This window comes from Camponotus vicinus, unplaced genomic scaffold, assembly GCF_025532165.1.
Source record: "Camponotus vicinus isolate PSW18456_S1 unplaced genomic scaffold, iyCamVici1.0 SCAF_1, whole genome shotgun sequence".
Lineage (NCBI taxonomy): Eukaryota > Metazoa > Arthropoda > Insecta > Hymenoptera > Formicidae > Camponotus > Camponotus vicinus.
Window position 1 is genome coordinate 27,962,982 of NW_028141945.1, and position 72,089 is coordinate 28,035,070.

Below are 72,089 nucleotides of genomic sequence, written 5' to 3' on the forward strand. Positions count from 1 at the left end.
GGATCAGAATGTGAAGAATATTTAAATGAATTGACGCTAAAAGGTCACATAAACATAGTTAGAATTGTTCGAGAAAATTGTTTAACATTTTATGTGACTGCTGCGGAAGAAATTCGTAAAAGATTACCTATAAATAACATATTTTTATCAAAATTACAAATTTTTCGGCCATACATAAGTTTATTTGATAATAATAGAGAAACATCATTCAATGATATTTCTTTTATAGCTAAAACTATCGGCGGTTTTGACGAAGATGGTTTAAAAGAAGAATGGATTGTCCTACCATTAGATTTTACAATGGAAGAAAAACAAAGTTTTTCTAAATTAAATTTCGACAGCATGTGGAAAGAAATTTTACAAAGTCGATACAATAATCTTGTTAAATATCCCAATTTAACAAATGTTATAAATACTATTAGATCGCTTCCAAATTCAAATGCCGATCTAGAGAGGATGTTTTCTCTTTTAAATAATTTAAAAACGAAAAAACGTAACAGTTTTTCGTCGGCTACTGTTAATGCAATTTGTGTATTTAAATCTGCATTAAAAACGAGAGGCAAAACAGCTATGAAAATGAAAATTGACGAATAATATTTGTCTCTTATGTCAGCGGACAAATTATACGCTCCCGCTGCTAAAAAAGATAAAAGTATTTTAAGATTACATGCTGCAGATACTACTGATATAGCTGGTCCTTCATCTCATAAATAATAAATTCTGTCTGTGTAATAGACAACATATTTGTAAAACGTAAGTATGTGAAAAATATCTTGTCTGTATAACAGACAACATATTTGTAAAACGTTAGTATGTGAAAAACATCTTGTCTGTATAACAGACAACATAATTGTAAAACGTAAGTATGTGAAAAACATCTTGTCTATATAACAGACAACATACTTGTAAAAAGTGTATCAAAGGTAGGTATATCATAGGTGTATCAAAGTTTTGTCTGTATAACAGACACACTTGTAAATGACGAAATAATACAATATAACGTGGTATAATAGGGCTCCAGGCGAAAGTCCACATATAAAAACCTAACGCGCCATTGGTGATACCCCATGGGTGGTGTAGAAAATCACCACTCATTATTTTATAATTTAAAAATTGCCGTAAACGTATGTGTAGTATACATTTGTATATCGTTTGTGTGTTATAAATATATACGTATAGAAAGAAAGTTAAATGTATAATTATAATTATTCATTATATTAATTCAGATTAATTATATATTAAGTAAAAGAGTAAGAGAGTAAAAGAGGGGAAAATACTATCTTTTGTCTTCTTTCTATCGAGCGGGCAATGAAGGCGACGACCGACGCTGCTTACTTTTCGATATCTCGATATGAGCCACAGCGTTGAGTGTTTGTCTCTTACAGTTATTTATATTATATATTTTTACGTACAAAAAATCAAACTATATAATATTGAATAACTATGTACATACGTATACACATATATATATAAACGAATTGTGAACACATTATTGAGCACGTTTGTCGAAAAGGATTTTACTTTTATCAGAAATTTCATGTTAAAATTTGTATTGTGTACAATAAAATATAATTATGTAAAGTGATAAATAATTGATTTAAAAATTTATTATTTTTTAAATAATTTTTCGTTTTTAAATTGAATAAATAATGTTATTTTATATTTTATTTGATAATAACAATTTAAAAAATAAATTTAATTAGAAATAAATAATTATTTTTTTGATTAAAAATAAATTATTACAATACAAATTTTAGCATGAAATTTATCATAAAAGCAAAACCATTTTCGATAAACATGCTCAACATGTATTCTCACAATTCGTTTATACATATATACAGGGTGTTTCATAAGTGGTGGGCAAAATTTCAGGAATGTATTCCTTATGCTTAGAGAAGAAAAAAAAGTTAATCAATATATGTCCGGAAATGATTAGTTTTTGAGTTATTAAGATTTTGGACAATTAGAGAAAATGTTCAATATGTCCACCTCCTGTCACAATACAAGCCTCAGCTTGTCGTCTCATTGAGCCCCGAACACACCCAAATTCCTGGCGTGGCGCGTTAGATGATACTAAACTTGAAAAATGTTTCAGCGCTCTTGACACACGTACGGCAGAGTGTTCGTGTATACATGAAAAAAGTATGGAAACAAGAATAAGAATAATACACCGCGCTAACGTAAACATAGGCCGCCGAACTTGAAAAACATTGTTGATGCCTGTAAAAGGACTTCTAAGACGAGAAGATGAGACAAAATCTTGTATTACAAAAATCTTAATAACTCTGTAGGGAACCGCAGGGAATATGACTGGTTCTACTTATTGATCACACGGTAGAATAGGTAAAAGAGCATTTATTCTATGTTGTACATAAATATGTTAAAATATTAATATTGGTAGCGAGAACGCCTATAAGGGGGATTTCTGTTGGTGTAGTGAAGTCGTGCTCCTGGGGGCTCGGTCTGCGTACTGGCGTCCCGGATCCTGCTCCTGCTGGAGCCCTTTTGAGTCCCCACGGACTTGGCTTCTAGTGAGGTCTGTGTTGCCGCGACCTTGGTTTCTGCAATGGTCTGCGTGGCTCTAAAGTTGGGCGCGCAAGCAACCTCCGGCGGTACTGGAGACAGATGCCCCTGGTCTGTCGACCTTCCGGGTCCCGGAGAAGAGTGGTGCTGGCCTCGTCTTCTTCCTTGAAGAAATCTCTTCAAGAGGAGGCTCGTTCTCCTTGGTCGCCGTGGTGTCCTGTTGATGATCTCTGGGTCGTAAGTCTGTTGCTTCTTCTTGACTCGCTGGTGAGTGATCGAAGAAAAAGGTGATTCCACTCCGCGGGGGTCCCTCTTATATTTCCCGTGAGTTGACTTTGGCTTACGGGAAAGCACAGTTGGCGTGCGACGCCTGGCGGAGGTGCTCGGTACTTGGCGCGCGGTCTATTAGCCGCTCGCGAGAAAGCACGGCTGGCGGTAGCCGCTCGCGAGAAAGCAAGGCTGGCGGTAGCCGCTCGCGAGAAAGCAAAATTGGCGCGTGTACTCGGAGTCGGCGCGCTATCGCGAGACGTATTATTGCGTCTCGTGTGGCGTGTACCGCCACAACTCAAAAACTAATAATTTCCGGACTTATGTTGATTAACTTTTTTTCTTCTCTAAGCATGAGAAATCCATTCTTGAAATTTTGCCCACCACTTATGAAACACCCTGTATATACAGGGTGTTCTAAAAAGGTATGTCAAAAATTTAAGCAGATATTCCTCACACCTGAAGGATGAAAAAATGTTATATGGACATAGGTGCGGAAATGCTTATTTCATGAGTTATGTTGAAAATACTGTTAGCTGTATTACTTATACAAGGAAAAATTTAGGATTAATTATTGTAGACGACAATCGTTTAATTAGACTTATTTACATTTGGTTTTAATGTGACCTTGAGTATGTTACAATAAATGTTGAAAATGTTCACCATTTTCCTGAATACAGGCAGTGACACGTCGACGCATCGATTCACGGACACGTTCAAAAATGCCACCAGTGCGTGATATTCAAGATCTTCGTGATCGTATCACTGCAGGTTGCGAGACAATCCGCTGTACGCCAGGCATTTTTGAACGTGTCCGTGAATCGATGCGTCGACGTGTCACTGCTTGTATTCAGGAAAATGGTGAACATTTTCAACATTTATTGTAACATACTCAAAGTCACATTGAAACCAAATGTAAATAAGCCTAATTAAACGATTGTCGTCTACAATAATTAATCCTAAATTTTTCCTTGTGTAAGTAATACAGCTAACAGTATTTCAACATAACTCCTGAAATAAGCATTTCCGCACCTATGTTCATATAACATTTTTTCATCCTTCAGGTGTGAGGAATATCTGCTTAAATTTTTGACATACCTTTTTAGAACACCCTGTATATATATGTGTGTGTATATATATATATATATATATGTGTGTGTGTATATATATATATATATATATATATATATATATACAGGGTCCGATTCCTGAGTGATCAAACGAAAAGTAGTGGTAGATTGGATCAAATTGAGAAGAAAAGTTCTCTACTATTTTGCAAAATTCGCAATAATTATTAAGAAATAAGCAAAAATGTTTCGGCGCATGAGAAGCGGTAGATCGCTCGCAGCGTCCGATTAATGAGTGATCAAACGAAAAGTGGTGGTAGATTGGGTCAAACTGGAAAGATAAGTCCTCTACCATTTTGCAAAATTCGCAATAATTATTAAGTTATAGGCAAAAATGTCTCAGCGCATCAGAAGCGATCTGTTTACCGCTTCTTATACTCTGAGACATTTTTGCCTATAACTTAATAATTATTGCGAATTTTGCAATATGGTAGAGGAATTTTCTTTTCAGTTTGACCCAATCTATCACCACTTTTTGTTTGATCACTTAATAATCACACACTATAAGCGGTTTACCGCTTCTCATGTACCGAGACATTTTTGCTTATTTTTTAATAATTATTGCGAATTTTGCAAAATGGTAGAGGACTTTTCTTCTCAGTTTGACCCAATCTACTACTACTTTTCGTTTGGTCACTCAGGAATCGGACACCCTGTATATGTGTGTGCGTGTGTGTGTTCGTTTATAAATGTTACATGGTTTGATTTTTTGTATGAAAAAATATATAATATAAAAAGCTGTAAGAGACAAACATTCAACGCTGTGGGTCATATCGAGATATCGAGAAGTAAGCAGCGTCGCCCGTCGCCGTCACCTTCGTTGTTAGCTTGGTAGGAAGGAGACAGAAAACTGTATTCTGTCTTCTTCTACTACCCGAAGCTAGCCGAAGCGCCGAGCTCACACGTACGCTTACGCTCACATGTTCGTTACCCCCTCCACTACGTGTTGCATGTTGCTTGCGTCCCAAATGTGGCAGCTCTGCTCAGCCGTCGAATCTCGAACGGTAGTGGGGGGATCGTAGGCGTCTTCTTAGATATCGGCCATGAAAGGGCAATTAATTCCGAGCACTGCTTTAAATAATAATAATCAACGAATACTTTCGCCGTCTACAATTCTATAGCACTTAGCATCGGAAGTGCTAATGGTGATTGTAGCAGAATCGGACTGATTTATCAGCCAACTCAATAAATCGATCAAGCATATTTTTTGTTGAATTCCATCGCGTACCTACATCCTGGATCAGTTTGAGCGCAGATTGCTTCCGTAATTCATCTACAGCGGGCACTGAATGCTTGAAATATGTTATAATTGTTTTGATCTTTTTGCATAATGAAATTTATACAATAGCGTCGTCTTTTTTAATATTGTCTGGTACTAAATTTAACGTGTGAAAAAAACGACAAATATTTTTCGGTGTATTCGTGATCGCTTTTTTCATATTGGCTGCGTTATCAGCAACCACTATTATGTTTTTTTATTTATTCGTCATTCTGTAACAATTTGTAATAGCCAATTTTCAATATTTTCAGCTGTGTATCTCTTTGTAACTTTGGTCACACCGATTGTGATTTATGCTGTTACTTACACAGATAATGAGCTGTTACGCCAAAAAAACTTTTGGCGTTTAACTAGTCTGTCCAAATGTCTGTAGTGAGAGATAAATACCAGATTTTTGAAAGACGAGTTTTCATCATGTCTGATAAGAGCTCGTACTTTTCTTCAATGAGGGTTGTTACTGTTGTCCTACTTGGGATTTTATATAATGGTGAGACAGTTCGCATGAATGTTCGGAAGTCTTCTTTATTCGCCGCAAAAAAAGGTAAATTATCCTATGCAATCATGTAGAGTAGTTTATTAGTAATATCAGAAGCCTTCGAGCCCCTATCTAGAATAGAAATGAAAATTTATAATTAATAAGAAAAATTTTAAACGTATACGTCCTTAAAAAAATGCCATACTAAATGTCATAATAAAAACTGCATACCTATAAATGATTTCTGTTTCGGAAAAGATGTCAATCCTGATTGCTTCGTTTTCACTGGAATCGATATAAAGGAAGACGCCTCCAAATATATTGACGAACATATTGATGCGGTAGATAATGCCTGAAAGTCAGGAGATGGAGATGAAATTGGTTGTTTTATGAAATCCAATTCGTTATCTGCCTCAATATGCTCTTGAGATAATATCCATATAATATAAAAAATACAGTCACAATATTATTTAATTTTATTATAGCGTGTGGAGTAGTCGCTCTATCGCCGAGTATGTTCGTAAATTCGCTGGGTGAAGAGAGAGTGATATCCCTACTGCCGCAAATGTGTTCGTGGATTCGCCGGGTGAAGGATACGCTGAATTGAAGAGAGAGTGTGATCTATATACAGTTTTATTCACAGTCTATTTACAATGGTCCTGACAAGGACCGTTTAGGTGTGATCGTTCACGGTAGGAAATCCGGGGGGTCGTCTTGGTAAATTTTATGGGCCCCCAGGAGTTGTTGTTGTTGTCGTCCACGAGGCTTCCGGTCAAGGCTACCAGATTGCATACGCTGCGTCCAGCGGCGGCATGATTTGTATCCCCACCACTTTCGCGCGCTAAGGCATAAGCTCTCATCCGTGTACGCTCGACGTTCGGTCATCTTCGGTTTACAGAGGAAGACAGATAGATTAGCTTCTGTCCCCTTCTCTCCTGAGAAGTCTATTGTATCTTACCTATCTCTCTGAATACAATAGCTATGTGATCCTCGAAATCTCGAGCTGGCGAGTTGGCGATGCAAGTTGCATCGTTGCAAGTATCGCAGCGATACTTATTATCACACATATTTTCCTATTGACTTTTTTTTTATAAAAGTTTATATGTTGTTTAAAAAAGAGAATATAACTTATACAAAAACAAATTTTACATATTTTTATCTCAATTTTTATCTAAATTTTTCCACTCTTGGCCAATATGTACGCTTTTTTATCAAAAAAAAATTTCTTTACAAAAATAATTGTAATAAAATAATATTTAAATTTATTTTAATAGAATTGTATTTTGTTATTATTATTTTGTATTAATGTATGACGTATCTTGTTGCTCAACGGAAACTGCGAGAAGGTGGTGGTCTCTTCCGTTAAAAAGGAAATGTAAAAAATTTAATAAATGAATAATAATAAAAATAAAATAAAAATAAAATAATAAAATAATGATAAATAATAAATAAAAATAAAAAATAAAATTATAATAAAATAATAAAATATAATCAATTTTTTAATTGATAAAAAGTCAAAATATTATTTCACATTATCGATCATTACTAAGCCAAGCTTCTAAAAAATTTCGCTTACGTTTCTTGGTTAATTGATCACACATTTTGATTATCTATTCTTAACTTAATTTATTTTCTCGTCGGCACAATATCACCAATCTTTTGTCGATTGCTTTGAACTATCTTTTGACTGGGTCACGAACGTATTCGCAAGACGAGCACAGTCAACAGTCAACAATCAACAATTAGTCGATAACAGTCGACATGAGTCGAGAAAAAAACAATGTCAAACACATAATATTTTGAATATATATTTGAATATACAGAGTGTCCCAGACTACCCGTACATCCCTTTTAAAATGAAAATAAATGGCTTTTATCAAAAATCGCGAACAATTTTTAACTAAATCGGGTACGCTCTATCAAATGGTGATATTTTCAACTTCTGATTCCGACCGGAAATATGCCATCCGGATCGGAAGTTGAATTTTTTTAGAGAAACATGGTACTTTTTATTACAGACTCGAATTGTACATGAAAAAATAAGAAACTTTTGTATCAAACGTTTTTTCTGAAACGTATTTTCTTTTTTTAAAATACGTTTTAAATTCTTTTAACGCATTTAATGCATTCTTTCAAGCGTTAGAAACGAGAATCCATTTATTCCAGCCAAAATTTAAAAACTTTCTTTTCCAAATCTGTCGAAATTTTATAAAAGAAGAATATTTAAAACCATTTTCTTCAAATATTATAGTCTCATTAAAAGAAAATCAAAAACCTATTAATAAAATTATTTTGGGATCAGAATGTGAAGAATATCTGAACGAATTAACGTTGAAAGATTACATAAACATAGTTAAAATTGTTCGAGAGAACTGTTTAACATTTTATGTGACTGCTGCAGAAGAAATTTGTAAAAGGTTACTTATAAATAATGAATTTTTATTAAAGTTACAAGCTTTTCAACCATCTGTAAGTTTATTCGATAATAATAGACAAACATCATTTGATGATGTTTCTCTCGTAGCTAAAACTCTCGGCGGTTTTGATAAAGATGCTTTAAAAAAAGAATGGATTGCATTAGCATCAGACCTTACAGTGGAAGAAAAACAAAATTTTTCTAAATTAAATGTTGACAATATGTGGAAAGCAATTTTACAACGTCAGCACACGAATAATGTTCCTAAATATTCCAATTTAACGAATATTATAAATACTATTCGAACGCTTCCGAATTCTAATGCCGATCCTGAGAGAATGTTTTCTCTTTTGAACAATTTAAAAACGAAAACACGTAATAGCTTTTCAACGGTTTCCGTTAATGCTATTTGTGTGTTTAAGTCTGCATTAAAAACTAGAGGAGAAACAGCTTTAAATATGCTCATTAATGAAGAGCATTTATTTCTTATGTCGGCGGATAAATTATATGCCGCTAATAAAAACAATTTAAAAGTCTATGCGGATGATGACGTAGCAGGCCCTTCCTGCGATAAATAATTTTAAAATGAATTTTTATATACATCACTTAAAAATAAGTGTGTAAAGATATATATATATATATATATATATATATATATGTATGTAAGGAAATGTGAAATAATATTTTGACTTTTTATCAATTAGAAAATTGATTATATTTTATTATTTTATTATAACTTCATTTTTTATTTTTATTTATTATTTATCATTATTTTATTATTTTATTTTTATTTTATTTTTATTATTATTCATTTATTAAATTTTTTACATTTCCTTTTTAACGGAAGAGACCACCACCTTCTCGCGGTTTCCGTTGAGCAACAAGATGTACGTCATACATTAATACAAAATAATAATAACAAAATACAATTCTATTAAAATAAATTTAAATATTATTTTATTACAATAATTTTTTTAAAGAAATTTTTTTTAATAAAGAAGCGTACATATTGGCCAAGAGTGGAAAAATTTAGATAAAAATTTAGATAAAAATATGTAAAATTTGTTTTTGTATATGTTATATTCTCTTTTTTAAACATATATACTTTTATAAAAAAAAAGTCAATAGGAAAATATGTGTGATAATAAGTATCGCTGCGATACTTGCAACGATGCAACTTGCATCGCCAACTCGCCAGCTCGAGATTTCGAGGATCACATAGCTATTGTATTCAGAGAGATAGGTAAGATACAATAGACTTCTCAGGAAAGAAGGGGACAGAAGCTAATCTATCCGTCTTCCTCTGTAAACCGAAGATGACCGAACGTCGAGCGTACACGGATGAGAGCTTATGCCTTAGTGCGCGAAAGTGGTGGGGATACAAATCGTGCCGCCGCTGGACGCAGCGTATGCAATCTGGTAGCCTTGCTTCCGGTCAGCTCGGTCTGCGTAGCTGCAGTAGTGGTGCTCACTTCCCAGTCGGAATCTGACTGGGTACCTTGCTCGATGGTCACGTTGCCTGCCTGTGTTCCCCTGTGGACGCGGCTTAAGGGATTGGTTTGCGTTCCTTGAGTTGTCCTTGTCTGCGGCGAAGGAGGCAGTGGCGACAGCGGTTTGGGGACCGTCAAAGGTCCCGTCGGCGATGTATATCGCCGGATGCGGATGTCCCAGATTTCTAGGAGTTGACGAGGAGGCCTGGTGAAGCGTGGAGGCTCCAAAGTGATTGGTCGTAGGATCCAAGGTAGAAGCTCGAAGGAAACTCGTCTCTCCGGTTCTGCGCCTCCTCTCCACGGCTGTCATATCGGCCCGGGTGATCGGGGCGTTGACGCTGGCCGTGGTATCCGACTCCGCCGGTGACGAATGTCGTAGAGGCGTAAGCCTCGTTGCCAAAAGTTATACGGAGTTGAAGACCCCGATTATTCAAAAGAATTTCTGCAATTACTTGTCTGTATTGAGCGAACGCACTCGGAGACTAGTGAGCTGAGACTCGATTTTCTGTCGCTTCGCCCGGTCTCTTATACTGTGGCTGGCGGCCCCTTCTAGATCGCGAAGAGGTTCGCGTTAGTGGCCATCTATCGGCTGGCCTCACATTCGGCGCGATGGCACCTCCTTGCGTCTGCGCTACTGCTCGCGTATCGCGAGCGCGGGCTGCCGTAAGGTAGGCGCCTGGTGTGGTTATGTTCTAGTGGCGTATGATAAAACGCCACATTATAATCACAAGGTAGTGATCTTATGAATTATACAAAATCTCTACTTGATTAATAAATGTAATAATACATCTAGTCAGTGATGCAAGTTGTAGCATTTTAGCATCGAGAGTACCTCGATAGTAGGGGCAGAAACAGATACCGTGTCGTATGCCAATAGCCGAAGTGCTGAACATACATTGACACGGTGCTTATGTGCGAGCCCTTACTACTGAGATACTTTCGATGCTAGAATTCTAAAACTTGCATTACTGTATTCAGTTCTACTACTAAAGAGAGAATTGATTTGATTCTATTATAACCAGGGACCCAGACCGAACCGGAACCAAAACCGATAACCGTTCCATACCGTTTTTTTAGTAGGACCGAAACCGTAAATCGTATTGAAATTCTATTTAACTTATAACACCGGAACCATAACCGGACTGTTAAATTATTTTCGGTTTACGGTTTTTTTCGGTTTTTTTTTCGGTTTTTACGCAAATGACGGAAATATCATGATGATTGGCACTATGCGTTTCAAGTATCCTGCGCGGTAAATAATTAACGTGGAAGCTTTGTTGCTACTGCTACAACGTCGCCACTTATCACGCGAAACGTAGTATTGCATCATGTGTACAACACGTTGTATATAAACGTACTGTATGTTACTTTTTAGTTTCAGCATCGATCGATTGATTTCTTTTCGAATTTATTCTCTTTTATATATAAGTAAGTACTCTTTTACATATTTGTCAACCGATTTCGATTATTTGATTTTATATTAACTTTATTCCTTAATATATTAACTTTCTTTCCTTATTAACATTATTAGTATTATATTATCGACGATTGTTAATTTATAAGTTTTTGTTTTTCTATTGAAATTTTTTAAGGAATTATATTTATTTTGGATTGACACAGTTATAAAAATTTTCGTGTTTTATTATGGGTAGAAAACCCATACAGCACACAAAGATTGCATACACATTGCAGCAATCTTTCACCGCAATATTGCAACGTTGCAAATTCACTGCAAAATGTTGCTGCACCATTGTTGTGGGATTGCAGCAACGTTAAAATGTCCGCTTTTAGGAATATTGCAATGTAAGATTGTAGCAATGTTACGGTGCAACGTATTTGTAATATTAAAACGCGTTTTGCTACAAATGCAGACACCGTTTTAAATTTAATAAATAAACTTTGAAAATATAAAAAAATGTTTAAGAAAGATAGGAAAAATGCCTTTAAAAAAACATCTATTAGTGTTTTTTATTAGATGTTTCTTAAATATTTATCTCAATAATATACATACAATTATATATTTTACATACATTCGACACCAGAATATTTTAATACGTGCAATAAATGAATTATTTCCTATTTACCCATTCAATTAAGAAAAATCTGTTTAATATTCTGAAACCCAATGAAGGATCCAGAACAAATTATTTGTTTAATAATCTAGATCCCTTATTAGGATTCAGAATATTAAGTAAACCAAGTCAGTTTATCAGAAATTAAACTGACACAAGACAAGAAATATAATTACTACATTAATCCTTTGTAGACTTTATATCCACCTTAGATGAATTCGAATACGAGTTAGTTAAATTGGGTGTCGCCGCGGCAAGTAAAGAAACACATGTTATACATTTTTGCTACGTTAAAACGTTGCTGCAACATTGCCAAAGTAATATTACAAAATAATGTCTCTGCATTATTTCTGCAACATTACACTGCAGTGAGCAATGTTGTAACATTGCAGCAATGTTGATGCAAGCTTCTGTGCTGTATGGGAACATACTAATAAAGCACATAAACATTTTACATATAACGATGTAGAAGATAGTTCACAGTGTATCATCTGTAAATCTTTATTGAAGGTAAATAATTGATATTACTTTTATTTCTTTATTCTTGTTCATATTAAAATTTTTAATATTTTAAAATTGTTCTCTAATCTTTCACATTTATAACTATAAAATTCTAAATAGACATATTCTTTAAGGGTAATCATGGAACAAACTTAAAAAAGCATTTAATGCGTTACCATGATTTTAAAGAAGAATATTTCACTGATATTTCTTTAAGTAAAAATAAGGAAACTACGGGTAAACATCGGAAAGAAATACAACCGCAAATAGATGAAGTGAATTCTATAAAAGTAAAAATGACAAAAAAAGATCTCGAAAACAGTTGTATTGAATTAGTAACAGTTAATGGAAGACCATTTAGTATTTTAAATGATTCTGGTTTCCAAAATATTATAAATCCAATCAAATCGGCAATAGAAGATAAATATAAACAGAAAATTTCTATTTCAGAATCGATACAAAAAAAAGTTTATGAAGAAGCTGATAAAATAAAAAAGGAAATATCTGAGGATATAAAAAACATTATGATTTCAATGAAAGTGGACGCTGTCACTCGATTAGACAGATCGTTTTTAAGTATCAATATACAATATATTAAAGATACAAAAATTGTATTAAGAATTGTATTAGCATTAAAAGAATTAAGAGAAAAACATATAGGTAATACTTTTTTATATTTAATATTTATATATTCTAATATTTTTTATAATTAATATAATTAATATTTTGTAGGTGAATATATAAGAATGATTATTAGAAATGTTTGTTCTTCTTTTAATATATCATTGGATCAAATATATACCATACCCGACAAAAACAGTACGTGAAATCCACGTTATTACCACGTAGATTAATATCGTTGTATCCACGTGGATATTCGAGTGGATAATCCGCTCAAAAACGGTACTAGAATCTACGTGGAATCTATGTGAAAATTTCATGAACTTTCGAGACATATTACTTTTTTCATTTTTGATAAGTGAATATCTTTGACATTTATAAAAGTATATAAATACACTCGGCCATAAGAATAATTTTATTTTTATTTATATTTTATTTTTAATATACGCAATAAATAGGCTATCTCCCATTTATCCGTTTAATTTCAAATAATCTGTTCCATATTCTGAATCCCAACAAGCGATCCAGATTATTAAACAAATTATTTTAAATTAAATCAGTTTATTAAATTAAACTGACTAAAGGACCGTCTAGAATGAAAATAATCGGTGGAATGGACGGTGGAGTAAGGCGTAAGACTAGGAGTAATGCGAAATGGAAAAGAACCATTCGCTTACGCCTTACTCCACCGTCCACTCCACCAATATTACTTCCATCGTAGACGGTCCTTAAAAGAAAAAATTAACTTTGGACCGTGTTAGTATCAGTTCTTTATATACACTTTATGACGAAAAGTTGAATACGAGTTAGCTAATTTGATGCAGCGCCGCATAGCGGCAAAGCGAGGAAGCATATTCTATATACATATGTACTATTACATATTTAGAAACATACAGATATAATTTTTTTTTAGCAAACTTTTTTATCTTTCTGAAAGATTTCAGAAATATTGCAAATACAATATTATATAAAATATAAATATTATAATATTATAATATAAATATTATAAATATAAAAAACATGATGCAGGTATATTTCTGAAATATTTCAGATACAAAATTACAATTGAAAAATTTTAATAAAATATCTTTTAACATTACAATATTACCGAGTCGTTGAATGATTAATCATAATTTCAATAGAAATATCCACATGAAATCTACATTGATATTTCGAGAATAAAGTACCTCGATGTAATAATGAAAAAAGAAAGTTGTATCCACGTAGATAATTCGTGGATAAATCTGCATCCACGTAAGCCACGTAAAATACGTGGATTCGACGAGGATGTGACGTAACTGTTTTTGTCGGGTAACCACTGATAATGGTACTAATATGTTGAAAGCAGTAAAGCTATTATCTTCAGAATATGAAAACTCTGATATTGAAATAGAAGAAGATCAAAACAAGGATAATGAAAATAATTATACTGAAAATACATATTTAGAATTAGAAAAAAATGAAAAAGAAAATAATGAACATGAAACAGATGACTTTTCAAATATTCTTCAAAAAATCGAAATTAAAGATTTAAATTATAATTTTCAAAATAATGTTGTTATAATAGGTAAAAAACTTTTAATGAAAAATTATTCCAAATCTTAATTGCTGAAAAAATGTTTATCTAATAGTAAATACTTACATTACTAAATAATTAAAAAGTTTTGTAAAAAATATATTACAAGCACTTAACAATTAGTAAAATTTATTATTTCATGAAATATTTGATTATATTTATGAAAGATAATATAGAATATATATATATATATATATATTCTATATTATCTTTCATAAATATATAAAGATATATATATATATATATATATATATCTTCTTTATAGTATATATAGAATAAAATATAGAATGGGAATATGATATTAAAAAAAAATGTTTTATTAAGTTCTACTGAAACTCTAGTATCTTTAACAGTAAAAGAAATGTTTTTAGTTTTTAGCAGTGAAAAAAAATTGAATCAAGTGTATTGACTCTATTGAGTCAAGAGGAGAGTACTTCTAGAGTTTCAGATCATAGTAGAATTTAATAAAACATATTTCTTTAAACAATTCCGATTTTTGGGTCTCCCCTCGTATTTTCGTACAGAATACAAATTTTATAAAATTCCGTTACATGGTATATTTTCTATATTTTATGATTTTCCGGTTCTTCATCAAATAACTAGTTAATTATATTCTTATAACGAATATGATCGTTATAAGAATGACTATTTTGTCCAAATCAGAAATTAATAAGAATTTTGTTTAAATGTTATAATTTTTTCACAATTAACATTTGATATTGAATATTATAGGAATTAGATGCTCGGCCCATACTTTACAATTGGCAATTGGTGACGCTTTAAAAAGGACAAAAGCTATATTATATCTAATATCAAAAGCCAGAAATTTAGCAAAAAAACTTAGAACACAAACATTTATTTACTTAATAAAAAAACAAGATTTAAAAAACCTGTTATTGATTGTCCAACTCGATGGTGTTCTACATTGGATATGCTTGAACATTTATTATTATTAAAGAATTATTGTGAAGAGCTGGCTGTAACAAAATTTCAAAATTTTGTGACATTAAAAGATAATGAATGGGAAAAAATCGAAGAAATATGTGCAGCATTGCAACCATCAAAGATTTGTCCAAAAAGCTTCAAGCAGAACAATTAACCCTGAGTGATTTTTTTGGTATTTGGTATGAAACAAAAATGATGACGAAAGCAATACGTACTCTTTTCGCTACACTTATTTTGGAACAAATGATATCTAGAGAACAAAAATTATTAAATAATGATGTATTATTATCTGCTGTCTTTCTAGACCCTCGATATAAAGTCTTGTTAGACAAAACACAAATAGAAAAAGCTAAAAATCATTTAAAACATGTTTGGACTAAAATTATATCATTAAATAATAGTGAATATTTAAATGAAAATTGTGAAAATGAAAATTCTTCTTCAAATTCAAGCATGACAAGCTCTACATGTGATGAATTTAAAAACCTCTTAAAATTAAAAGAACGACAGTATTTAGCAAATTCACATTTGTCATCATCCAAAGAATCAGATTTGCATCTTTTACGACATGTTGTAACAGAAATTGAAACGTATGATGTTGAGCAAAAGAGACTTAATAGAAAAATTAATATTTTACAATTTTGGGAAGAAAAATGTAAAAGCCAACTTGAATTATATAAACTAGCGATGATTATTTTGTCTGTTCCTACAACGCAAGTTAGCGTGGAGCGACTGTTCTCTGGATTAAAATTTATTTTATCTCTTTTAAGAATAAATATTAATGAACGTATTCTGGAAGATCAATTGCTTGTTAGAAGTAATAGGATATTCTTTCGTAAAGAAAAAAGGTTTGTTATTAATTTCTATTTAATTTGTTCTATATATTTTTTAAAAAAGACACGTAAATTGAATCTCGAAATTAATTATTGTCTTTTTTTGTAACATTAGAACGAACCATTCTAGCGATGGCGACAGAAACGGAGAAAATAATTCCGACTACAAGAACGAACCGCTTATGAAACGCTCGAGAATTGCAAAGGATAAGACAACTTAATGTCGAATTAAAAACTTATAATCGAATTGTTGCACTAATCAATTGTTTGATACCTCCTCGAAGTGCAATGACAGTTATATACAGGGTGTCCCGCAACGTGATGTCCACACTGAAACTGTGTATTCTTTGTGTCATTCTAAGTCAAAAAGTCTTAATACACATATGCCCTAAAGTCGATTGTTTCAAAGTTATAGCGAAAAAACAAAATTGCATAAAATAAGAACAATATTATTTATTAAAGATAATATTATTTATTGATAATTAAACAATAATTAAACGATAATTAAGAGGATGCCGGAGTCGCGGCCGAACTCCGACGGGTAGGCGCCCTCATTTTAACATAACTAAAAGCGTCGGTACATTACCAACACTTATAGTTATGTTACCGACAGTATTATCTAGAGTAGAAAGACATACATATTTTAAAAAGAGCAATGTGAAATACAAGCTTTTTTTGTATTGTGTTTAATTGTATTTGTAGCGCTTTATGTTCATGTCATGCTTCGTGTTCGTAATTCGCTCGTGGAAGGATTTGCAGAGGTTGCCGAGATTCTCGTGAATAATCGAAGCGATGTAACAATAGTTGGTTTATTCTGTACACTATATACAATTATTTTTAGATTGTTTTTGGTGGCCCTTACAAGGGCCGTTTTTGTATGCGGAGTTATAGCCGCTCTCTATAAGTTATGTGTTAGTGGTTCCAATATCGGTTTTATCGAAACCGCAATACCGGTAATACCGACAAATCTAAAACCGAAAAAGTACCGGTGTTGAATACCGATATTACCGAAAATCGGTATTTTTTGTCGCGCCGTCGCACGTCGCGCTTCGCGTGGCGCGCCTGCAGTTAACAATTGAAAAGCGCTATTTGCTATTTGTAAATAACGTTTGCTCATTGCTCTTGTTTATAATCTTGTTATATGTTTATAACAAGAGGCTCCCATTTGTGTCTTGTGCTTGTGTTTTGTATAACCAGGGAATCAGGCAATTATATAAATGCAGTTTGTACTTTGCAGTATTACCAGATAATTCTAAATTCTAATGATCACAATTAACATCAAAATAATTAGTACCACTAACCATAACATAACCACAAACCACATATATTTAATATATATCATATACTTAATAAATATTAAGTTTTTTAAAACGAAGTTAGAAGGTATGTATGTACTATGTACTTACTTAATTATTAGACTATTTATGATAAATAAAATATATATTAATTTTATTATTCCAAATTCCAGTCCCCAATCCCCATGATGCAAGAACAAGAATTTGAAAAATTTAACAGAAATGCCAATAACAAAGATTCCGTTTGGTTTTACTTTTTACGTGGGAAAAAGAACAAAAATGAATGCAAGTGTACGACTTGTGGCAAAATAATCCATTGTGCGGGAGGAAGCACTAATGGTATGCACACGCATCTGAAGGCAATTCATAATATAAGTTTGCTAAAAAGAAGTACATCATCAAATGAGAGTTCGGCTTCAATATCGTCATCGTCATGTAGTTCCAGCAGTTCTTATACATTATCCAAAAAATTAAACAAAAGTGGATTGATAACTCAATATTTTCCAACAGACAATAATTTACCTGCAGTATTGGCACGTTTAACTAGTCGAGATGGTTTGTCCTTTCGAATAATATGTACATCTTTAGATATAAGACTAGGATTAACAGCTAGAGGATTTTCCGATATTCCTAAATCGGTAAGCGGTATTTCGAATATTGTTAAAAATTATGGTAATAAAGTTAAAGAACAACTTAAAATAGAAATTAAGAAATTAAAACTAGATGGTCAAAAATTTAGTTTGACTTTCGATGAATGGACTTCAATTAAAAATAGAAGATATTTAAACTTGAATGTGCACGCAACAGATAAAATGTTTTGGAATCTTGGTTTATGTCGTGTAAATGGGACAATGCCAGCTGAAAAGTGTGTGGATATTATTGATGCTAAATTGAAAATTTATAATATATGTTTGGATTATGATATCGTTGCCATTACAACAGACGGCGCATCCGTAATGAAGAAAGTAGGAAAAATAATTAATGCTGATCAACAACTTTGTTTGGCACATGGTATTCAACTAGCTATATTAGAAGTATTATATAATAAACATAAACAAGTAAAACAGATATATGTTGACGATGACGATGACGATATAGAGGAAGAGAGTGAAAGTGAACGCGAAATGTCAGACTTAAAAGATATTGATGAAAATGATGAAGTTGATTCTGAAAACGAAAACGATGCATATTTAGGTTTGCATATTCATAATAAAGAAATAAATGATGAGATACATTTAAATGAGATTATAAAGTCGTTAATTGAGAAAATTAGGAAAGTAGTAAGAATATTCCGTCGATCTCCGACTAGAAATGACGATTTTCTACAAAAGCATGTCAAAGCTGAACTAGGCAAAGAATTAAAGCTAATTTTAGATTGTAAAACTAGGTGGAATAGTCTTCTGCTCATGCTAGAACGGTTTTATCAATTAAAAAGTTGCGTACAGAAAGCTTTAATTGATGTTAAAATTGAAATCTCTTTTACAAAAGAAGAATTAGATATAGTTTCTTCTATTATAGCGGCTTTGGCTCCTGTCAAACTTGCTGTCGAAGCATTGTGTTCTCGAGAAATTGATTTATATCAAGCAGATATCACATTAGAGTTTATGCTTGATGAGTTATCCAAACAAGAAAATTTTCTTAGCAAAAAACTTAAAACAGCTTTATTAAATCGGATATCAGAACGACGTTACAAGCATTCAGATTTATTTAACTTTCTGCAAGAACGTAACATACAAGAAAGGGAACACGAAAATTACGGCATCTTTAATCAGACATCTAAATCAAGTTTTATAACTCAAATTGTTAGCCTAATTGAAAGATTAAATTTTAATGATGCTACAGAAGTTACTGAAAGTAAAAATATAGATAGTGAGGAAGCAGATGACGTCGACATTGAAATACCTGATGACAGTACAAATTCACAATTGACATTGACTCTAAAAGAAAAACTTAAACAAAGGGTACTAGAAAGAACAAAACAAGTTATAAAAGTTAAGAATAAATCAATAAACGAAATTAGGAAAATAATCAGAGCTGAAATGAATTATTATATCGAAGAAGGAATAAAGGTCAAATATTTAAACCGTGTTTACAACTACTTAAAAACTGTAAGACCAACTAGTGTGGAGGCAGAACGAGCTTTCTCTGCCTCTGCATTGTTATTAACAAAAATTCGTTCAAGCCTTTCCGATGAAAGCATTGATAATTTAACGTTTTTAAGATCTTATTTTATTAACAAAAATGAGTAATAGTTTTCTGCTATCCTCCTACCTCCTATATTATAAATACTGTTATCTGTTACTGTTAATGTAATATGTAATTTACGTTACGTGAAGAATTTTTTTTGTATAAATATAAGCAAAGTCTCCTATATTATAAATACTGTTACTGTTCATAACGTAATTCACGTTACGTAAAGAATTTTTTTATATAAATATAAGCACAATATTACTTATTAATGTTATCAAGACAATCCTTATCCTTATTAATAAATTAAAATTATAAAACAACATATCTATCTTTTAATTAAAAATTCTTTTGAGTTTTATCTACCTAACTACCTAATACATTTAAATTTATTAAATTGTTCAAACTTCAAACGCTAGTAGATAAATAAAGGGTTGCAATTGAACGACCAATTCTAGCTTTTAGCACAAGTTTTATTATTTATTCAAAAAACGACGCGTTTCGACTTCGACCATCTGGTTGTGATCCATTCCTTGACGAAATTTCATACCGATATGACTGTTTCTCTTTTAATACCAAATTTTGTACGTAACATGATTGATATTATACGCTTACAATTGTGATTGGGAGAATAGTTAAATCACCAAAGACTGTATAAGGACCACAACCACAACCAAATGGTCGGAAGTCGAAACGTCGTTTTTTGAATAAATAATAAAACTTGTATTAGAATTGGTCGTTCAATTGCAACCCCTAATATATTTAATTATTTAGAAAAAAAATCTCAATACCGAAAAATATCGGTATTACCGGTCTTGCAGAGATTTCAGTACCGAAATACCGGTATTAAAATTTCGTCCGGTATTGGAACCACTATTATGTGTGGCCAGGCCTTAGTGACTTTTAAGGACCCTAGACAGTTGTTGTTCTCGTCTACTTGGTCCGTTTGCGTGGCCGTGCTGTGACTGGGCGATTCCCAATCGGAGTCCGATTGAGTGCTCTGATCGATAGTGTGAACTGCGCCGACTTGAGTCCCCCTGTGGACACGGCTTAATGGGACCGTCTGTGAGGCCTGGTCTGTTCGTGAACACGGCGATGGAGATGGCGGCAGTGGTGAGACTGCTACTGGAACGCTCCAAGGTCCAGTTGGCGAAGTGTATCTCCGTATGCGTACGTCCCAGACTTCGAGCAGGTACCGTGGTGGACGAGTAAATCTCGGTGGTTCCAGGTCTATCTTCTCCAGTTTCCAGGGCAGAAGCTGGAACGAGACCTTTTTCTCTCCTACTGACTGGTTGGTTCAGGTTGCCCTGGGCGCCTCTTTCCACGGTGATCTGACCGGCCCTGGTGATCGGGGCGTCGAGAGTGGCCGTGGAATGTGACTCCTCCGCCGTGTAATGATGCGAGAGCGCGAAGCTCTTCCACAATTAATTCCCGAGGAGGTATTATCTCCTCGTGCAAAAAGAACAAGTCTTGGCTATCGATATAGAGAGCTATGATGCTGTGCTATTCTCAAGCCGCGACTCGGTGTTCTGTCGTCTCGCGCGGTCTTATATAGCGAGGCTGCCGAATTTCACTTATGCGAAATGGTTTGCCCCTGCGGCCATCTGTCGGCTTGCCGCGTACCGAATCGCCTTAGGGCTCGCACCGCCGTACGCGTAGCGCGTGAATCTCGGCAACCTCTGCAAATCCTTCCACGAGCGAATTACGAACACGAAGCATGACATGAACATAAAGCGTGCGGTTCAGTAGGCGCTGAATGTGTGGTGGATCGTAGCCGCCACAGGACCCCCCTGGTTGTGGTAAGGCCCATCCTACGTTGGCGCGAACCGGACTGGTTGGCGTACTGCTCGTCCTGACTTTGTTGTCTTGGTGGTGGCTTCGGTGCTTGGTTTAGCCTGCTTGGTGGCTTCCGCTTTGTCTGGGGCTTCTTCGTCCATTATGTACGCCGGTTTTAGTCTGTCTATTGCGATGTTGACTGTCTTTTCTCTCACTCGCAGTTTGTATGTTTTGTTACCCCTGTTTAGTACTTCATAGGGTCCATCGTAAGGTAGGTGGAGAGCTCCTGCTGGTGCGTCATGCCGTACGAATACGTGTGAAGCTGTCTCCATGTCCTTGAAGATGAATGTAGCCTTTTGTCCGTGGTGTTTGATTTTTGGTCGGAGATGTGCCATTGTCTTTCGAAGTCTGGTTACCAGGGTGTCTTCGTTTTCGTAATCCCTGTTAAGTTCGCTGAGGAACTGTCCGGGTAGTCGGATCGGCTCTCCGTACACCATCTCGGCTGGAGTGGAGTTTAGGTCCTCTTTCCAGGCTGCTCTAATGCCGAGGAGGATGACAGGTAGTATCTGTGTCCATGCCTCTGTCTCGTGGCATTTGATAGATGCCTTCATTTGTCTATGGAATCTTTCTACCATCCCGTTTGCCTCGGGGTGGTACGCTGTTGTTCTAATGTGTTTTGTGCCAGTTAGTTTTGTTAGGTTCTGGAATAGCTCGGCTTCGAATTGCCGGCCTTGATCCGTAGTTATTCGAGCTGGTGTGCCGAATCGTGCTACCCAGTCCGTAAAGATGTGTTTGGCAATTGTCTCTGCTGTGATGTTGGGTATTGGTATTGCTTCTGTCCACCGAGTAAATCTATCTACTATGGTGAGTATCTATACCCCTCTGATATCGGTAATGGTCCGACTATATCTGTGTGTATGTGTTGAAATCTTTGCGTTGGCTGTTCAAACGTTCCGGGCTGGGTATGGTTATGCCTTGTTATTTTTGCTTTTTGGCATTGTATACACGTTCTTGCCCATTTAGTGCAATCTTGTTGTATTCCTGGCCAGATGTATCGCTCTTTGACGAGTTTCGTTGACGCTTTAATGCCTGGGTGAGCTAACCCGTGTAGGTATAAGAAAACCTGCTTTCTTAGACTCTTGGGTACGTAAGGTCGAACTACTGGCGTGCTTGTGTCGCACCAAGCTGTTTTCGTGGATCCTAGTATAGGGATGTGTGTTAGTTTTATTTTGTTTTCGCTTTTCAGCAACTCTTGCAATTCTGTATCGTTTTGCTGTTCGTGAGCCAGTGTATCGAGTTCTACAGCCGTCTGTATTGCTTCGACTCGTGATAGTGCGTCAGCTACCGTGTTGTCTTTTCCCTCGATGTGCTGGATGTCTGTTGAAAACCTGCCCTATGTATTCCAGATGTCGTGCTTGTCTTGGTGAACTTTGGAGTGGGTCTTTTTTGAAGGCGTGTATTAACGGTTTGTGATCTGTATATATAGTGAACAGCCTTCCTTCCAACATGTGTCTATAATGTTTGATAGTGACGTATATGGCTAGAAGTTCTCTATCGTATGGGCTGTATTTTGTTTGTGCTATATTGAGCTTCTTGCTTAGAAATGCTAGTGGCTGCCACCCATCTGTGGTTTTCTGTTGGATTACAGCTCCGATTGCCGTAGCTGAAGCGTCAGTTGTTACTGCCAGTTTAGCTGTTGGATCTGGATGAGCTAAGAGTGTGACCCGTGACAAGCTGTCCTTGCATTGCTTGAATGCCTTGTCTCTTTCCAGATTCCAGTCTATGGGTGCTTTTCCCTTTGTTTTTGGTCCTTTTAGCACGTCGTTTAACATGGCTTGGTCTTCTGCTGCTCCTGGGATGAATCTCCTGTAGAAGTTGATCATGCCCAGGAATTGACGTAGTTGCTTCACCGTACTTGGTTGCGGAAAGTTTTTTATGGCCTCGATCTTTTCTGGTAATGGCTGTGTCCCTTCTTCTGAGACTAAATAGCCGAGGAACTGTACTTTGTTGACTCCGAAGACACACTTGGCTGAATTTATTCTAACCCCGTATTCGCTGAGCCGGATGAACAGCTGCTTAAGGTGTGCTTCGTGTTGTTCCTTAGTAGATGATGCTACGAGTATATCATCGATATACGCGTAACAAAAGTCCAATCCGCGTAGCACTTCGTTAATGAAGCGTTGGAACGTCTGCGCTGCATTGCGTAGGCCAAATGGCATGTATTTGAATTCAAAGAGGCCAAATGATGTGGTTATCGCCGTCTTTGGAATGTCTTCCTCTCGTACCGGGATCTGGTTGTATGCCCTGACCAAATCGATCGTTGAAAAGATCTTTCTTTGGTAGAGCGTTTGTGCGAAATCCTCTATGTGCGGTATCGGATATTGGTCTGGTACGGTTCTTGCGTTTAGCCTCCTGTAGTCTCCGCATGGACGCCATGTTTTGTCCTTTTTGGGTACCATGTGGAGAGGCGATGACCAAGGACTCTTTGACGGCTGGATAATGCCCTCCTGTAGGAGTAGGTCGAATTCCGTCTTTGCTGCTTGTAGTTTGTCTGGTGCTAGTCTGCGTGGCCTGCTGGCTTCTGGTTGGCCTGGCGTTGTCTGTATGTGGTGTTGAGTTCCGTGCTTTATCACCTCTTTTGTCCTTGTTAGCTTGGTGATGTCTGGGAAGTCTGCCAAGAGCGCATGGAATTCGCTCTTCTCCACTAATGTCTTTACCGAGAAGACCTGGTTGTAACACCTAGCGCCCGTAGTTGTTAGTCCTGTCTTCCTGTCGATGAACTTGCCCCTTTTCATATCGGGTAACAAGTCATAGTATGCGAGGAAGTCTGATCCGATGATGGGCTGTCCGACGTCTGCTATGATGAACCTCCACGGGAATGCTCTCCTTAGGCTGAAATCCGGCTTGATGGTTATGGAGCCGTATGTGATTATGCGGGAGCCGTTTGCCGCGAAGAGTTCATATGCCTCTGGTCGCCTTCTACTGCTTGCTAGCGTCTGCGGGAAAACGCTAACGTCTGAACCTGTGTCCACCAGGTACTTCGTTTTAGTATTGCGGTCTGTCACGTATAAGCGGCACGGTGTCGGGCTGTTGTCATTGGCCGCCAGCAATGAGTGCCCTACTCGTTTTTCTGGAATGTGCATGGTTGTGCACAACAGCGGGCGTCTGCTCCGAATCGTCGATGGTAGTAACATAGACCCTCCTTGATAGGTGTTTTGCTGCGTGGTCTACCTCGTGATCGACTTCGGGCTCGACTGCGTCCTCTCCGTAGCTCTTTGGCCATGTTGGTCATCTGCTCTGTGAGAGTGGCTACCTGCTGGGTAAGTGTCTCCATCTGTGATGTCCATGCGTTCTGTGGGCTACTGGCTGCTGCTGCTGGTGGACGTTCCGTGGCTAGAACGAGAGCTCGGCTGTTGACCTCGTGGATTCGGTCTGCCTGCTCTGCTACGTCTTGTAGTTTGTCGCTCTTCCTCGTGGCCAGGATGGCCTGTGTTTGCGGTGGAAGGCGCCCTAGCCATAGTGTCCGCAGCAAGTCGTCGGAGACTGTTGTTCCTGCTAGCGTTGAAAGGTGCCGTAGGAATTGTGATGGTTTCCTGTCTCCGAGCTCTTCTCTCTCCAGAAGTTGCCTGATCCGCTGCTCTTGCGAATCTGTCAGCCGTTGTACGAGAGCGCTCTTTATAGCTGAATATTTGTTGCTGGAGGGGGGGTTCGTGATTACGTCTTTAATCTCCCTCGCTTGTCGTGGTTCTAATTTGGACAGAACGTATCCGTATTTGACGTCATCGTCGGTGATGATGCTTAGAGCGAACTGCCCTTCGAGTTGCGCAAACCACAGCTCCGGATCGTCTGGCCAGAAAGGGGGGATGCGCATTGCGACTCGGTTGATGCTGGTATCGTCATCTTCCACGATTATTGTGCTCTCCTTCTTCGGCATGTCTGTTTTTCCTCCAACGTCGGGGTCACCAATGTAGCGCTTTATGTTCAGGCGTGTTCGTAATTCGCTCGTGGAAGGATTTGCAGAGGTTGCCGAGATTCTCATGAATAATCGAGGCGATGTAACAATAGTTGGTTTATTCTGTACACTATATACAATTATTTTTAGATTGTTTTTGGTGGCCCTTACAAGGGCCGTTTTTGTATGCGGAGTTATAGCCGCTCTCTATAAGTTATGTGTGGCCAGGCCTTAGTGACTTTTAAGGACCCTAGACAGTTGTTGTTCTCGTCTACTTGGTCCGTTTGCGTGGCCGTGCTGTGACTGGGCGTTTCCCAATCGGAGTCCGATTGAGTGCTCTGATCGATAGTGTGAACTGCGCCGACTTGAGTCCCCCTGTGGACACGGCTTAATGGGACCGTCTGTGAGGCCTGGTCTGTTCGTGAACACGGCGATGGAGATGGCGGCAGTGGTGAGACTGCTACTGGAACGCTCCAAGGTCCAGTTGGCGAAGTGTATCTCCGTATGCGTACGTCCCAGACTTCGAGCAGGTACCGTGGTGGACGAGTAAATCTCGGTGGTTCCAGGTCTATCTTCTCCAGTTTCCAGGGCAGAAGCTGGAACGAGACCTTTTTCTCTCCTACTGACTGGTTGGTTCAGGTTGCCCTGGGCGCCTCTTTCCACGGTGATCTGACCGGCCCTGGTGATCGGGGCGTCGAGAGTGGCCGTGGAATGTGACTCCTCCGCCGTGTAATGATGCGAGAGCGCGAAGCTCTTCCACAATTAATTCCTGAGGAGGTATTATCTCCTCGTGCAAAAAGAACAAGTCTTGGCTATCGATATAGAGAGCTATGATGCTGTGCTATTCTCAAGCCGCGACTCGGTGTTCTGTCGTCTCGCGCGGTCTTATATAGCGAGGCTGCCGAATTTCACTTATGCGAAATGGTTTGCCCCTGCGGCCATCTGTCGGCTTGCCGCGTACCGAATCGCCTTAGGGCTCGCACCGCCGTACGCGTAGCGCGTGTACGGCGTGCGGTTCAGTAGGCGCTGAATGTGTGGTGGATCATAGCCGCCACATATTTATATTGAAACAAAAAATATGTTGCATTTCTACTGCTCTATCGTCTCGCACAAGCAACGATTTTAGAGTATAGATCTGTCTTTATTGCATATATATTTAAATACAATTCTATCATTGCTCTCATTAGCTATGTCTCTTTATATATATAATAAAAATATATTGTGAAAATATTTATAAATATTACTTATAAATTTTATGAATATACATTACATCAAACAATTTGCATAATACATTTTATATTGTTAGTTTCTGATTACATCGATTTAACAAACGTCGTACATAAATTGTAATTTGTAGAAAGATATTTGCAAATATCCTTTTTATTGTATGTATACAGAATATCGCAAAGTACTATGTATAAGCGCTTGTGAGGAGCGCAGTAAATTGAACAATAAAGTCTCATAGCATTTACAATTTTCGTAATAATAATAGAAATTTAAATAAAATCGGAAATATGTATCTGTGTATGTGAGAGAGAAAAAGAGAGAGAGAGAAGCATTCGGCCGTTCGAGTTATCGCATGATCCAGCGTGTCAGGGCTTTTTGTCGGCGCGCGGCAAGGGGAGGGACAGCGCGGCGCGGCGATGACGGTGTAACGAGTGGCAACGGCGTGCACCGCGCCTATTAGAAGTTAGCCCCCCACTTTTAGAATTAACATATCTTGACTGTTGTGCTAAATTGTGCTAGGTTTGTGCTACATTGTTCTCGAATATTAAAACCGTAATATGAAAAATACAATAGAAAATTGAAAAAAACGATTATTTGAGTCAGCCCTCCACTTTTCGTTTTTTGTAATTTTTTTGACTGTATTAAATTGTACTAGGTTGTGCTATTATTGTGCTAAAGTATTATTTACAAAAAATGACACGAAAAAAAGTTATGATAAAAAAATAATTTCGACTAATGTTGAATATAATTCACATTTTTACATGTATTCGTTATCCGATCTAAATAATATTGCATATCTGAGTTGTGCTAACGTAGCACAAATCAGCACAACATTCGATTTTTCAAGAAAAACGATATAAAGGGCACTTTACTCTAGAGCGCGGCCCTTCGCGCTCGGATTCTATGTCCACAATTCGGCTTTCTGATTATTCGATAGATATAGGACTGCATATCTGAGTTGTGCTAACCTAGCACAAGTCAGCACAACATTTCTCAAGAACAACGATATGAAGGGCACTTTACTCTTGAGCGCGGCCATTCGCGCTCGGAATCTATGTCCATAATTCGGCTTTCTGATTATTCGATAGAGATAAGATTACATATCTGAGTTGTGCTAACCTAGCACAAGTCAGCACAACATTCGATTTTTCAAGAAAAATGATATAAAGGGCACTTTACTCTAGAGCGCGGCCCTTCGCGCTCGGATTCTATGTCCATAATTCGGCTTTCTGATTATTCGATAGATATAAGACTGCATGTCTGAGTTGTGCTAACCTAGCACAAGTCAACGCAATATTTGATTTCTCAAGAACAACGATATAAAGTGCACTTTACTCTTGAGCGCGGCCCTTCGCGCTCGGATTCTATGTCCATAATTCGGCTTTCTGATTATTCGATAGATATAGGATTGCATGTCTGAGTTGTGCTAACCTAGCACAAGTCAGCACAATATTTGATTTCTCAAGAACAACGATATAAAGTGCACTTTACTCTTGAGCGCGGCCCTTCGCGTTCGGATTTTATGTCCATAATTCGGCTTTCTGATTGTTCGATAGAGATAAGATTGCATATCTGAGTTGTGCTAACCTAGCATAAGTCAGCACAACATTCGATATCTCAAGTACAACGATATAAAGGGCATTTTACTCTTGAGCGCAGCTCTTCGCGCTCGGATTCTATGTCCATAATTCGGCTTTCTGATTGTTCCATAGATATAGGACTGCATATCTGAGATATATTTCCTACGATATATCAAAAACAACTCAGACATGCAGTCCTATATCTATCGAATAATCAGAAAGCCGAATTATGGACATAGAATCCGAGCGCGAAGGGCCGCGCTCAAGAGTAAAGTGCACTTTATATCGTTGTTCTTGAGAAATCAAATATTGCGTTGACTTGTGCTAGGTTAGCACAACTCAGACATGCAGTCTTATATCTATCGAATAATCAGAAAGCCGAATTATGGACATAGAATCCGAGCGCGAAGGGCCGCGCTCTAGAGTAAAGTGCCCTTTATATCATTTTTCTTGAAAAATCGAATGTTGTGCTGACTTGTGCTAGGTTAGCACAACTCAGATATGTAATCTTATCTCTATCGAATAATCAGAAAGCCGAATTATGGACATAGATTCCGAGCGCGAATGGCCGCGCTCAAGAGTAAAGTGCCCTTCATATCGTTGTTCTTGAGAAATGTTGTGCTGACTTGTGCTAGGTTAGCACAACTCAGATATGCAGTCCTATATCTATCGAATAATCAGAAAGCCGAATTGTGGACATAGAATCCGAGCGCGAAGGGCCGCGCTCTAGAGTAAAGTGCCCTTTATATCGTTTTTCTTGAAAAATCGAATGTTGTGCTGACTTGTGCTACGTTAGCACAACTCAGATATGTAATCTTATCTCTATCGAATAATCAGAAAGCCGAATTATGGACATCGATTCCGAGCGCGAAGGGCCGCGCTCAAGAGTAAAGTGCCCTTCATATCGTTGTTCTTGAGAAATGTTGTGCTGACTTGTGCTAGGTTAGCACAACTCAGATATGCAGTCCTATATCTATCGAATAATCAGAAAGCCGAATTGTGGACATAGAATCCGAGCGCGAAGGGCCGCGCTCTAGAGTAAAGTGCCCTTTATATCGTTTTTCTTGAAAAATCGAATGTTGTGCTGACTTGTGCTACGTTAGCACAACTCAGATATGTAATCTTATCTCTATCGAATAATCAGAAAGCCGAATTATGGACATCGATTCCGAGCGCGAAGGGCCGCGCTCAAGAGTAAAGTGCTTCATATCGTTGCTCTTGAGAAATTAAATGTTGTGCTGACTTGTGCTAGGTTAGCACAACTCAGATATGCAATATTATTTAGATCGGATAACGAATACATGTAAAAATGTGAATTATATTCAATATTAGTCGAAATTATTTTTTATCATAACATTTTTTCGTGTCATTTTTTGTAAATAATACTTTAGCACAATAATAGCACAACCTAGCACAATTTAATACAGTCAAAAGAGTTGCAAAAAACGAAAAGTGGGGGGCTGACTCAAATAATCGTTTTTTTCAATTTTCTATTGTATTTTTCATATTACGGTTTTAATATTCGAGCACAATGTAGCACAAACCTAGCACAATTTAGCACAACAGTCAAAATATGTTAATTCTAAAAGTGGGGGGTTAACTTCTAATAGGCGTGCCCCGCTGTCCCTTCCCTTGTCGCGCGCCGACAAAATGTCCAACACGCTGGACCGTGCGATAGCTCAAACGGCCGTATGCTTCTCTCTCTCTCTCTCTCTCTTTATCTCTCACACACACACGCAGATACATATTTCCGATTTTATTTAATATTTCTATTATTATTACGAAAATCGTAAAATGCTATGGGACTTTTTGTTCAATTTACTGTGCTCCTCACAAGCGCTTATATATAGTACTCTGCGACATTCTGTATACATACAATAAAAAGGATATTTGCATATAACTTTCTACAAGTTACAATTTATGTACGACGTTTGTTAAATCGATATAATCAAAAACTAACAATATAAAATGTATTATGCAAATTGTTTGATGTAATGTATATTCGTAAAATTTATAAATAATATTTATAAATATTTTCACACTACATTCTTTGCCTCAAAAGCATCGAAATAATAGATTTATATCGATAATATAATGGGCCCCTTCATCGCCCATTCCCGTGAGACGCAACCATAATATGTGTATTTTTTTCGTCTCTCCGATATATGCAAACGAGATTGAGGCGTCTTTTTCTAACGATATTCATTAGAATATTGTGATCAGATATGATAAATGTAAAATATGATATATGAATAATTTACCATTTTGGAAAAGGTAATTAATTTTCTGCTATAATTTAAAAAAAAATGTTGCTTCATACATTTTACACATTATTGAAATATTTTTCCTTACAAGAATTTCCTTCTAAGGCTATAGTTTATAGTAGTGTAGCGAAAGCTGCAGCATAAATTTCACAGCATATGCTATCAGGTTGTTAAAGCTTTTTAAATATTATATTATTTGTAGGCAACGGCGATGAAAGTAATTTTTTTTTTAGGCACCAATTTATCATATGTACAGCCGGGTAGGCTATCGTACATTCGAAGCTTGGTGTCATCAAAAAAAATCGCCAGCAATCACTATAATTTGCTCCAATAATTTGTTAGCTTTTGTCGCTATGTGACATGCTGCAATTATATAAGAATTATCGAAATATAGCACGCTTTCAAAATAAGAATCATCTCTTATGACGCGTAAAAATCGGTCCAATGATTCATCTCATCTGGATTTTTATTCTTATCAAATATGCCTTTTAGTTGAGGCAGTGTCTTTATGATCTCTGAATTAAATTTCGTTTAAATTTCGCTACCAGAATGTACATGCAAATCGTATCTGATGTAAAACATTTTTAGTAACCAGCACACAAATTAAGATCGCTTCTCGATTTTTTTTTAAATAACCAGCATACAAATTAAATTAGATCGCCTCTGGATTTTTTTTGAATAACCAGAACACGAATTAAATCGCCTCTGGAAGACTTTTCGAATAACCAGCACACGAATTAAATCGCCTTTAAAATACTTTTCAAATAACCAGCACACGAATTAAATCGCCTCTGGGTTTTTTTTCAAATCAGCACATGAATTAAATCGCCTCTGGATGTTTTTTTCTTTTGAATAATCAGCTCACGAATATATCGCCTCTGAAATAAATATTTTAATAACTAGAGCGCACATGCAAACCGCATCTGGTAATAAAATATTTTTAAAAACAACCAGCCCACGAATAAATCGCCTCTGGATTTTTTTGAATAACCAGCACACGAATTAAATCGCCTCTAGGTTTTTTTACACCAGCACACGAATTAGATCGCCTCTGGATTTTTTTTTTTAAATAATCAGCTCACGAATAGATCGCCTCTGAAATAAATATTTTAATAACCAGATCGCACATGCAAACCGCATCTGGTATGAAATATTTTTAAAAACAACCAGCCCACGAATAAATCGCCTCTGGGATAAATATTTTTTAATAAGTATTTTTTTAATTAATAACTAGAGCGCATATGCAAACTGCATCTAGTAAAATATATAATCTGTACGTGTATATATATATATTGTGTATAACTTACATAGAATATTTTCCACGTAACACGTTGCAACACTGTTTTCACGCAGCTTGTTACGCGTACGATTGTTACGGCGCCGCGCGACAGCGAGTATCTATGACGCGCAATACGAGAAAGAAAATGCAAGAGTATAATGCCTTAGTGTGCGCATACATGTATACTGACGTATACTATTACACGCGAAATGGAAGAGAAGGATGGTACGAGATTGTCTCTCCTTGTCACACAAACCGATTCTAGCGCCGTCTGTCTCGATATCGAGCAACTAATCTACGGGTCTGTTTTACTCTTTTGCCTCGATCTCACACAAACACATATGCACAAAAATTTTCTGCACAGAAATTTTTTTTACTACGCTTCTAAACGCATTTCTGACTGTTCACTTATATTCCTTCAGGAAATTCCGAGCTGAGTGTGCTCTTATTTTGTACGTACAAACTACAAAACTTTTATATTCAGCTAATATTGTTACGAGTTGATGTCAGAAGCCGATAAGAAAACTGTAATTTTCTATTTTTTCTTTATTTTAAACATAAAATGGTTCACTCTCATATTTCTTGCTATGTGTAATTTAATTGTGGAGAAGTATTTATTATTCTGTGCAACTAATAAAAAGTTTTCTGTGCACAAAATTTAGCGGTAATACAGGAAGGTCCGGCATTCTCTTAAACAATAATTTACTTTATAAACTACTTTATAAATTGTTCAAAGTGACTACCATTTTGGTCTACACACACTTCTGCTCTTTGAATTATTGATGTTGTAGACCGCAAAAGAAGTTCCGCATTGTTACGTATATTACAAGCGTCTGTTATTTTATTTAATAACTGCTCCCGATTGACTGGCTTATCCGCATAGACTAGAGATTTCATGTGGCCCCACAAAAAATAATCCAGAGGAGATAGATCGGGAGATCTTGCAGGCCAATTTATTGGACCTCCCCGGCCAATCCAGCGCTCAGGAAATTTTTCATTTAGATATCTTGTAACAATTTTGCTAAAGTGAGGTGGTGCTCCATCTTGTTGAAACCACATTTGTGTTCTGATGTTTAAAGGCAGATCTTCAAGAAGTTTGGGCAACTGTTCTTGTAATAAATGCAAGTATTGTTCAGCATTTAAATGATCTTCAATAATGATGGGCCCTATTAGACGATTACCGATTATACCGCACCAGATATTCACTGAAAATCGATTTTGAAAATGTGTTTCAATAATAGCATAAGGATTTTCTTCTCGCGGTGACCAAACGTGTGAGTTTCTATTATTTGTAATGCCGTCTCTCGTAAAACTAGCTTCGTCGGTAAATAAAATTTTTGTATGTATTTGCCGATTTCTTAAAAGTCAGTGACAAAAATTGACGCGTGCAGGATAATCATTTGGTTGAAGAGCTTGAACATTTATAAAATGGAATGGGTATAAATGGGTATAAATGGGTTTGCGCCGAAAGTCTTCTGATACTAATAATAGGAGTTCTGTCCACCGTTGCTAGTATCGCATCCTCGATTTGACGATGTCGCCTTAATGGTCTCTCAAGATTTTTATTTGGGACCGTACCAGTAAATTTAATGCTTCGGTGGACATTGCTAAAAACTTTTCGATCTGGTACTCTGCGATTAGGAAACGGTCGGTGATATTCTGTTACTGCTGCACGTGCGTTAAGGGCCGTCTACAATGGCCGTAGCATAAGGTTGTAAGGCCGTAGTCGTAAGAAATTGACCAATCACAGTTGATTATTCTCCTGAACTTCAACTGGGATTGGTCAATTTCTTAATACTACGGCCTTACAACCTTATGCTACGGCCATTGTAGACGACCCTTTATCATTACAGAAACCATAAATAAAATGAATATCGGCATATTCTTCATTGGAAAATGTACTCATGATTGGTAGGTAAGAGAAATTTCTAAGCTCTGTTTATGCGATGTTTTCACTTAAAACGACAGTCAATTTATTAATATTATCTTGTGTGGCAAGTGTGGAAAACAATGAATTATGTCGAGTATGAAGTTGCCGCATGAGCTGAAGCGAATGCGGCAACTTCATGCGCGACGTAGTTCGTTGTCTTCCGCACATGCCATACATACAATATTTTTTGTAATACCTGTTATTTCCGCACTACTAGTGTGGTAAGGTAAGTCATAAAGGTGCTTTTCTCGCATTAGTGCGAGAAATAACTACGTTTGCATTTTATCGCTATAACTTTGAAACAAGCGACTTTAGGACATATGTGTATTAAGACTTTTTGACTTAGAATGACACAAAGAATACACAGTTTCAGTGTGGACATCACGTTGCGGGACACCCTGTATATGGTTCATATTATACAGGGTGTCCTAGACCACACGTACACCCCTTTTCTTTCAAAAACTAAGCATTTTAGAGAAAAATGTTTCAGACGAAAGTTGTTTGGTTTCGAGGGGGCCATAAGATGGTACCATTGGTTTGACCTTGAAGAGTCATTTGAAGGTCACGTGAAGGTCACTTCAATTTCTTTAAATGGAATACCCTATATATTTTTGCACATTCTTATAGCTCATCTCGAGAGCTTTCCAAAACACTATAATTAAGTTAGTTTTCATTAAGTACTTTCCGAGTTATGAGGCTTGAAATAATTTCTTAATTTTACGTAAATCATAAAATATCTTGTAAAATATTCATTTTTCGATTATCTTACCTTAATACTTTTATGTACAAAATAATGAGAGGAATCAATTGATGTAAAGAAAACACATAGTTGTTTCGAAGAAAAAATATGTAATTTTTAATTGCAAATTACATTTTTTTTTAAAAACAACTATGTTTTTTCTTTACACCAATTGATTCCTCATTGTTTTGTATATAAAAGTATTAAGGTAAGATAATCGAAAACTGAATATTTTACTAGATATTTTATGGTTTATGTAAAATTAAGAAATTATTTCAAGCCTCATAAAGTACTGAAAAAGTACTCAATGAAGAAATACTTTATTATAGTGTTTTGGAAAGCTCTCGAGATAAGCTATAAGAATACATAATAAAAAATAGGGGGTTCCATTTAAAAAATTAAAGGTAACCTTAATTTTTGCTTATTACTTAATAATTATTGCGAATTTTGCAAAGTGGTAGAGGACTTTTCTTCTTAGTTTGACCCAATCTATCATCACTTTTCGTTTGGTCCCTCACGAATCGGACACCTTGTATATACAGGGTGAGTCTGATAAAAGGTCCACCGTGTTTTTCTCGAAAACGAAGCGAGATATAAAAAAATGTTTCAGACAAAAGTTATATGGCTTGAAGAGGGACATAAGATGCTTCCATTAGTTTGACCTTGAAGAGTCACCTGAAGATCACGTGAAGGTCACCTCCAACTTTTTAAACGGGACACCCTATATACTTTTACATATTCTTGTAGCTCATCTCGAGAGCTTTCAAAAACACTATAATAAAGTATTTTTTCGTTGAGTACTTTTCGAGTTATGATGCTTAAAATAATATCTTAATTTTACATAAACCATAAAATATCTAGTAAAATATTCATTTTTCGATTATCTCACCATAATACTTTTATGTACAAAATAATGAGAGGAATCAATTGGTGTAAAGAAAACACACAGTTGTTTTTAAGAAAAATATGTAATTGTTACACATATTTGTTAATTTGCAATTAACAGTTACATATTTTTTCTTAAAAATAACTATGTATTTTCTTTACACCAGTTGATTCCTCTCATTATTTTGTACATAAAAGTATTAAAGTAAGATAATCGAAAAATGAATATTTTACAAGATATTTTATGGTTTATGTAAAATTAAGAAATGATTTCAAGCCTTATAACTCAAAAAGTACTTGAGGGAAAAATATTTTATTATAGTGTTTTGGAAAGCCCTCGAGATAAGCTACAAGAATATGCAATAAAAATAGGGGATTCCGTTTAGGAAATTGACGATGATCTTCACGTGACCTTCAAATGACTCTCCAAGGTCAAATCATTGCCACCATCTGATGGCCCTCTTCAAGCTATATAACTTTTGTCTGAAACATTTGTTTATTTAACGCATTGTTTCGGAGATATTTGAGCGTATTATTTAAAATCGGACACCCTGTATAATATAGATACATATATAAATATATTTTTATATATAACATGAAGTGTTGTTTGTTTATGTCATAAAATTTATAACTTTTTAAAATAATATAATTTAGAAATTAATTTAATTAGAAAAAAAGTAATAATTTAAAGAACCGGAACCGTAACCGAAAAAAACCGTAATTTAAACGGTTTCGATTTCCTTTATTTATCAAGAAACCGAAACTGGAACCGAAACAGTTATTAAATATTTTATTAAACCGTAACCGAAATCGAACCCTAATTTTGTTTCGATCCGGATCCCTGATTATAACACATTATTGTGTAGAATGATATATCAAAATTTAAATTAACTCTTATACAAAACATATTATATTACCGTATTTTTTCTTTTTTTTTTGCTGCTGTTGCTTCTCCTACTTCATTTTTAGGAGTAGCATTCCTCTTCTGAAACATATCAGCAATGTCAGTATGTGAATGTATAAGATGAAAGCATAAATTCGTGGTATTTCCCGCAGTTTTCACAGTTTGCTGGCAAATTTTACATTTTTCACCTTCAGTAGGTTTTATAAAAAGCTTCCAAGAGTTGCTTTTGAGAGGCACTGTGAAATATAAAATTGAACAATTTGTATTATTTTTTTAGTGATAGAACAATATAAATATTCAATACTATACAATTCTATTATTGAAGAATTAATGTCAAACGAGTATGACAATACTTAAAAAAACGAAGAATAATGTACAGTGAATACGTACTGTTGTAGAATGTGAGGATAAAAGTTTCAAGTTAGGTGCTGGGATTCGATTTTTTAATTTACTTTCAAGAAAAATACATGCACAAACTTAGAGTTACATGCACATATTACACACATCTGTAGAAATGTGTATTCGTAGTTATAAATCATGTACGTTCTGTAAAATTATTAGAAACAAACAGAAAGCACATAAAAATAATAAAATCCCACAAATGAAAATATGAAATCACAATAAAAACAAAATCGAATATCATGTTCATTGTTTAATTTGTATTCATCTAGTGGGAGTTAAACTGAATAGTTTTTTTTTAAATTCTTTCAATTCTTTTAACAATTGAAATACTCGAAATCAACGATAGAATGAAATGAATTTCTTTGTAGACAAAGCCGAATACTTTATTCAATATACTTCAATAATCACTTTATTCAATATCATCGACTATTCGACTTACAGATAATCCATTCTTAAGGCCATTCCAGAATACGTTGCAAATGTTTTGTTGCCAGTTGCCAAACTATTGTAATCCAATCAGCGTTAAACTAGCTTGACGCTAATTGGATCACAATGGTTTGGCAATTGGCAATGGGATATTTGCAACGTATTATGGAATGGTCTTTATTTCAAGTAAAGTCTTGTGATTTATTTATTAGACGTCACTGACCAATCACAGCCATTCCTCTGAAGAATGTAATGGTAACATTCTTTAGGAAGTCGATTGTGTATCAGATTACTGGGTGAAAATTATAAAAATGAACAAATTTCAGATGAATAGCTGTGATTGGTCAAGTAAACTATTAGCTAATAAAAACATTCGATATTCTGAGATCTAGTATCGATACATGCAAATATTGTTTGATGAAATATCGATGCAAAATATTAATATTTCTGTTGCAAAGTATCGATACCTGCAATATCGATACTGTATCATACATTCCTAAGATAGATGTGATGTACATCGCTACCAGTAGTAACATCATGATAGAATTTATTAGACCACCTAATTCCGCAAACAGCCTGTAATTAAATAGCGCTAATAGTATTTTCCCGAACGCACAAATAGGTATAGTATATGTGTGATTCACATTTTTTTATTCTGGATTTGACACGTTCAAAAAGTACCAAAAAAATACTAAATATAATGTGATACAATTGCTATTATTGCATGCGAAAGCACAGTTAATGGGAAAGAAAAATAAAATTTGGTTTTTTAAGTAATATACAGGGTGTCGCAGACCACCCGTATCAGCCGAATATCTTAAAAACTGAGCGTGGCAGACAAAAGTATTTCAGACAAAAGTTGTAAGGTTTCAAGTAACGCATTACATGGCGATATCAGTATGAACTTGAAGATTGTTGTCAAGGTCACGTAAAGGTCACCTTGAATTCTGTAAATGGAAATCCAAATTTTTTATTGCATATTCTTGTAGCTTATCTCGAGAGCTTTCCAAAGCACTATAATTAAATATTTTTTCATTAAGTACTTTTCGAGTTACGAGGCTCGAAATAATTTCTTAATTTTACATAAACCATAAAATATCTAGTAAAATATTCATTTTTCGATTATCTTATCTTAATACTTTTATGTACAAAATAATGAGAGGAATCAATTGGTGTAAAGAAAACATAATTGTTTCGAAGAAAAAATATGTAATTTGTAATTAAGAATTACATATTTTTTCTTAAAAACAACTGTGTGTTTTCTTTACACCAATTGATTCCTCTCATTATTTTGTACATAAAAGTATTAAAGTAAGATAATCGAAAAATGAATATTTTACTAGATATTTTATGGTTTATGTAAAATTAAGATATTATTTTAAGCATCATAACTCGAAAAGTACTCAACGAAAAAATACTTTATTATAGTGTTTTGGAAAGCTATCGAGATAAGCTACAAGAATATGCAATAAAAAATAGGGGGTTCCATTTAAGAAATTAAAGGTGACCTTCATGTGACCTTCAAATAACTCTTCAAGGTCAAACCAATGGTACCTTCTTATGACCCCGTCGAAACCATACAACTTTTGTCTGAAACATTTTTGTCTTAAACTTATGGATTTTGAGATATTTCAGTGCGTAGATTAAAATGGTCTACCCTGTATATACAGGGTGTAATTGAAAAAGCGCCCACGGAACAAATAACGTTATACCTGATTAAAAATCAAGTCGAAAAGTCCTAAACCATTTTTTTCTATAATGCTTAATAAAGCGGTAATTATTGAGTAAAATTGCGCCAATAAGCACCGACCTTTAGACGGGCGCACGTCAGTGAGCCGCGCGCCTGGTAGTGTGCGTGAGCGTTCCGCCGCTACGGCGCTATGTCATATTGCTATCGTGCAATATTCTTATGTGTTGTAATAATGCGAAAAACTTTATTTTGCATTAAAAATCATATTTCTTCCGTTAAAAACGTTTCCTTAAAGAAAATTTCGACAAAGAGGTTAAAGGTCGGTGCTTGTTTGTGCAACTTTATTTAATAATTACCGTTTTATTAAGCATTATAGAAAAAAATGGTTCAGGACTTTTCGACTCGATTTTTAATCAGGAATGACGCTGTTTGCTCCATGGGCGTTTTTTTAGTTACACATTGTGTATATATACAGGGTGTTCCTGGGTTAAATGGCCAAACTTAAAATATAAAATTGGGACTTCAAAACAAGCAAAAATTTCCTCTGGAAGTTTACTCGCAAACGCTTCGTTCAAGAGATATCGACTTGTTAAGTTATAGAACCACAGAAATGAATAATATCGAAATAATCTAGGTTTATCTTTTTTATTGCTTTTTTTATTGCTTTACAGTAACCAAAATTTATAATTATTAAATATACCATATCAGCATATTCACTATTCGAATATGTACGAGGCATATTGTACTACTTTACTCCACGAAAGTATTCAATGAACTAACAATTACTTGGTACACTGCGCGAAATCGATTCTGTTTGTAAAAAACAGAAGCCTATGAATGACCTTCAACCTTCAAAACAAAGACAAAACAGAAATATTTCGGTATTATTCATTCTTATGGTTCTGTAACTTAACAAATCGATATCTCTTGAACGAAGCGTTTGCGAGTAAACTTCCAGAGGAAATTTTTGCTTGTTTTGAGGTCCCAAATTTATATTTTAAGTTTGGCCATTTAACCCGGGAACACCCTGTATATATACAGGGTGGCCCATTTTAATCCATCCAGTCGAATATCTCGAAAACCAAGCCCGAGAGAGAAAAATGTTTCAGACAAAAGTTGTTTGGTTTCGAGGGGGCCATAAGATGGTACCATTGGTTTGACCTTGTATAGTCGCTGGAAGGTCACATGAAGGTCACCTTAAATTTTTCAAATGGAACATCCTATATATTTTTGCACATTCTTGTAGCTCATCTCGGGAGCTTTCCAAAACACTATAATTAAGTTAGTTTTCATTAAGTACTTTCCAAGTTATGAGGCTTGAAATAATTTCTTAATTTTACATAAACCGTAAAATATCTTGTAAAATATTCATTTTTCGATTATCTTACCTTAATACTTTTACGTACAAAATAATGAGAGGAATCAATTGGTGTAAAGAAAACACAGGGCTTGGTTTTCGAGATATTCGACTGGATGGATTAAAATGGGCTACCCTGTATATATATAGATATATATATATATATGTATAAAAATTTGGTAATTATTTAGCTTAGGGTAGCCACGTCGGATAACCTTGACCTTGACATATGTGGTAAAGGTCACTGTCCTGAGTAACACCTAACCTAACATTCAAAAGGTTTTAGCCGGTGCTCATTGTTTATTTAAAAGTTATTAACAAAAGAATTTCACAAATTTAATGCTTTTTATCTCCGAAAATATTGATTTGAGAAAAAAAATTTTAAGCAAAAAATAAATCCGCTGAAAAACTCTACAAAAAAGGTTATATGCATTTTTTCCATAAACCTACTATTTTAGCTGTTATATAAAAAAATAATTTTAAATACATTTAATACAATTTAAATTTATATAGAATTTAATACAATTTAACACAATTAAGAATTATCACAAATGTATGTGTACACACACATACACACACACATACGCGCGCGGGGGGTGCAAGGGGGGCTTTCGGCCCCTCTCCCGCAACCACCCCGCCGGTAGGCAAGGTGGACCTCGCTTTATAATTTACAGCATATATTCATTGTGATACAACTCTTCGCAATGCGTCCCCTACCCTTGCACCCCCCGCGCGCGCGCGCGTGTGTGTGTGTGTGTGTACACATACATTTGTGATATTTTTTAATTGTATTAAATGTATTTAAAATAAAGAATAATAATTTTAGGAAGTAGCATAAATGTTTATTTATTGTAATTTATAATTCATTCATATTTTCATTGATAGCATACATAGCAGCCATTATTCGGAAGAAAGCATCTAATCGGTTTTCATCATCGAATGTCTTTTTGAAAATAAATTCCGCTAAATAATGATTAAATAATCCTCCAAGTGATGATTTAAAATAATTATTTTTTTATATAACAGCTAAAATAGTAGGTTTATGAGAAAAAGGATATAACCCTTTTTGTAGTTTTTCAGCGGCTTTATTTTTTACTTAAAATTTTTTTTCTCAAATCAATATTTTCGGAGATAAAAAGCATTAAAATTGTGAAATTCTTTTGTTAATAACTTTTAAATAAACAACGAGCGTCGGCTAAAACCTTTTGAATGTTACTCAGGACAGTGACCTTGACAATATATGTCAAGGTCAAGGTTATCCGAGGTGGCTCCCCTAAAGCTAAATAATTACCAAAAATTTAAATGAAAACGATAATTTTTCAAAAATTCTTAAAATTATTTTACAAATATATTTCTAAAGCATCAGATATTCACTTCTCAAGTTCATAAATATATATGTACAGGGTGATTCAAAATAACCTAATTGTCCTTAAAATGACACATTCTTGAGTCAATTTTAAGATGATTTTTCCTTTGGCAAAATTTCGTCCGACGTTTAGTTTTTGAATTATTAAAAGAAGTAATTAACTTATCACGGGTCGGATACAAGAGGCAGGCAAGGGTGGCGCGATTCAGCGTCAGACGCGGGTGCTTACGCGGGACGCCTGCTGCGATCACCTGATCGCTACAGACATACACATGCGAATACATACATTCCCATTCTCTCTCTCTCTCTCTCTCTCCCTCCCTCACTCTCTCTCTCTCTCTCTCTCTCTCACATATGCTTACTCACTTTAAGCCATTATTATTCTTACTTAAATTATTATTTACTTTTTATTATTATACATTTTCGCTTTTATTATTAATATTATTTTAAATTGTACTGTTTTTTTTTTTTACGAGAGAGGGGAAAATGCATTTTATGTGGGACTCGAGTACCAAGTCGAATTACCAACTCGGTACTCCCTACCCACTAAAAACCCCTCTCTTTCGCGAATTTTCTCTAACACTGTTTATTTGACATCCCGAAATCTGTTTTCACACAACACTAAAGAATAGTTATTATTACCTTGTTCGATGTATTGCTGTAATTCCTTGAGAAATGAATTTTCCGATTGATCGTATTTTCACTCAAATTGAACGTAGATATCACGTTCTAAAGGACAGAGATCCACACTAAATAATTAATCGAAAGTTCTTTTTTCTTTTATAAACTGCATTCTTTTATAAACTTCAACATAATCACATTCATTCACTCACTCGATAAGACGAGAAATTTACCAATGACTCTATCACTAATCACTATCAATCACTGTCGAATAATCACTGTTGGCAATTAAAAACAACTCGATTAAAGAAAGACACGCGCACATACGTTATTACACGACGCGACGACGCGACAACGCGACGATATTTATCCGGCGACAGCAAGCAGTTTTTGGTTATGGTAGGTTACGGTAGATTAAGGTACTAACAGCGCTGTCGAACGTGAACATGTGTTTGATTGAAGACGCGACAATTTAGCGTATAATATTATTATCATATGATATTTATACATCGTATATTTATTTTAAAATTAATTAGAATAAATAAATGTTTAATACTTTCACTATTAATGTTAAATATTATTTATTATTAATTCTAAATATTATTATTAATATTAAATATTTATTTATTATTATTAAATAGTATTATTAATATTAAATATTTATTTATTATTATTAAATATTATTATTAATATTAAATATTTATTTATTATTATTAAATAATATTATTAATATTAAATATATTTATTTATTATTATTAAATATTTATTAAACTATTATCTGATTGAAAATCGATAATCATATGAAAATAATATGAAAAAATATCATTAAATTCTGGCGTTTCAATCTCTCTTGGTTTTTTCTTATAGTTTTAAAAACGAAAGAAGATGTTCCAAATGTTCAAAAATATTGGTCGCTCTGAAAAGAGCAGATTGTTTCTGATCGCCCTAAAAAGGGCGGATTAATTTAGAAATCATAGTAGGTGCTCGAAATGGCCCCCATCCATCCTAACGCAAGCTCTCATGCGTTTCAATAAATTTTCTTGGACATTCTCCATTACGTCTTCTTCGATAGACCATATGGCATATCGTAATCTTGTTTCTAAATCTTCAATGTCTTCAGGGAGCGTTTTATAAATTTTTTCTTTGCAATATCCCCAAAGAAAAAAATCCAATGGATTGAGATCCGGAGATCTTGCAGGCCAACGTATCGGACCATATCGGCCCATCCAGCGTCCAGGAAACTCGTTGTTTAAAAAATTCGTCACAATTCTGGCATTGTGAGGTCCAGCACCGTCTTGTTGAAATATAATTTTGTTTCTTTCCAATAAGTAATTTGCAATTAATAATTCCATATTTTTTCTTAAAAACAACTATGTGTTTTCTTTATACCAATTGATTCCTCTCATTATTTTGTACGTAAAAGTATTAAGGTAAGATAATCGAAAAATGAATATTTTACAAGATATTTTACGATTTATGTAAAATTAAGAAATTATTTCAAGCCTCATAACTCAAAAAGTACTTAACGAAAAGGTACTTAATTATAGTGTTTTGGAAAGCTCTCGAGATAAGCTACAAGAGTGTGCAAAAATATATAGGGTGTTCCATTTAAAAAAATTGAAGTGACCTTCACGTGACCTTCAAATGACTCTTTAGTGTCAAACCAATGATACCATCTTATGGCCCCCTCGAAACCATAAAACTTTTGTCTGAACCATTTTTCTCTAAAATGCATTGTTTCCGAAATAATTGCGTGCGTTAATTAAAATGGCTCACCCTGTATATATATATATATATATATATATATATATATATATATATATAGGGTGAGTTTTATTGCTTGTGTCAATCTTTTTATCATGCGGGAGATTACCGACTGTATAATAAATTGATCGGTACATAAATGTCAATTATTTGGATCGACCGTATTGAAGGCCCGAATATAATGTGTACAATTAAAGCAAGTTAGAGCTGAAATTATGTAGTATGGATTTATTGTTATTATTATTAAAGCTACATATTTATTGTTATTATTATTATTATTATACACATTATATTCGGGCCTTCGATACGGTCGATCCAAATAATTGATATTTATGTACCGATCAATTTATTATTGACACAAGCGATAAAACTCACTCTGTATATATACAGGGTGATTCTGAACAAACATTTGTCTTTAAAATATCAAATTCTTGAATTAATTCTGAGACGATTTTTCCTCTTGCAAAATTTTGCCCGGAGCTTAGTTTTTAAACTATAAAGGAAAATAGTTTACTAATTACGGAACGAATACAAGAGGTAGGCAGGGACGGCGCGATGCACCGTCCGATATAGGCGATTACGTGGGGCGCTCGCCGCGATCAGCTGATTGCTATACGCGAGTGTAGCAATCTGTGTGTGTGTGTGTGTGTGTGTGTGTGTGTGAGGATGTGCACGCATATACACACATGCACGTCAATTCTCTCTCTCTCTCTTTCTCTCTCTCTCTCACTCACTCACTTATTATTTATTCTTACCTTGTAGAGATTCATATGATGATAAATGATTGTTACACATAATACATTGTTGATAACAATGAGACATTGCCCTAATACACACATACACTCTGACACACCGTGTGAGACGAAAGCGAAGTTTTTTTCTTTTCTTCTATCGTATTTACTTACGAATTTACTCACGCACTTAATCACTCACGATCGATAAAAATTTACTACCGATTACTAACAATTTATAAACGATTAACGCACTCAATTACTAACCACACACTCGTTATAAATTAATTATGAAAACTACACGAGAAAAGAGAAACGTTAACAATGTACCGCGCGCGTTACTCGATACGAAAACTGCGCGACGCGACGATCGTCGACAACAAGCAAGTTAGGTTGGTTCTAGCGCTTAGGACCTAGCGCTGCCGAACGTGCACATATGGTATTACGCGTGAAGCGCGAGATGCTAGTCTGTCTTATAATTGGCTGAGGGAGGCGCGGAGGGGGCATGGACCCCCCGCGATGATCGTATAAATAAGACAAGGCGATCGATGCTGCAATCAATAACCCTTCGATCATTAGAAGCGTTAAGAGAACGATATGGCATACACAAACGAAGAATATTATGATATGCTGATGGCACTTGGCGAGTGTCATGGGCAATATTACATAGCTGCAAGAAGATACGCTGAATTATATCCGAATCGAGCAAGACATCCGTCTGCTGCCGTAATACTTCGTGCAGCTCAGAGACTGTACGAGACTGGCAGTGTCCTTCTAAACAAACACGACACTGGAAAACATCGCGATGCAAGAAATTTGCGAAACACGAAGCAAATTATGTGTGCTTTCGAGAATAATCCTGAATCAAGTATTCGGGTGATTGCTCGAGAACACAACTTATCTCGTTTGACCGTACAAAGAATACTCAAAGAAGAAAAGTTGCATCCATATCATTATACACGTGTGCAACATTTGCGAGCAGAAGATTATCATGCAAGATGAACGTTTTGCGAAAATTTTCTGCAAAAAGTGGATCAAAATCCTAGATTTCCTTCTTATGTAATATTCAGCGATGAATCGTTATTCACACAGGAAGGAATTTTTAATTTATACAATATGCATATTTGGAGTGAAGAAAATCCCAGTCACACGACAGAAAAGTTTCCAAATTCGTTGGAAAATCAATCTGTAGGTTGGAATAAAGGGAACTCAAATACTTAGTCCAGTTGTTCTTCCAGATATTTTAACTGGCCAAACATACGTGGACTTTTTAAGAGAGAATCTGCCAGAATTTTTAGAAGTTCCATTATTAGAGAGAAACAAGATTGTTTTTCAACAAGACAGTGCTGGACCACACAACGCCAGAATCGTTACAAATTATTTGAATGAGCAATTTCCTGGACGTTGGATGGGTCGATATGGCCCGATACGGTGGCCCGCAAGATCCCCGAATCTCAATCCTTTAGATTTTTTTTATGGGGATATTGTAAGGAAGTAATTTACAAAACGCTCCCCCCGAAGATGTCGACGATTTAAATGCAAGATTGCGACGTGCTATTTGGGCTATCGAAGAAGATATGATGGAGAACGTCCAAAGAAATTTATTAAAACGCATGAGAGCTTGCATTAGAATGGATAGTGGTCATTTTGAGCACCTATTATAAGATTTTTTCAATCCGCTCTTTTTACAACGATCAAAGACAATTCGTTCTTCTCAGAGCGATTAAAGACAATCCGCTCTTTTCAGAGCGACCAACATAATTTTACGTGAAACATCTTATTCGCAAAAAATATAATTTAAAAAATTAAATCTAAATTAAAAACTCCAAATTATTAATTTTAAAATATAATTTGTCTCGGTTGCAAAAAGGAAACAAAGCATATAATATTAGTAATAATATAATATTAATATTAATAACGTTTAGTTAATATTAATATAATATTAATAATGTTGTTATAATATTAATATTAATAATGTTAATATTAATAATATTATAATATTAATAATGTTGTTATTTAAAAAAAAAACGAGTACATTTTATATTATACATTTTATATTTTCGAGATTATCGCATTCACAATGCGGAGGCTTCAGCCAATTAAAGATAGACTAAGACAGCGCATAAGACAGACTAGTATCTCGCGCTTCACGCGTAATACCATACATGCACGTTCGGCAGCGCTAGGTCCAGAGCTGCCAAGTCCGAGACGCAAGCAACGGGCAACACGTAGTGGAGGGGGTAACGCGGGGGCATGTACGCGTAAGCGTACGTGTGAGCTCGGCGCTTCGGCTAGCTTCGGATAGTAGAAGAGGACAGAATACAGTTTTCTGTCTCCTTCTTACCAAGCAGACAACGAAAGCGACGGGCGACGCTGCTCGCGTCTCGATATCTCAATACGTACGATAGCGTTAAACGTTTTTCTCGTTCAGCTTGTTATATTAGATATTTTTTATAACTGATAAATATATTATATATTTGCTAATTGTAAGAAAATATATATTTTTCATATTAAAAAATCAAATCGTATAATTCTTAAAAATGAATATATGTATATATATATATACAGGGTGACCCATTTTAACTTAGGCAGCCAAATAACTCGAAAAATAAGCAAGATAGAGAAAAATGTTTTAGACAAAAGTTGTATGGTTTCGAGGGGGCCATAAGATGGTATCATTGGTTTGACCTTGAAGAGTCATTTGAAGGTCACGTGAAGGTCACTTCAATTTTTTTAAATGGAATACCCTATATATTTTTGTACATTCTTGTAGCTTATTTCGAGAGCTTTCCAAAACACTATAATTAAGTACCTTTCCGTTAAGTACTTTTTGAGTTATGATGCTTGAAATAATTTCTTAATTTTACATAAACCGTAAAATATCTTGTAAAATATTCATTTTTCGATTATCTTACCTTAATACTTTTATATGCAAAATAATGAGAGGAATCAATTGGTGTAAAGAAAACACATAGTTGTTTTTAAGAAAAAATATGGAATTGTTAATTGCAAATTACATATTTTTTCTTCAAAACAACTATGTGTTTTCTTTACACCAATTGATTCCTCTCATTATTTTGTACGTAAAAGTATTAAGATAAGATAATCGAAAAATAAATATTTTACAAGATATTTTTTATGGTTTATGTAAAATTAAGAAATTATTTCAAGCTCATAACTCAAAAAGTACTTAACGAAAAGGTACTTAATTATAGTGTTTTGGAAAGCTCTCGAGATAAGCTACAAGAATATGCAATGACAAATAGTAGGTTCCATTTAAGAAATTGAAGGTGACCTTCATGTGACCTTCAAATAACTCTTCAAGGTCAAACCAATGATACCATCGTATGGCCCCCTCGAAACCATAAAACTTTTGTCTGAAACATTTTTCTCTAAAATGCTTTGTTTCCGAAATAATTGCGTGCGTTAATTAAAATGGCTCACCCTGTATATACAGGGTGTTCGAAAATTCAATCGCCAAATTTTCAGAGATTGTCGGGGGCACCATACGAATCATTTTTTGCAAATGAACCTGGGGTCGGAAACGTGTCATTACATCGCTACGGCGTACGGAGTGTTCGAAAAAGTCGGGACCTCGAATTATCACAAAAAATAGAAGTTTTACAAAAAATTGTTTCAAACAAAAGTTGTAGGGTGTAAAAAGGCGTTGGTAAAATTAGTGCTTTGCAAAGGTCTCGAGAAGGGCTGCAAGAATATGCAATAAAAAGTGGAGGGTTCCATTTCAAAAATTCAAGGTGGTCTTGTCGTGACCTTGGCGACGCCATCCAAGGTCAAACACATGGCGCCAGTAAATAGACCTTTTTACACCCTACAACTTTTGTTTGAAACAATTTTTTGTAAAACTTCTATTTTTTGTGATATTTCGAGGTCCCGACTCTTTTGAACACTCCGTATGCCGTAGCGATGTAATGACACGTTTCCGACTCCAGGTTCATTTCCAAACAATGATTCTTATGGTGCCCCCGACAATCTCTGAAAATTTGTCGATTGAATTTCCGAACACCCTGTATATACAGGGTGTCGTAGACCATCCGTACACCCCTTTCCTTTCAAAAACTAAGCATTTTAGAGAAAAACGTTTTCGACAAAAATTGTATGGTTTTGAGGGGAACATAAGATGGTGTCATTGATTTGACCTTGGATGGCATCGTTAAGGTGAGGTCAAGGACACCTTTAATTTCTTAAATGGAACCACCTATTTTTTATTACATATTTTTATAGCTTATGTCGAGAGCTTTCCAAAACACTATAATAAAGTATTTTTTCATCAAGTACTTTTCGAGTTCTAAGGCTTGAAATAATTTCTTAATTTTACATAACCCATAAAATATCTAGTAAAATATTCATTTTTCGATTATCTTACCTTAATACTTTTATGTACAAAATAATAAGAGGAATCAATTGGTGTAAAGAAAACACAAAATTGTTTCGAAAATAAAAATGTAATTTGCAATTAACAATTACATTTTTTTTTCGAAACAATTATGTGTCATCCCCCACACGTGACGTCACGCGCGGGGGGGACGTCACGTGTTGGGAATGACGTCACGTGCGGGGGGATGACGTCACGTGCGGGGATGACGTCACGTGCGGGGATGACGTCACGTGCGGGGGCGACGTCACGTGGGGGGGGTGACGTCACGTGCGGGGGGATGACGTCACGTGCGGGGGTGACGTCACGTGCGGGGGAGTGACGTCACGCGCGGGGAAGGGGGGATCCGCGGCGCAGAGCGATGGACGAGGGGGTCCGCGCGGGTAGGGGGGATCCGCGGCGCGAGCGATGGACGAGGAGGTCCGCGCGGGGAAGGGCGATCCGCGGAAAGAAGACGGTGATGTGAGAAGGATAGCTCTAGTTGTGGGAAAAGGATAGCGAAAAGTGTATGTGAAGAGGACATTGTGACAAGGATGGCATCAATGTGCAACAAGGATGATATCAACGTGTGACAAGGATGGCGTCAACGTGGGACAAGGACGACGCATTGTAAGATGCTGCATAGGTGGGAGAAGGACGACGCAAAGGTAAGTGAGTGAGTGATAGCGACGAGCATATGAAAGAGAGAGAATGATAATATCGCGAACAACGCGTACGAAAGAGAACGATATTGCAAGAGCAACGCGTGCGAGAGAAAACAATAGCGCGTATGAAAGAGAACTATAATATCGCGAGACTTAGAACGATAATAGCGCGAGAACAACGCGTGCGAGAGAGAGCGAGAACAACGCGTGCGAGAGAGAACGAAGATATCGCGAGACTTACAACTAGCGCAAGAGAGATAGAGATGTCAAAGGATGGGAGTGCAAGGAGAGGCGCGTAAATAATCACATTCTTTTTTTAAATTAAAACATAAAATTTATTTTAAAACGTGTGTGTGTGTGTAAATACATTTGTGTGTGTGTGTGTGTGTGTGTGTGTGTGTGTGTATGTGTGTATGTGTCCAATAATAAAATTATAATAAGAATAATAATAATATAATATAAAATATAACTTATTGTAAAAAAAAAAAAAAATATATATATATATATATATATATATATATATATATAAAGGGGAAGGGGCGATGCGCCGGACTGAGGGATGCCGCTCCTGAAACAGAAATACATTTTATTATTTTTAAATTATTTAATAATTTATTTTAAGATACTTTTTGATATATTACAAATTGAAAGATACTTACAATATTATCCATGGCTCATTTTTATATTGAGCAATACGCTGAATTTATAATTTTACGCAGGTTTGGATTCACATATCTGTTTATCCTCTCGTCGACCATTCATATACTCTCGTAAACTCTGAAATTAAACATAACTGTGAATGTTTTAAATTTATTACACATCGGTAAAAATATTTTTACCTTCAACGTTTCCAAGTCTTGCCGTAGCATATTCTCGTGCTCATATTCGAATTTGTCCATTTTTTTTCGTAATTCAAGATTTTCATATAGTCTATTTCCAAAACATCGTAATGTAGTGTGATTAGGATCTTCCTCGTAGATACACGAACTTGCATCACATTTTCTAAGTGAGTTCGCACAATATTTTCGAGATTTGAGAAATCTCTTCAACGAATTTGTGCGAGGTTTTTTCAAGCCGTGTTCTCGATGTCTTATAAATTGAACGATTGAAGTTTCAAGATTCTTCTTTGAAATTTGTTCCCGCTCATATTGAAGTAATTCTTCATCATCACTAGTCCAAAAATCGAAATCAGGTTCCTTATCAGATGATTCTTCCTTAGCATACAATTTCTTCCATTTCTTTCTCTTCTCTCGCTCCATCTCAATTCTTTCCGCCACAACTGGATCCATCCAATAATCATCATCATCCGTATCATCATCGATAGTAATAACGTCGTCTTCAGCCATTATACGTGACCAACGAAACACAACACCAACGAAACACAGAACAACGAAAGAAATGATATTCTAATGCTGCAGACTCCTCTTCATTATATATCTTTTAATATCTTTTGTCTCATTCCAACTAGAGCATCACGTCTCATCTACCTCAGCATTTCTCTACATCTTTAGCGGAGCGTGTTGAGAAAAGTATAACTATTCTTATTCGTATGGAAGGAAAGAATTAAAATCACAGATGGAATAAAAATAATTATTTATTGCACACATCGTAAAGAATATCATTTACAGCACATGTTAATAATTCGCAATCGATTAATGATTCGCTGTTAAAGACATCACTCTCGCGTATCGTTTTTACAGCATCGCATACAGTAGTAATATTGTTACGTTGTAATACAGTTTCAAATTGTTTACATTTTTCATTCACGAGATACGTATTCTCGCATAACCAATTGTGCATATGATCGATACAATTTTCAAAATTAAATAAATATAATAATGTTTGTGGTTTCATGTACAAAGAATTTTCGCATAATGTGAGTTTTACAATTTTCGATTGATACATTTCGATCGATAAATCTCCAATACTTAATGGGAGAGCAGTCGATTGTAGAAATTGTTCAACGTCTGCTTGCTTCTGCATCAACAAATTCTTCCGTTGAAGAAGGCAATACTATTTGATTGCCTCGATTATCGCCGAGAATCAGTTCCACGTACGATACAGCTCCAACGCTTATTCCAATGTCCAAATACTTGTACGACGTTGGGGTTAGAGCGTATCTTCTTCCAAGTATACGAGTCGCACGACGAGGCTGAATGCTATAAAATATATAAATTAGATCAATATTTAAAAAAATTAATAAATAAAATTTTTAAACGATCGAAACTTACGTGTCGCATTTTTGCTTCTTACACGGTGGAGTTTCACCGTTTCGAATCGGAACGTAAAAATTCATGTTGATTTCTTCAGTGAACCTTTCACACGCATGATTTATGTAATACTGATCGTATTAGAATTAATATCAATTCAAATAGTATCGCAAATTGCAATGTAGAGGGGATTATTGCTGACACGACATTTTAATTTCCTCTAAAATTTTATCGCGCCGATGTACGGCTGCGATGACATCATCCCCAGAACAAAGAATTAGCTGAATTCGCTAAAATCGAGCACCGATGTACGACTGCTCCTAATGCAATCACGTTAGATTTTTCAAATGTACGTGACAAAACGTAAAATTTTCAAGGTTAAATTGCACATCGGAACAAAGATTTAGCTGAATGCGCTAAAATCGAGCGCCGATATACGGCTGCTCCTGATGCAATCACGTTAGATTTTTCAAATGTACGTGACAAAACGCAAAATTTTCAAGGTTAAATTGCGCATCGGAACAAAGATTCAGCTGAATGCGCTAAAATCGAGCGCCGATGTACGGCTGCTCCTGATGTAATCACGTTAGATTTTTCAAATGTACGTGACAAAACGCAAAATTTTCAAGGTTAAGATGCGCATCGGAACATAGATTAACCGTCAAGGTTAAAACGCACATCACCCCTAGACAAAGATTTAGCTGAATGCGTTAAAATCGAGCGCCGATATACGGCTGCTCCTGATGCAATCACGTTAGATTTTTCAAATGTGACAAAACGCGAAATTTTCAAGGTTAAATTGCACACGCTATTCCGGGGAATTTTTTAAGATGAAATCATTCTAGAATGTTCGATGATATGCAGGAGACAGTATATATATCATGATAAAGAGGCACACCCCGCCAGTATTTTCGCTAAAGTACATCCGGAACTATCATTGGGAAGCGCATTTCGCAAGTCTGATACAATATGGAGGAACAAAGTTTGTGAGAGCAATCCACATTGATTGATTCGCTGGAAGATTACATTGTGTGGGAGCAACGATGCGACCAATACATCGAGTCGTTGGAAGAGCAAAGTCGCATCAAGCGACCGCGATTATCGATCGGAAATCGACAATCGCTGATTGCTCGGATCGCGCGCCTCGAAGGGTTGAAAAATTCGGTACGTGGACGTTTCGTACACGCGGGTGCCGGATGTAGGGCGCGTCAAAATGGACTTGTGTGGCGTAAGATTGATACGGCGTTCGAGAGTCGCGTATCGACTGGTGCGGTGATAAACTATAATCACATCGAACCTCGCCAATTTCTCGATGACGCCAAAGACATTGTGATAGAACATGTGAAGAACGTTATGAAAAGACACAATTGTGTGAAAGTGAACACTATATTTAACGGTGAATTCGTGGCTGGAGATAAACGCGCCAACAAAAGTATCAATACGAGAAACTATGAACTCTTTCGCACATCCGATTTACGCGAGTGGTACGAACGGCGCGTTATCGAACCCACCCTAGCGTCTCTGGAAGAGTTTCAGGAACGCGATAGCGGGTGGGCTTTGTCGCGAATACTAAATTTAACTGTAAATATAAATAAGTATAATCCTATGCGTGCGGGATGTTACATCAAATTGCCGCGGGAGATTATGATGAAAAGAGCGATGATTAATGTACAATCCAGAGACAATGCATGCTTCGCGAGGGCAGTAGTCGCCGCACTATACCCCGCCGAAAGAAACGCGGAACGGGAATCCTCGTATCCGCATTACACGATAGTGCTGAATCTCCGGGACATTGAGTTTCCAGTGACTGTGAACCAAATAAAAAATTTTGAACTTGCCAATGACATTTCGATCAACGTCTACAGCATCGAAGAGAAGAACAGTATTGTCCCGATGCGTCTTTCGCAGCAGAAGCGGGATAAGCATATCAACTTGCTGTACATTGAAGATGACAATAGCGTCGGACATTTTGCATGGATTAAGAATTTATCCCGACTCGTGAGCTCACAATTGAGCAAACACAACGGTTAAAGATATATCTGCGATCGGTAAGTTTAATTTATATTATTTGAATAATTATAGGTTATACACTTTGTTATATAAATCTTTAAAAAATTTTTTCTTTTACAGATGCCTGCATTATTTTAATTCGGACGCCAAGTTGCAGTCGCATACGGTCGACTGCGGAAAGATGAACGATTGCGCTGTCCGATTGCCGAGCGATAAGGACAAGTGGTTATCGTTCAACAACTTTAATCGGAAGGAGCGGCTTCCATTCGTCGTATACGCCGATTTGGAATGCGTTCTGGCCAAGATGAATGAAGAACAGCGAAATTTGCATCAACATCACCAAGTATTTAGCATAGCTTACTATGTATAGAGGCGTGCAAATATCGTTTTATTCCCGCTCGGTCTCAACAGTCTTTACCATGGGTCTCGGTCGAACTCGCAAGTGGATAGAGTGGGGATAAGATAGAGACTACCTGCTATGACGGGAATCGAGACCTTTCGGTAATATCGGGACTCGGGATAGATCGAGATTTTTTTATTCCCGACGGTTCCCGATGAGTACCAAAGTCGAGATGATTCGATGTACGCAACACATTACAATAATAAATTCGAATAAAATTGCAATTTCACTTTTTATTCATTTATTTGAACAATTTTTACTAAAAATTTAAGAATTATTAATAAATTAAAATAAAAAATGCAATAAAATAAATAAAACTTTTAATATTAAATAATAAAATTTATTAATAGAAAAATAAATAAAATAAATAAAATTAATTAGAAAATTTGAAATATGTATGTATATTTATATTCGAAACGTACGGTACGTAAGCAACTACTTTAAGAAATTATTAAAAACTATATTAAATAAATAAATAAATAAATAAGTAAACATAAAATATATAATTATAGAATGAAAATATGTAATTATAAAACAAAATAATAAACAAATATATAATTATAAATCTATATGTATAATTATAAATATATAATTATAAATCTATATATAATTATAAAATTAGAAAAATTTATTATCATTGTAAATTTAAGTAAGATCTCTTTTATTTTTATTTTAAATCAATATATCAGTATAATTTTATTCAGTATAACTTTATTATTCGAATGCACATTATTAATAACAATCATGACAAAATTTCTTTTTTTATTGTATATAATTAATAATAAATATTATGCGATCTTTTAATTTTTCAATTTTTGATTTTTAATTTTTGACACGATTGTATTACTTAAATTCGTTGAGAATAATTTAAATTGCCAAAACGTTCGATAGCCTTTTTATTATTGTTTTTAAAATATATCCTTGCGCCTGAATTACAACGTATTGATTCTTATTGACTCTTATTAGCTCGCTTCTAGTTATTTAGACAATTATATATATAATTATAAGTAAAAATATAAATAATTAAAAATATCCATATTTATTTATAAATACTGATAAAGAAGAGATATAAATATATAAAAATATCTATATTTTCAATAAAATAATTATATTTGTAACAGAAACATGATTTTATTTAATGTTTTTATTTTGTTATTTAAAAATATTGTTTCTTTTAGTATCTTGACTTGTTTGAATAATCGAACGTTTAGTTAGGATATTGAAAAATATTCAGTTAAACAGTCATATGCCTTCGAATGGTAAAGTTTAAGTCTGTGTTAAAATAAAAGTAAATTATCTTTATTAAATGTCTGAGTACAATAAAGAAGAAATAATTAAGAAATTACAAGATGGAACATTACAATTATTCCAAAAACCTATTACAGATAAAACCAGTGTCTGCTGGAATAATTTTAAGGTATTTATTTCTATATATATATATATACATATATATATATATATATAACGTTTTAAAAATTTATTACAAATTTGATATATTATGTATACTTGCGCTATGAAAAATTTTCTAATATTCTAATTTTATAATAATTTCCTTTATTTAATTCTTTTATCCAGTTGATTGTTGAATCTGGAACGAATGCTTCTATTGGTTTTGTGCAATGTACAAATTGTCAAACCATTTTATCATATAAAAATAGCACAACCGGCATGAATCGTCATAAATGCGTTTTAAAAAGTACTACGGAATCAAATACTATATCAAAACAGAATAAAGATAAGATAAAACTTAAATGTGCTTTGATGTGTGCAAAAGATTTGCGTCCATTTAATTTTGTTGGAGGTAATGGATTTCATGATCTTGCTCAAGAATTGATAAATACAGGTGCTAAATATGGCGAAATTGATGCGGCTTCAGTTCTGCCACATCCTACAACAGTGTCACGACACTTAGCAGAGATGGCAGATGAAATAAGACTAGAAATAATCCCGAAAATTAAGACAGCTATAGCCGAAAAACAGTGCGCCATGACTTGCGATTTGTGGACAGATAATTATCGAAAATTACATTACTTGACAATAACAAGTAGTTATATTGAAGAAATTTTACATAAATGGAAACTTAAAACAAATGTAATATCAACTACCAAATTTCCAGATACTCCTAAAACAGGTGAAAATATTTTATTAGAAATACAAGAGCAAATGTCGATGCTTGATATAACTGACTTGAAAAATATCACTTTTGTCACTGATCAAGGATCAAATATAAAAAAAGCTCTAGAAAATTATAAACGATTATCTTGTTTAGCGCACTGTTTAAATACATCTTTACGTCATACTCTGGACGAAACATTTTTAAATGAAGAAGTATCTGATGTCTTTTTTTCCATCCAAAGCGCACGAAGAATTGTAGGCTATATGAAAAGATCAGGCTTAGTAGTCCATCTTGAAAAAACTTTAAAACAAGATATTGAGACAAGATGGAATAGCATTTTCATACTGTTAAACTCTTTTCACACACAGTATGAAGAGATTGCAAATATTTTATTAGAGAAAAACAAATATTATATGATATCCGCATATAATAAAAAATTGATGGAGGAAATAATAAATTTTTTAAAACTATTCAAAGATGCTACGGATGATTTAGAAGGAGAAAAAGAACTGACACTTCCACTCGCAGTTCCTTGGACTTACTCATTATTGAACAATTGTAATATCACAAGTACTGATACTGAGGTAATTTTTCAACTTGCTTGTTAATTTAATAATGTGACGTTTAGAACACATATGCGCGCGCATGCACGCACACACACACACACACACACACACACACACACACACACACACACACATATATATATATATATATACATATGTTCAGAACATACATTTAATTTATTGATGTTTAAATTATAGCCAATGCAAAAAATTAAAAAACGAGCTGAGAAATTTTTAATGGAAAAAGTATTAAATGAACTTCAAGATATTCATTATGTATCTACATTTTTACATCCAGCATTTAAAGAACTTTCAGTTTTAAGCCATGAGCAAAGAGTAAAAATTCACGAAAATGTTAGATATATGTACGAAGACATAAATTTTGATCAAGGAACTGTCTCAGAACCTCCGATGAAGAAGTTTCGAGAATGGCGGTCAAGTAATTCTCACAAAAAAGATGAAATTGAAAAATATTTAAACATAGAATTATTAGAATGTGAAAGCATATTATTATGGTGGGAAATATATGCAAATCATCTGCCAAAGCTGGCTAAAATAGCTAAACGAATTTTTTGTATTCCTGCTACCAGTGCAGCTAGTGAAAGAAATTTTAGCAAAGCAGGACTTATTATAACAAATCGACGTAGCACCATTGAGCCTGATCGCGTAAATGATATTTTACTTATTCATAATAATAAGCTGTCTTAATTTTAAAAATACATATAGATTTTTTTATTTTATTTTAAATTAATTATTTTATTTATTTATTTATTTAATTTTTATTTTATCGTATTATATTTTATTTATATTTTTACTCTATTTTATTTTATTTTATTTCTATTTTTATTGTATTGTATTTTATTTCTATTTTATTTTTTTTTATTTTTATTGTAATGTATTGTATTTATTTATCTAATCTATTTAATTTATTTTTACTTTATTTTATTGTATTTTATTTTTTTATTTAATTTATTTAATTTATTTTTATTTTATCGTATTATATTTTATTTATATTTATATTTTATTGTATTTTATTTTATTTCTATTTTATTTTATTTTTATTTTTATTGTATTGTATTGTATTTATTTATTTAATTTATTTAATTTATTTTTATTTTATTGTATTATATTTTATTTATTTATTTCATTTATTATATTTAAAGTTTTACATGTTTTATTTGTACACACATACATTTCGGATAATATATATATATACACACACATACATATTCACATTTTCAGCTCTATTTTAAATGTATTTTGTTATTAAATGTGTTATTAAATGACATTAATTTTTCTTATTTTATTACCTATTTTATTCACAAAATTTATTTAATATTAAAAAAATTTCTTATTATATTTTTCATTTTATTTTATTAATAATTTTTAGATTTGAAGCTAAAGTTGTTTAAATAATTAAATAGAAAAATTTTTTTCATAAATCATACAACTCTTGGATACATAAAAATAATGTATTATAAATATTCATTAAAATATATAAAATATGTGTATAAAAAATATAAAATTTATTAAAATATAAAAATATATAAAATGTATAAAATATAAAAATATATACATGGTTATGTACAAAATATACAATTAATAATAAATAAAATATACATTTATTTACAATGGTATTCTATAATGTCCCCACGGTAACGTATCGGTGGTTTCGGGTACGATATACCGCTTATCGTCGTACGGACTCAGAGCAATTTTCGTCTCGCAGATCGTGTATACTTGGTGCAGTTTAGATCGTATACACGACTGCTGACGCGTCATTTCAATTTCTTCGTTTAAACACCGCGTGTAATCGTCAAACGTTATCGTTCTCGCGACAACGTTACTCTTGACACCTTTAACTTTCTTTGTGTCCTTTTTCCCATTCACTCGTAACGCGTACATCTTTGCTCTGAGCCCGACGAATTCGGTCATTATGGTAGCCGTTGTTTTCGTCCTTCATCAGGCCCGGTACCTTTCTATTTACAAGCGGTACACCGTACACATTATCCACCGCATAATCGCTCGTGTCGAATCTGTGATGTCGCGCTTCATATTCTCATACACATCCGGGCACTCAATGTGATATATGAGACTATCCGTATCGGTGTACATTACCCGGCATTTGTCGCGATACATTGGCGTCATATACTCGTGATGAAATTCGTACAAACATGTCTTGGATATGTCGAGTATGCACATACCCACGTAAATCGGTTTGTAGAATTTCACCTCGAGTTTACGCAATTCCACAGCGATTAAGTATTCTGAAAAAACGTTTCTGCTGTGGAAATTTGGTTTCGCGATCATTGCCTCTGCGCCGTACCGACCATCCCACTTTGTTAATAATTTAACATCGACACGATTCCGCACATTTTCCATCGTTTTACCAAACACCGCATTGTTCATTAATTTATATAAATTTTTTTCGAAATCATTTTTAGCCAATGTTCTGAAATGTGTATTTAGTTCTATGTAATTTCGAAGCCATGGAGATTGTGAAAACTGTAAAATTCGATGTATTTTTGTAACGCGAAGACCGTGACGCGTACACTGCTGCAGGTTGCGGTAGTGTATCACGTAACGCTTCTTATCGTATAGCGTTGCAAGCAGTTTGAATTCCCGCTTGCCAGGTGGTTTGTCGCGTGTCTGGCAAAACGGTAGGTCAGTGTGCGCATCGTGAAGATGTTGCGGGTACTCGAGGTCCACTTCGAGGACATAGCCTGTAGGCGAATCTAGCGCGATGGATGATACGTCAAAATTGTTCACGTCATCGAAAATCGGCGTAAGGCAACGGTTGACACATTGCCCATCCGTACAAATTATTTGCATCAAAGTACATCAGGTACGATGATGGTTTCGATGGATCGTACGACTCCATGTACTTGTTATTAGCGCGAGTATATCTACCCGAACATTGACTCAGACCGCCGCGTATACCACGTTCGATGAACATAACCATGTCGATGTCGGTAAGCAGCTCGAACGTGATCTTGGTATGCTTCAACATGGCATCCCACGTGTATCCGGGGAGAGTATAGTAATACGCGGGATCGAGTCCGTAACTTTCGATGCAACTATCTCGAAAGTTTTCGAAAATGTCAGCTAATAACAAGACATCAATTTTGAGGTACAAGTCGCTATATTCGACTAGCGTCCGAATGGAGAATCGCGTCCAGATGTTCTCGGCGTGCGCGTAATCGGTCTCGGATACAGTGTCACCGGTCAAGGAACTGTAAAATGATTCGCGCGGTGGTAAACACGTATCTTGCAACTTGTCAACGGAATCGATGTATTCGTATGAAAATACATCTTTTCGCGTTAATAAATTGAAATTTTCTGTTAATAAATTTTGAAATTCTGATTTTAAAATTTTAAGTTTGTCTTTATCCAAAAATGATGCCAATTTATCGAGACTCGATGCGAGAAATTTGTATGAATCGATGAAACGTAATTTTACATGATTTTTTGATTCTTCTTCTTTAAAGTTAACATTTTTAGTAAACGAAATATATTTCTCTTTTGTTATCGGAAGTAACTCGATTTTCCCTTCGAACGATGTGGCTATTTCCTCGACAATAAAGTGTGAATCGTAACCGGATAAATTATGAAAAACTATGGGAATGCAAAAAGATTCTTTATAATTTAAATTACAATTTGAATGTGCTGGACCTCTGTACCGTCCGGTCAGATGGCAATGAGCGCGAACGCGTGTATCGTCTTGCACGAACGATTTTTCACATATATGGCATTGAGTGGCGCTATGGAATTTCTCCCACTCTTCGGACGTCAAATTAACCATGGGGACATATGTTTTTAAAATATTCTTAACGCGAATTGCTAAATTTTTGAGGTCTTCGGCGAACCATGCTATACAATCGGCGCTACGACGCGAATGATACGCCGATAAAGATTCGTCGTACGAACAATGTACATAGTAAGCTATGCTAAATACTTGGTGATGTTGACGCAAATTTCGCTGTTCTTCATTCATCTTGGCCAGAACGCATTCCAAATCGGCGTATACGACGAATGGAAGCCGCTCCTTCCGATTAAAGTTGTTGAACGATAACCACTTGTCCTTATCGCTCGGCAATCGGACAGCGCAATCGTTCATCTTTCCGCAGTCGACCGTATGCGACTGCAACTTGGCGTTCGAATTAAAATAATGCAGGCATTTGTAAAAGAAAAATTTTTTAAAGATTTATATAACAAAGTGTATGACCTATGATTATTCAAATAATATAAATTAAACTTACCGATCGCAGATATATTTCTTGTGATCCTGTTTGCTCAATTGTGAGCTCACGAGTCGGGATAAATTCTTAATCCATGCAAAATGTCCGACGCTATTGTCATCTTCAATGTACAGCAAATTGATATGCTTATCCCGCTTCTGCTGCGAAAGACACATCGGGACAATACTGTTCTTCTCTTCGATGCTGTAGACGTTGATCGAAATGTCATTGGCAAGTTCAAAATTTTTTATTTGGTTCACAGTCACTGGAAACTCAATGTCCCGGAGATTCAGCACTGTCGTGTAATGCGGATACGAGGATTCCCGTTCCGCGTTCCTTTCGGCGGGGTATAGTGCGGCGACTACTGCCCACGCGAAGCATGCATTGTCTCTGGATTGTACATTAATCACCGCTCTTTTCATCATAATCTCCCGCGGCAATTTGATGTAACATCCCGCACGCATAGGATTATACTTATTTATATTTACAGTTAAATTTAGTATTCGCGACAAAGCCCACCCGCTATCGCGTTCCTGAAACTCTTCCAGAGACGCTAGGGTGGGTTCGATAACGCGCCGTTAGATTTTTCAAATGTACGTGACAAAACGCAAAATTTTCAAGGTTAAATTGCGCATCGGAACAAAGATTAACCGTCAAGATTAAAACGCACATCACCCCTAGACAAAGATTTAGCTGAATGCGTTAAAATCGAGCGCCGATATACGGCTGCTCCTGATGCAATCACGTTAGATTTTTCAAATGTGACAAAACGCGAAATTTTCAAGGTTAAATTGCACACGCTATTCCGGGGAATTTTTTAAGATGAAATCATTCTAGAATGTTCGATGATATGCAGGAGACAGTATATAAATCATGATAAAGAGGCACACCCCGCCAGTATTTTCGCTAAAGTACATCCGGAACTATCATTGGGAAGCGCATTTCGCAAGTCTGATACAATATGGAGGAACAAAGTTTGCGAGAGCAATCCACATTGATTGATTCGCTGGAAGATTACATTGTGTGGGAGCAACGATGCGACCAATACATCGAGTCGTTGGAAGAGCAAAGTTGAATAAAGCGACCGCGATTATCAATCGGAAATCGACAATCACTGATTGCTCGGATCGCGCGCCTCGAAGGGTTGAAATATTCGGTACGTGGACGTTTCGTACACGCGGGTGCCGGATGTAGCGCGCGTCAAAATGGACTTGTGTGGCGTGAGATTGATACGGCGTTCGAGAGTCGCATATCGACTGGTGCGGTGATAAACTATAATCACATCGAACCTCGCCAATTTCTCGATGACGCCAAAGACATTGTGATAGAACATGTGCAGGACGTTATGAAAAAACATAATGTGAAAGTGGACACTATATTTAACGGTGAATTCGTGGCTGGAGATAAACGCGCCAACATAAGTATCAATACGAGAAACTATGAACTCTTTCGCACATCCGATTTACGCGAGTGGTACGAACGGCGCGTTATCGAACCCACCCTAGCATCGCTGGAAGAGTTTCAGGAACGCGACAGCGGGTGGGCTTTGTCGCGAATACTAAATTTAACTGTAAATATAAATAAGTATAATCCTATGCGTGCGGGATGTTACATCAAATTGCCGCGGGAGATTATGATGAAAAGAGCGGTGATTAATGTGCAATCCAGAGACAATGCATGTTTCGCGTGTGCAGTGGTCGCCGCACTATACCCCGCCGAAAGAAAGGCGGAACGGGAATCATCGTACCCGCATTACGCGACAGTGCTGAATCTCCAGAACATTGAGTTTCCAGTGACTGTGAACCAAATAAAAAATTTTGAACTTGCCAATGACATTTCGATCAACGTCTACAGCATCGAAGACAAGAACAGCATTGTCCCGGTGCGTCTTACGGAGCAAAAGCGGGACAAGCATGTCAACTTGCTGTACATTGAAGACGACAACAGCATCGGACATTTTGCATGGATTAAGAATTTATCCCGGCTCGTGAGCTCACAATTGAGCAAACACAACGGTTAAAGATATATCTGCGATCGGTAAGTTTAATTTATATTATTTGAATAATTATAGGTTATACACTTTGTTATATAAATCTTTAAAAAATTTTTTCTTTTACAGATGCCTGCATTATTTTAATTCGGACGCCAAGTTACAGTCGCATACGGTCGACTGCGGAAAGATGAACGATTGCGCTGTCCGATTGCCGAGCGATAAGGACAAGTGGTTATCGTTCAATAACTTTAATCGGAAGGAGCGGCTTTCATTCGTCGTATACGCCGATTTGGAATGCGTTCTGGCCAAGACGGAGGAAGAACAACAAAATTTGTACCAACATCACCAAGTATTTAGTATAGCTTACTATGTACATTGTTCGTACGACGAATCTTTATCGGCGTACCATTCGCGTCGTAGCGCTGATTGTATAGCATGGTTCGCCGAAGACCTCAAAAATTTAGCGTTACATGTAAAAAATATTTTAAAAACAAATGTTCCCATGGTAAATTTGACGTCCAAAGAGTGGGAAAAATTCCATAGCGCCACTCAATGTCATATATGTGAAAAACCGTTCGCGGAAGACGATGCACGCGTACGCGATCATTGCCATCTGACCGGACGGTACAGAGGTCCCGCCCATTCAAATTGTAATTTAAATTATAAAGAATCTTTTTGCATTCCCATAGTTTTTCATAATTTATCCGGTTACGATTCACACTTTATTATCGAGGAAATAGCCACATTGTTCGAAGAATCGAGTTACTTCCGATAACAAAAGAGAAATATATTTCGTTTACTAAAAATGTTGACCTTAACGAAGAATAAAAAAATCATGTAAAATTACGTTTCATCGATTCATACAAATTTCTCGCATCGAGTCTCGATATATTGACATCATTTTTGGACAAAGACAAACTCAAAATTTTAAAATCAGAATTTCAAAATTTCGACAGAAAATTTCAATTTGTTAACGCGAAGAGGTGTATTTCCGTACGAATACATCGACTCTGTAGATAGGTTGCAAGATACGTGTTTACCACCGCACGAATTATTTTACAGTTCCTTGACCGGTGACACTGTATCCGAGACCGATTACGCGCACGCCGAGAACATCTGGACGCGATTCTCCATTCGGACGCTAGGCGAATATAGCGACTTGTACCTCAAAATTGATGTCTTGTTATTAGCCGACATTTTCGAAAAGTTTCGAGATAGTTGCATCGAAAGTTACGGACTCGACCCCGCGTATTACTATACTCTCCCCGGATACACGTGGGATGCCATGTTGAAGCATACGAAAATTACGTTCGAGTTGCTTACCGACATCGACATGGTTATGTTCATCAAACGCGGCGGTCTGAGTCAATGTTCGGGTAGATACGCTCGCGCTAATTACAAGTCCATGGAGTCGTACGATCCATCGAAACCATCATCGTACTTGATGTACTTTGATGTAAATAATTTGTACGGATGGGCAATGTGTCAACCGTTGCCTTACGCCGATTTTTGATGGGTCGATGACGTGTCCAATTTTGACGTATCATCCATCGCGCTAGATTCGCCTACAGGCTATGTTCTCGAAGTGGACCTCGAGTACCCGCAACATCTTCACGATGTGCACACTGACCTACCGTTTTGCCCGACACGCGACAAACCACCTGGCAAGCGGGAATTCAAACTGTTTGCAACGCTATACGATACGAAGCGTTACGTGATACACTACCGCAACCTGCAGCAGTGTACGCGTCACGGTTACAAAAATACATCGATTTTTACAGTTTTCTCAATCTCCCTGGCTTCGAAATTACATAGAACTAAATACACATTTCAGAACATTGGCTAAAAATGATTTCGAAAAGAATTTATATAAATTAATGAATAATGCGGTGTTTGGCAAAACGATGAAAAATGTGCGCAATCGTGTCGATGTTAAATTATTAACAAAGTGGGATGGTCGGTACGGCGCAGAGGCAATGATCGCGAAACCAAATTTCCACAGCAGAAGCGTTTTTTCAGAAAACTTAATCGCTGTGGAATTGCACAAACTCGAGGTGAAATTCTACAAACCGATTTACGTGGGTATGTGCATACTCGACATATCCAAGACATGTTTGTACGAATTTCATCACGAGTATATGACGCCAATGTATCGCGACAAATGCCGGGTAATGTACACCGATACGGATAGTCTCATATATCACATTGAGTGCGCGGATGTGTACGAGAATATGAAGTGTGATATCATCAGATTCGACACGAGCGATTATGCGGTGGATAATGCGTACGGAATACTGCTTGTAAATAAAAAGGTACCGGGTCTAATGAAGGACGAAAACAACGGTACCATAATGACCGAATTCGTCGGGCTCAGAGCAAAGATGTACGCGTTACGAGTGAATGGGAAAAAGGACACAAAGAAAGTTAAAGGTGTCAAGAGTAACGTTGTCGCGAGAACGATAACGTTTGACGATTACACGCGGTGTTTAAACGAAGAAATTGAAATGACGCGTCAGCAGTCGTGTATACGATCTAAACTGCACCAAGTATACACGATCTGCGAGACGAAAATTGCTCTGAGTCCGTACGACGATAAGCGGTATATCGTACCCGAAACCACCGATACGTTACCGTGGGGACATTATAGAATACCATTGTAAATAAATGTATATTTTATTTATTATTAATTGTATATTTTGTACATAACCATGTATATATTTTTATATTTTATACATTTTATATATTTTTATATTTTAATAAATTTTATATTTTTTGTACACATATTTTATATATTTTAATAAATATTTATAATACATTATTTTTATGTATCCAAGAGTTGTATGATTTATCCATTCCCAACCATTTCACGTATACGTCATCACCCTTTTCCCACAAAATTTTTTCCACGAGATATACGTCGGGATTAGCGACGCGTTGTAGTTCGTATTCGTAGAATCCTCCAGCGATGGGATCTCCACGCGAATCTTCGAGTATGAATGTCGCGGGATTAGTTTTCTGCACCTCGACAATCTTAAAAACTTCGGTCGTCCAATTAGGTGTGAAACCTTTTTCAAAGATGGTCTTGTATTTGCTCACGCGCACAGAATCGCCTACTTTAAATTTTGTCGGAGCCGCAATTTTTACGTTGCTATACACCGTATTTAAAAGTTTTTCAGCAATCGCTGGAGTGACGTTGGCAGGTCTCATACCGATGGTGCGATGTTTTCGCGTATTGTACTCTGTAACGAGTCGAGATAGCTCGTCGATCCATTTGTAATTTCCGTTGAGCGTAAACATTTTCCACATATTGTTTTTCAAAGTACGATTGAATCGTTCCACGACCGAGGCTTTCATAACGGAATATGTCGAGTAATGATTAATGTTGTGTTTCTTCATGAGTTTCTGCACACTCGCGTTGTAAAATTCTTTTCCTCTGTCGGTTTGAAAATTTTTCGGACACCTTTTATCATCTCCAATAATCTTTGCGATCGTTTCGAACATTTCGTTTCCGCTCTTACTCTTGAGCGGTACGGCCCGTACGCATACTTGCTCAACACATCGATAACTGTGAGTATATATTTATGACCCTTGTTGAGTCGAGAGTACGAACGCATGTCGACCACGTCCGCCTGCCACAGATCGTCGTATCCGCGTACAATGACGCGTCTTCGTGGAAAATTTCTTCTCGCAGGAGCATGTAGTTCCTCGACTAGTTGTCGCTTTTCGGAGGTGTTTTTCTTCTTTCGCACGTTTGATCGAGGCATAATTAATATTGCGATATTAGTATGTCTCGTTTACTGTGTCGAGTCAGATGTTGCATATCTCAGCACATTCTTTATCTCATCCATCATTATTCGTAGCGCCTGCACGTTTGTTTCGAGCGTGATAATTTTTTGCTCAATTTCTCCCTGTCGATCTCTCAAAAGTTTATCCACGTATCGTTTGTTGACGGCGTCAGTTTCAGTTTCCGGTTGCGCTACACGTTGAATCTTGCGCGACCTTGCGTCAAAGCCGGTAGTAGTCTGGCAGAGAGCGTTATCGCGAACGTAGTTTCTCAATAATCCATTCCATTGATAGTACAAATTATTCGACGTTCCGAGCGATAATCCAAATTTATTAATCGACATTTCGGTACCGAGAACTTTGACCGAATGACACATATCGTCGACGCATAGTTTAATTTATAATAATGCCAGCCTCACGAAGTTCTTCGATAATTGACAAGATTTCATTGTCGTGAGCATTGTTACCGGCTCGACGCGAGGCGTCCAGCAATCGCAAACGATCTACCAATTCGTTGGGATCGTTCCAATGCACGTAATCAATCATGTTGTCGCTTAGCGTCATGGTGCGCGGCGCGTCTATACCTCTTCCCACCTTTCTATCGGGGAATAATGGCGCAATTATATATTTGTACTTGTATCCTTTGTTACTTTTAATAGGATTATTAACTTTGTTGTCACGTTTATGCGCATTTGTTGCTTTTAATATACTTCGATATTTATACAAATCGTCTTGAGTGTATTTTTTATGATTGGGAATATTTCTAAAAATCAAATCGTAAATACCTTCGGTTCCCGTATATTTTATTCCATCGATAATTATATTATCTTCCATGTCCACATCGAAACGTTTATCACCGAGCATCATTCCTTCGCTGGTAAATTTAACACCGTAGACGTAATCCATACTCTTATTTTTATCAACACTCATGATAGCTCCTATATATTTTTGCGCTAGTGGACCAAAATGATCTCGGAACGTTTTCTGACCTTCGGACGTTTCTAATTCATGTCGAACCGATGTTACAAACAAATCGGGCGTGGTCTCGTAAATTTCTTCGACGGATCGGAATGGCATTGTTTGACGCGGTTGTATTTTTATTGGAGTAGAAACAGTAGCCATATTAGAAAATTGTTTCCTTCGTTTTGATCGATTCGGTGTCGAATATATCGGCGAATCGTTTATCGGCATATTTATCCGTGCTCGCTTTATTCCTTGCTTTGACTCTTTTATTTTTTCCTCGTGCTTCTCTCCAAACGTCAAACTCAATGGTTCGATTTTCGGCGCATCAGATTCCACAGTATTTTTGATAAGCTGTTTTAAAGGTTCGGTAATTGGCTTAAATTGTCTTTCCAATGCAACGTCTTCCTCCATTTTACCAGTTTTCAAAGCGCGATATTTTTTGCGAATTGATTCGCTCGTTTTTGCAATCTCTCTCGCAATCTTTTCACGATCACCGTTCATGATGCTCGATCGATGTGTCGATGATGACTGATCGCTTTACGGTATCGCGAAATCATTAAATCCACTTCTATATCGTCCATTGATCAACATGCTGTCTTTATCAATGACTACGAAGCCATATTTGCGTTGCCAACATTTCTGACATAATGCGCGGAAATCGTCGTAAGACATGTCGGTATTTACATGATCGTTGTACACATGTTTCAAGTTTGTGCCGTCTTGTTTAAATAAAATCAAAAGATTCGCATTGTCGCGTATAAGATGCTTAGGTATCTTGGCGTACGTTTGACAAAGATAGAAACAGTCGACGCTCGAGTGTCGACCCATTGCAAAGTACTCTCTTATCGTATCTTGCTTGTCACATGCCACGTCATCAAAGATAAAGATGGAATTCGGAAGCGCCTCGCTCGGTGGAATGACATCGCTGTTATTAGAGAATGTGAAATAACCAATTTCGTCTATAGGTGCTAATAAATTTTCCAAGTATCTATATTTCGGTTGTTGAGGCGATTTCGAGTATACGTACACGTTCTCGAAACGTACACCGTACGGACTTTCTATCAAACTAATCAACACGTTTGTCTTACCGCAGTTTGAAGGGCCGCAAACGATACCGCGTATAGTAGTCGGTAGCATGTTTCCATGCTTGCGTACTTTTTTCTCCGATATTAGTCTATCGTCGAAATTTGATACTTTGATTATCCGCGCTTGTCGCACGAACCGCATGTTTTCTCTTTCGAATCAATTTTGCGAATGATCACGAGAGGGGAGACCTATTTATAGAGGTGACTCAACTCGAAACCGCTCAGTATCAAAAATGTTTCTCCTTCTGTCGGATAACAGAGACATTCTCTGGCTTACCGCTGAACAACTGCAGTATATCCCAAAGATTGTTTTACTGCAAAATTTTGGTGATTACGTGGAACGATTGTGGGACAAGCTTCCAGAATATATAAAGGCTGATTCGGAGGTTCGACAATATCGTTCGTGCATGCGACATTACAATCAGCCGTGGCAGCGAACACACATCGACGGTCCGCCACCGTTAATAAAAGATTGCTATGAATGTCAGCGAGAATCGTAAGAGGTAGCGGTCTCTTAAATCGTGCGATAAACGCGCTTCCCATCGAATTACATATTCCCGGTTATCAGTTTTGCGGCCTGGGAACTCGATTAGAGAAACGATTGGCTAGAGGCGATCGAGGCATCAATCCATTGGACGTCGCTTGTCGCGAGCACGACATTGCTTACTCGCGAAGCAACGACCTCGGTCAACGACACGTCGCGGATCGCATACTAGCTGCAAGAGCGCGAGAACGCATTACCGCGAGGGATTCGACTCTTGGCGAAAGAGCAGCCGCTACTACTGTTTGGGCGGCAATGAAGGCAAAGACAAAACTCGGCATGGGGATGAAAAAGCCATCGACGACAAAGAGGAGGAAAAAACGAATACTTCCAGTAGCGAAACGCGATGGTATTTTACCACTTTTACCGTTGTTGGGAGTTGTCGGTTCTTTGGCCGGCGGTGCGGCGGGAATCGCAAAGGCAGTAAACGATAGTAAGGCGGCGCAACGTCAGCTGGAAGAGTTGCAGCGTCACAATCGCGCTACGGAAGGTCGCGGACTTTATCTCGCTCCGTACAAGCGTGGACAGGGATTCTCAACAAAGTCTAAGAGAAAAAAAAAACGTCGAAAAAACATTAAAAATGCCTACGGGTGCGACAACTAACGTGCAATTGGAACAATTGGCGAAACGTATGCACATATCTTTCTTTAGAGGTGTTTTCATGTGCAATAATTTACCGATAAACGGTGTACGACGAAACGAGAGCGGTATCGTCAATTTGGATGACGTTGATGGTCCCGGTACTCATTGGGTAGCGTACGCAAAGAGGGGAGATCGTATCGTATATTTCGACAGTTTTGGAAATCTTCGACCACCCAAGGAACTTGTGCGATATTTCGGACGAGTGAAAATTGAATACAATTACGCATCTTATCAAAGTTACAATCAGAGCATCTGTGGACAGTTGTGTTTAAAATTTCTTCAAACAGTCGACGATCAATTTAAAGCCTAACAATCCATCGTCACGACTCAGTATTCGTTCGACATGTCACTGACACTTACGTTGACTGGCAGAAGCAGCGTTCTCGCTGTAAGCTATTTTCCCGCTATAGATTTGACCGATGCCGATTACGAGCTTGGATTAACTGATTTTGAAACTTATCATACGATTCCGAACGTAAATTTTTCGAATAATAAATTTTACTTTGGCAACGACGACAAGGAAATTACGATTCCCGAAGAATCGTACGAATTGCACGCTATAAATGACTATCTCAAACGCGCAATTTTGCAAGATGAACACCTTTCCAGAGATGTTGAAAACGATTATGATGAGGAATATCCAATAGCGCTCCGCGCTAATCATAGCACGCTAAAGAGCGAAATCAAATGCGCCTACAGAATAAACTTTACCAAACCCGACAATGTAGGATCCTTGCTTGGATTCTCATCGAATCGTATATTGCAACCTCGCAAGTGGTATGAATCGGACGAACCGGTTAATATTATAAACGTAAATATTATTCGTATAGAATGTAACGTGACTACTGGTGCGTACAGCAATGGCATGCGTGTACACACGATACATGAATTTTCACCGAGCGTACCGCCAGGATATAAGATATCGGAAACGCCGGCACAGATCATTTATCTGCCGATCATCGTACGGAGCATTACGGATTTAACGATACGTATTGTGGATCAAAGAGGTCGATTGCTCGATTTTCGAGGAGAGGAAATTACCGTGAGATTGCATATACGGCGGCGACAAACATAGTATGCTCGTGCTCAACGAAACAGAGCACGCGAGAGACAATACTTTTACGAGGGACAATACTATTGCGGTATCGGGTGACAATAATAAGATAGCCGTTAAGAAGAAGCTGAGCGCGTTGAATCGTGAATCGAAATTTTAAAATCATTGGGATTCATCGTACGAAAAGAATGATTGATATTTTGAATATCGGAGGTGAGCCAGTCTTTGACGATCGCATCATCAAGATTGAAACTCATACATACAATCCGTACGTCAATACGACGCTTGGATACAGCGACGAGATACGAATACCTATACAACATCAGGATTTGTACACGTTACCGTGTGAAAGCTTTCTTTACATCGAGGGAAGGTTTAATGTGCGTAAAGCGAATGACAAAATGAAGGTTGTATTGGGAAACAATTGCGCCGCATTCATGTTTGATGAGCTTTGATATGAACTCGATGGAGTAGAGATTGATCGCAACAGAAATGTTGGAATAACTTCAACGCTCAAAAATTATGTCTCTCTAACGCACCAGAAAAGTATAAACTTGAAGAACGCTGCATGGGATTTGACCTACAACGGTGACAAAAATTATTTCAACTATTGCGTACCGCTCAACATGTTGCTGGGATTTTGCGAAGATTATAAACGCGTTGTGATTAACGCTCGTCACGAATTGATTTTGATACGTTCGCGCAACGATAATAATTGTCTATTCGGACATCCATCGTCAGAAGCTGAGATTGAATTACTCAAGATACAATGGCGTATGCCTCATGTAATATTGAACGAGATTAATAAATTGTCGATGTTGCGAATGTTGGAAAGCGGACGATACTTGAACATGAGTTTCCGATCTTGGGATCTATACGAATTTCCTCTGCTACATAGCACGACTAAGCATTCGTGGACCGTGAAAGCCACCTCCCAGCTAGAGAAACCAC

At 36.0% G+C, this 72,089-nt stretch overlaps 2 pseudogenes; one reads left to right on the forward strand and one right to left on the reverse strand.

The window, feature by feature from the left end:
* Nucleotides 1–10,806: 10,806 nt before the first annotated feature.
* On the forward strand, nt 10,807–16,346 carry LOC145966640 (uncharacterized; annotated as a pseudogene).
* Nucleotides 16,347–50,248: 33,902 nt separating this feature from the next.
* Nucleotides 50,249–50,855, reverse strand: LOC145966772 (uncharacterized; annotated as a pseudogene).
* Between the last annotated feature and the right edge of the window lie 21,234 nt (nt 50,856–72,089).